Below are 72089 nucleotides of genomic sequence, written 5' to 3' on the forward strand. Positions count from 1 at the left end.
ACACAAGTACAATGTAATGTAGGCATTTAGCATACGCTCTTAATCCAGAGCGATTTACAGTATAAGCAAGGACAAGAGGTATACATCAAATGCTGTAACATGGTTTGGGCTAGTAATAATCTAATCTTAATTGTATTTTTTTATTACAAAAACGTTTTATCAAAATGATTACTTTTTCTAGCAAATTCACCAGTTCCACTCCTCTGTTTCAGTCTTTGAAAATTCTTCCCATTTTTGATATAAATAAACTTCAAATATGCATTTTTTTATTCCAATCAATTCATAAACTACTCCCAGCCTGTAATAACGAAATCCATAATCATTACACCAGAGCATCCATTGATCTTCATTCCGCTTTCTTCAGGACAACATCGGCCCAATTTTCCATCAAGTTCAGAGGACCACACTTTTGGAATAACTTACCATCTCATATCAGAGTCTGTACTAGTCTCAGCTCTTTTAAGAGACAATTACTGCAATTTTTTTTATTATGTACATAATGTGCAAATAAACTAAACTAAACGAATAGAGATGGTAATCAATAGGGTCATACGGTAGGTAAACCAATAAACTATCATCAGTCTCAACAGCATATCCAAAAATGTATAATCTGTACATTTACCAAACTATAGGATGCCATGGGTCAACAAATGAACGTCCCATCTGTCTAATTAACATGCTATCTAAATTACATTTTAACCATTGCGTAAGGTTAACAGGCTGATGTGGAGTCTGAAGAGGTGAGTTCAGGTTCAGATTACGGCGGAAGATTGGGAGTGCAGTCTGCAGTTCTAACTGATAAGGGGTTGCTGTGGGCCTTGTAGGTGGTAGCATTTTGAAAAGTAGAGAAAAGGGTGATTTTGTTGCTGTATGACAGCTGAATTTGGCTTCGGGGATCGATGAAGGTTTATGTGGTCTTATATTTTTGAGGGGCCCTCCTATATCAGAGATTAAAATGGGGTGCATTTTGCATCCCAAAATGCAGTTTATAGTTAAGGGACGTTAAAACAACGACCTCTGCATCCACGGGATGCACTACTCTACTTACTGTTCAGTCAGCATGTACAGTAAGAATAATACAAATCAAAATAAGAATTGCGATATTTTGCTAGCTTTAGTTATAATAATCATTTCTTCTGTTTTCTACATGAATATAACCACATTATAACCATATGAAATGAAATGGGAGTTAAATGCTGCAATTTGTAAAAATGGCAAAATATGACTCCTAACGTCGTTGAAGTGAGACTCAAAATGTCCCTGGGACTCATCTAAAAGACCATCCCTTCATTCTGGGACTCATTACATTGAAAACCTATTTACATCACTGCTATATACAGGTTTAATGTTTGTTTTTAGTTCAATGTTTGGTTTAAAAACTCCATCGACAATGAAGGGAAAATTATTGTCTCTTTATTGTTAATGGCATTTAATGTTTGTGTTGGCACCGTTTATTTTTCATCACCTAATCAACTCTGGCAGAATCAATTAGACTTTAATATATTAGCGCCCCTCACTTCACACAGGTGTGATTTTTAAGACTCCAGCAAGCCAACAAAAACCCCAAAAACATTATCCTAAACATAATAGTCTCCCATACTCACAAAAGTCTATATATTTTTGTACAGTACGTTTGGTCTGGGAATAAAATCAAAACAAAATGCCATCTCTGCCTCCGCCTTTACATTATGACTTCACATAAATGTTTATAGGCTTTATACATTATGCATATAGCATTTTTCTCAGCACTCAGTTGCTATACTGTACAGCAAAACTAAATAAACTTTAAGAGTTCACCAAAAACAAATTACTTGTTTTCTATCAATTACAGACCGATGACCCAGTCATTAAATTATTAGCCTCGGAAACAAAGACAAATTTATTTCCAGGAAGAAATTATTGGCTCAGGAATGCGACAAACAAAAGATCTCCATAAATTCAAGGCTTTGGGCACAAGTCATTATTTATCTATATCCATCCATCTCATGCTACAACTAAAGGGCAGAAAGGGATACTTGAATTAGGCTGGGAAATAGAGTCCGAAAGGTTGGTTTTGAGGGAGCAAGGATTGGGCCTTGGTGTGAGGTGGGAGTGAATTCCAAAGGGAGGGGGCTGCAACTGAGAAAGCCCTGTCACCCCAAGTGCATTTCTTTGCTTTGGGGATGTCTAGGAGGTTGGCATCACCATGTTCTATTTTAACTGTTATATACAGTTTAACACAAGGTTTCACTTTTGCACTGAATTACTGCTATTGCAAGCATAACAAGCTGTGTTCCACGAATCACCCAGACTACACAAGAGCTCCTGGAGTTATGCAGGCTTTATTGATTCCATACTGGACCCAAAACGTTAAGTACACTACAGTCAAACATTAACAGTAGGCAATGCTTGAAGTAATTAGTCCATTAGCACACCCTGTGGACCTGTACCGTACACATTATACGTATACACAACAGACAGATGGAAAAATAAAACACATGCACAACCACCACACCTTTACATGCAAATAAAAGTAAAAAAAAAAAAAAAAAAAAAAACATGGTTTTCAGTGTAATACAACTGTGATTCTCAATATTTTATGGACCAGGGCCCACCTAAAAATAAATGAAACTAAAGCATTCAGATGCCGTGTTAACGGATGGGTTACAAGTATTTTCAGAGCACGTTTATTTTAATGATAAATCAATTTATTATTTGGGGAAAAGGCATGTGGCAATTAGGCTATTACATAGTCACAATTAGATATTTTGAATAATCGCCATAATTGTTTCCATGTAGAAAAATGCTTGTACATTTTCAAACATTTTCCAAACATAGCTGATCAACAAGCTTCCAATGTGTCACACATTGTATGCTTGTAGATCAGCTATTTCTGCTATTTTCTTAAGTATAACAATTATTAAATGTCAGAAAATGTCTTTGAATATCTAAGTTATTGTGTAATGTATGATTACAATGCAAAAAGATGCAAAAAAAAAAGAAAAATACATGAAATGGTCAACTTATAATCATGACAGCCCTATTTGGGGGCCCTTACAGTAGCCTCACAGCCGCGGCCGACAGGTTGAGAATCACTGTGCTACAGAACATAATTGGAGCACCTATAAATATACTTAATTTGGACTAAAACCGAAAAGATTTCCACCCAGCCAAAAAATAAATAAAATTACTTTAAAACAACTCGTCTTCTAAATGAGAACAAATGCTTCCCCTGGCTAAATGACCCTCAGAAAGGAACCATTACATCAAGTGGAATGACCACAAGAAAACACTTTGCAGAGATAAATTACCCTAATAAAGCTGTGAATAAAATGGGTTTTCTCACTCTCTTGGCTGAGAACTGGTGGACACACACTTACAATCAATCCCAAGTGTAGAAATGGACCTTAAACAGGGTTGAACGAATTGGAGCCCAACCCGATTAGACCATCGTTTGACTTGTTTTGACTACATTTTCCAGCATTTTCAAAATTAAATACCGTCCATGAATGAAAGCTAAATAAAATCTTACAACCTTAATGCATCTTAATGCACCGTTTCCTAAACAATGAACACAATATGTAAACCTAATGCAATGCATGTGTCTCCAGACGTAATAACAGATGTCATAGTAATACTGTTCTGTACTGTTATACATACAGCAGACTAGGTGAAGAAATCAAACTGAGGCTTTAACTGTTGCCGTTTTCGCCGATCTACAAGCTCCAAATGACTGAAATCAGTCCTGGCGAGCATCTAGGTATGAGCTTGCAGATATCTTTGAACAAAATTATTACGGCTTGTGGTTATTTTGTATTTATTTGTTTACTTTTAAGTTAATTCTTCCCAAATAGAAAATGTAACAATTTTAATTCTTTCCAATTAGTTTAGAAAATGTTTTGACAAAATATGAGTAAAAACATTCTGCAATTGGTGGTCTAAACACTCCAAAAATCGGGCTCTGTATCAGACATAAAAACATGGCATCAGTCAGGCTCTGGAACCAAGTGTCAACTTTCTAGTCAGTGGAGCAGAACGGTACAGTCAATCTTTGCACAGCGGACTGGCTTTGAGAAGGTCCACACTCTGAACCTGTGGTTCATGACATGGTTCAGAATATGGTTCGAAGAACTCCACCAGAGGAATACTGTGTACTTTAACCGATTGCTTCTTGACTTCACGGTCAACGTAAACTTGAGCCAGCTGAGGAGTGCTGGTCTACAGAGTGTATAATAGGTTGTATATGTTTAATGTTTACTTAGTCATATGCCGGTGTTGCATGCCAAAAATAGCATCTAGAAGCTAGGGCTGGGCAATATCCGAATACGTGTAATCCCTCAAAACAATCTGTACCACTGCCCTAAAGACGTAGTGTTGCCGTTGGTAGGAATAACCACGAGGAAGTGGACTAAGAGCGGGGAGGAGCCAAACCGAGATCCTGATTCTACACAGGAGGTGGTGCCGCCAGAGGCAAAGGAAAGGAAAGGGGAAAAAGGTTTCCCCCTTTGTTTTTTACCGAATGGGTTTCCATATTGGAATACGAGTAACCCAATAGCCAATACCTCTATACAAAACATTTTTATTTCCACAATATTGATAAAGTATAAAATATAAAATCTAATATAAGACATAAAAAACAAAATCCTAGATATAATCTAGTGTCATATGATTATCAATATAGACAAATCCATGGAGCAGTGCCCTGTAAGCCAGGTGTAGTGAATCTGCGGTGTAAAGCTGCGCTTAATGGTATACCGCAGCTATAGACAAATCCACAGAGGGGTGCCCTGGGCGTGGCCATTACTGAGGTGTACCATTAACAAAAATGTTTGCCCTAGATGTGTATACACATCTTTTCTAATCAAACCGCAGGTGGCCTTTTTTTTGGTTGGACTCTCCTTCTGCACCGTACTCCTTGCATGCACGCTGCCATTCACTTCCTTGTTTACGGCTCAGTTTATGGCTCAGAAAGAATGCCGAGCGAGCTCTCCATGGTTTTTACCACAAGGACAATATTGTGTCTTCATTTCTGATTTCAGCATGGATCTCGTTTGGAATAAAAACGCTTCTAGAGAGACTTTAGCATGACCAGCATGAGGTAAGAATGGAAGATTATGCCTCCTGATTTTTTTGGGAGGGAACGGAAGGGGGGACCTTTAAGAGTAAAATCTGCCATATCTGCTAGCACTCTAGCACCTATATTTTGAAATATGCTGGCGCATCCGTTGTGTTAATTGATCCCTGCACTGCTCCAGGGATTAGTGCCCTGTAGGCCAGGTGTAGCTAATCAGTTAATGATACACCTCAGTAATGGCCGTGGCCAGGGCACCCCCCTGGGGATTCCCCTGTGCCCAGGGCATCCCCCTGGGGATTCCTCCGTGCCCAGGGCACCCCTCCGTGGATTCGTCTATACCGATATATTAACCAGCTTGACTATGAGCTCAGAACCCATCATATCTCGGCACATTTTTGAACGCCTGACAGCGTCACACAACAAAATATAAATTGAGCTATAGTTGACTGTACGTACTACGCCTGTTTGTAGTTCTGTAACTTGACCGATCGATCGGCTGAAAGCAGGGACGTCACAAGGGGGGGAAAGTGGTCCCGAGTTACACCCCCCCCCCCCCCCCCCCCAGAAACACTTGTGTCAGTGTTTCTGGGGGGGGGGGGGGGCAGAAAATGCGGCAAACATCACACAAGTAAAAAAGAAAAAAATATTTCTGCAATGCCGAGCCATGAAAGGCGACACTTGTTTTCTTCAACTTTGAGAATATCTGGTTGATATCAGAGACATAGAAAGTCAAGATATCCTTGAGTGTCTGCCTTCGGACAAAGCAAACAAGAAGGGAAAGAAAAATCATGGCCAACTCTTTCACACAGTCTTTGTTCCTCCCTCGCTCCCTGACGTGAGTGTTGCTGTGCCATTGTGGCTGGCTGGTGGTGCATTCAAAACTCCAGCCTGGTTGATAGAGTCGAAATCAATGACAATCTGCGTCCTCCTGGGCTTGAACTGCCTGCAACACAAACACACACACACACACACTGAATTAATATCCATGTTCGGGTGAAATTTGCCAGACATAACCCAGGGGAGGCTAAATACATGGATGTATGCTCCCCCTATTCTCTCTCTCTCTCTCTCTCTGTGGTCAGTGTGTATACGTTGCAGTCCAGTTACAAGTTTTTTGATTGATTGAAAATTGTATTAACAGTTTGCAGAATTACAGTACATTTCAAGCACAAACTCAATACAAAGGCTGTTAACTGTGAGTGGACGACCCAATTAAGCATTACACTTGTTTACAACAGGGTCCACCATGTTCAAGTCATCAAAACATTTAGAGACGTACAAATAGACACTTCTATATAGACAAAGAACAGAACAGGAATTCATCATAATGGAGGTAAAAAGGGAAAAGAAACATATACAGTGAGGGGAAAAGGGGGGGGGGGGGGGGATTCAGATTTTACGGGGGCCAGTTTCGAATTGCAGCCATCCGTAGGTGCCCTTTGAGAGCTGTTTTGAAGGAGTCAAGGGATTCGCATGTCTTAAAGGGACACTTCACCCTTTTTGCCAAATAATATATATCAATGACGTTTATAAGATTTAGAACACTTTCCTGGCGTTATTTTTTGTGTTATCTCTGGGTTTAGATATTTTAGATTAACGGATGGCTCTGACGTCAGAGACACTCTTCCGTATTGCTACCGGACTACATTGTCTCCTCACACTGCAGCTAGACCAGCCCCAAAACACAGCCGTCACGGACACTGCGATTTGTTCCACCTACAACCTTCGTTGACCGCACCCCCACATGCGCATTTGTTATTGTGTTTGTGTCATGTCGCCGTTGTCAGCAGAGCAGCACCAGAGAGACGCGCTATGTTGCCACGAATCCCCCCCCCCCCCCCCAACTCTAGATTTATTATAATGATATGACGTGACTTGCCATAAACCATCCATTAACTCCCCATTCATCCAATTTGCATCTGCTTGTATTAAACAACATTAAACTCACCAACATTGCAGCTGTAGGGAAAGCTTGAATATCCACTTTCAAACTGCAAAGCTTTTGTTTCATAAAAATCCACCGAATCTTTTTCCCACTCAGCTCTGCACTTAGTTTTTCTTCTTTTTTAGTTCTATCTCACTACTAGAACTTTCTGACTCTGAGGTAGATAAGATTTTTGGCTGTCAACAGCATCCATTTGTTTTTTCAATGTTGTGGACCCGGAGCGTGGTGAAATAGTTGCTAAGATACGATACTGCATAGTGATTGGCTCTGCTGCATGCCTATGAAGAGTACTGACCAATGAGCTGAGCCTAGCGCCCTTCCAGACACCAGGTTCCAGTGTCTTGCTTTCCTGTTCCTATAGCTCAGTCGGCTGCCCCTTCTTATTACTGCATGGGAGCGAGTGACTGAGAATCACCATAACGCGCTGTCATTTTTCCACGAGACAAAAATACGGGATTAAGTGCGTCCCGTATCGGTTCATTACGGGACAGGTCTTTTAGTTGCCAAATACGGTACGATCGTATCTTAGCAACTATTTCACCACGCTCCGGTCCACAACATTGAAAAAACAAATGGATGCTGTTGACAGCCAAAAATCTTATCTACCTCAGAGTCAGAAAGTTCTAGTAGTGAGATAGAACTAAAAAAGAAGAAAAACTAAGTGCAGAGCTGAGTGGGAAAAAGATTCGGTGGATTTTTATGAAACAAAAGCTTTGCAGTTTGAAAGTGGATATTCAAGCTTTCCCTACAGCTGCAATGTTGGTGAGTTTAATGTTGTTTAATACAAGCAGATGCAAATTGGATGAATGGGGAGTTAATGGATGGTTTATGGCAAGTCACGTCATATCATTATAATAAATCTAGAGTTGGGGGGGGGGGGGGATTCGTGGCAACATAGCGCGTCTCTCTGGTGCTGCTCTGCTGACAACGGCGACATGACACAAACACAATAACAAATGCGCATGTGGGGGTGCGGTCAACGAAGGTTGTAGGTGGAACAAATCGCAGTGTCCGTGACGGCTGTGTTTTGGGGCTGGTCTAGCTGCAGTGTGAGGAGACAATGTAGTCCGGTAGCAATACGGAAGAGTGTCTCTGACGTCAGAGCCATCCGTTAATCTAAAATATCTAAACCCAGAGATAACACAAAAAATAACGCCAGGAAAGTGTTCTAAATCTTATAAACGTCATTGATATATATTATTTGGCAAAAAGGGTGAAGTGTCCCTTTAATGACTGTTGGTAGGGCGTTCCACATTTTGGTGGCATAGGAGCGAAAAGAAGTGTGGTCAAAAATCACACCCAGTGAAGTGAGGGGCGCTCTTATCATCGTACATCATCATGACGTAACATGTCGATTTGCTCGTCCACATATGACGTACATTCTCCATTCAAACTGGGCGATGACTCGAAAATCAAAATGGCCTCATCTGACCTCATCAAACCCTGTACACTCAAGACACTGCCCCCGCTGCGACCCTTAAGATCTCCATATATGGAGCTGACCTGTTCTGACATTCCATATGTTGATCTGACCTCATCAAGCCCTGTACTCTCAAGACACACTCCATATATGGCAAGACCTCATCAAAGGCCACACAGGCCGAAACGCGTTCGTTATCAACCGTTATCAACGTCAGAGGTAAATAAATTCATATCAAAAGGACATACAATGAGTGCTGGCATTTTCTTCATTTCAAGACCTCATCAAACCCTGTACACCCAAGACAAGCTCCATATATGGCCAGTACAGAATTCACTCCATATGTTGATCTGACCCCCCATGCCAAAGAGCCAGTGCTCGCCGCCACCCAGGCGGATGCGTGCACACAACCTCGCCCTTTGCTTCTTGCCCTCAGGGTGTCTTACTGGTTGTATTTATTAAATTTAAAGCATGGCTGGGTAGTCAATGAATAGCTTACTACAATATATACAAATATTGTTGCTTCTTTTTTATTGGGTCACAACACACATTAAATCATCCATTCATTGTACAGTATTAGTGCATTTCCTTATTGATAAATTACAGTAATACATAATTTCAATGAACGATGATTTCACTTCAACACAATCAAATCTTTACTCGCAATTATTTGAGTGATAATTAATCGTCAAGTACAATGTAATAATGTGACAGCCCTGCTTAAGAGGCAACATGTGTGCTTGTGTGTGTGTGTGTGTGTGTGTGTGTGTGTGTGTGTGTGTGTGTGTGTATGTGTGACAAACCTGTATTCCACACGAGCCATGCCGAGCATTCTCCTGGAGGCAATCATCTCTGGGCTGTCATGGTACTTGTCAGACAGGTAGATAACCTCCTTAATACCTGCACACGCACACGCACGCACGCACACACGCACACACACACACAGTGTGTGAGGAGAGAGAAGGGGGTTAGAGGGAAGAAGAACACACCGTCAGTGAAGATTGCGGTCGGGCGGTAGCTATAGTGGTAATCCGTTAAATCCTGGTTATTTCAAAATGACGACGGCATCAATTTAAATGCCGTCATGAAATGTCAGTGAAGTGATGCAACGCAAACGCGACACTGCCCACATTCATCATCAGGAGAAAAGAATCTCAGCTTCAATTCTTTTTTTTTGTGGCTTTCGCCTTTATTTTATATTTTGGGGGTTCTTATATGGAGGGAGAGACAGTAGGCTGACAGGAAATGGGGAGAGAGATGGGGGGAAGACATGCAGTAAGGGCTGTCGGGATCAGGAGTCGAACCTGCGGCACACTGCCAGACGGGATTACCAGCCAAGGTGCCTGGACCACTGAGCCACGGCCCAGGCTCTCAGCTTCAATTCTATAGTGTTTTCAGTTACAATTTTGTTTTGCCCATTTGTTTTTTCATCACTTAAAAAAATGAAAGAAAACATTGCAGCCTATATCAAATACATGGGAAGGAATTGGATTGTTCCCTTTTATCACTGCATATTGATCGGAGCGTCTGCTCTCTATAAAACTTTTAATTAATATCCTGGGCTTTTATTTAAACCATTACATTATCCAACCTTATTAAAACGAGGATATAAAGTAAGATATAATGTAGGAAGCAATCATTAATTTGATCTTGCATAAGAGTGCGTTTCTCAGCACCAACCATGGTGCAGAGAGAGAGATTTAAGTTTTACAGCATAGAATGTTTTATATAAAAATAGATGTGAATCATGACCACAAAACATTTGATTCTGTAAAAAGGATCACACACACACGCACACGCATTATGGTCATGATGCATCAGGAACCTGGATGGCTTGGTTCCAGCCTTAAAAAAAACATTATATAAATATTTTTGGGAAATGGGAAAAACAAATGGGTTTTCTATATGTGGCACCACACAATCGCCACCATTGCTATGGCCCATTTAAATGACGTTCAACAGTGACAGCATACACGATTTTGAATAAAGAAATAGAAACCTATGTTTAAAACGGATCTGTCCTATTTCCGTCCTATAAATGTATTGTGTGTTAACATGAACCTGGGCAAATTATTTCTCAGTAAAATGTGCAAGGAAGGATTCCTAACTGCTTGTTCTGCAATGTGAATGGTTTGTAGAGACCAATTTTCCACACACCTGGTTACCTTCGTCTACACTGCCATTTGGACAAAAATGATTTTCTTTGGACTGTAAATAATAACAGCAATGCAGAGTGCATGCATTTGAAAAAAAGGGCTGAATGTTTTTTGTTTTGTTCAGAAGCACTTACAGGCTTACATTTGGCCACTCTGCCGACAGGCTAGTGATATTGCATTGTAGTTCAAATACAATTTGGTTTGTATGCGACTTTGTTATGGTTCAAAGATACAGAATGACAAACAGAGATGCAGTCGGCCCCAAGGTATTTTCATATAATATCCCTTTGAAAAGAAAGTGTGGACACTGGACACCCATGGCCTTTTATAAAGCGGTCATGTTTACCAATTCCATGCGGTTTTAGCACAATTAAAGTCAGTACGACCCTCTGGGAAAGAATTATTCCCACTCCTGTCCCCTGAGTCTGACTCCATCCATTGGCTATAAGAAGATCTAAGAGGTGAGCTAGAAGGACACGGACTACATTGCAAAGCTTCCGTTTAATGTCTGATAAAAGTGAATCTGGAAAAAGTATGACAAAAGAATGAGGTAAAAAAAACAATAATCCAGCTAAGTGCTCAGTCTCAACAGTAAAACCACAGCACCCCCTATTGACACAGACAGGAATGTCTACTCCAGTGGTTCTCATTAAGGAACCCCATACAACTCTGAGATAGAGAACTGTAAGGGTTTAATTTGGAACCCCCTCAAGGAACTAGTCCTATCAGTTTGACCTAATTATTTTTGCATGATTGTTAGAATGGAGTACACATTGAACCAAATGGGACCTCTCAGAGTTATGGGGGTTCTTGAAATTAAAGGTTTTACAAACCACAACCAATGATTTTAGAGTGAAAAGGTTTAAGAACCACTGATCTAGAGCAATATGGTAAAAACATGAGCTTGCTGTAGAGCAGGGGTGCCCAAAAGGTAGATCGCGATCTACCAGTAGATCACAAAGGCTGTGCAGGTAGATCACATGACATGCCCCTAAAGAGTATTTAATTTAAATATATTGAAGGAAAAAAAAACATTTCTCCCCCTCTATTTCCCATTCCAAGTGCATTTGTCTTATACTGTACAGAATGTAACACAAACTCTACTATTCCGAAGCACCCTCAGGTACATATTTAAACTATTTTCAGCAATGGTATAATAATTGATTTGGTGGGTAGATCTTGCCGAGCTGGTCATTTTGAAAGTAGCTCTCAAGTCAAAAAGTGTGGGCACCCCTGCTGTAGAGGCATGTACTGTAGGTGAGGTGCTGTGGGTGAGTTGGAGACGGTGCTTAAAGTGGTTACAAAGCATCTGTGTAACCACTTTAATCATGGTTTTATACTTTGGCTATTCAAAGATCTTCAAGCTCATAGGAGTGGCACAAAGTGACACACTATGAGCTTATAAAAATGTGGACGTCCTCAGAAGTATAGCAATACAAACGTGCGTGCGTACATGCCTGCAAGGCCTGTCACAATTACTACAGTATCGCCTAATCGCAATCATTTGAGATCGTCGCAAAAGGTTTTTGCATAATCACCATATCGTCATAATAATTTACATGAAATAGTAGATCTACAAGCTTGTACCGTATAGACTGAGCTAAGTATAATGTTATTAAATATGAATGTCATTTGTAATATCAATCCCTGTGCAACTTTCTTTTTTTTTAAGCCTAAAAGCCAAACAGAATGCAATTTTTATTCTTAATGTTCCAATGCTTTACAACAGAAACAATTAAATTGTTAGTCGCAATTATTTTGACAATTGACAGCCTACAAGTGACAATTAATCGGCAAGTAAAATGTCATAATCGCCCCTAAGTGCGTGCCACACACAGCGTCACTTACCAGCCTGAATGACGAGCTTGGCACACTCGTTGCATGGGAACAGGGCCACGTACATGGTACAACCCTTCACATCGGCACTGTTCTTGTTCATGATGGCATTCAGCTCAGCGTGACACACTAGTGAAAGACACACACAGAGGGAGAGAGCTGGGAGTCAATGCAACGCCTCCACAAAATAGCTTTATAGCCAGACTAAAACCCAAGAGAGAATGCTTATTCATTTGACCACTTTCAGTCTGGTATCCCTACTGTGGAAGTTAATTTGTTATTAAAGTGGGTATGCTAGTTTTTTGTGTGTGTGTGTGTTTTAGTATTAATTTGTATTTAATTTTTTATAATAGCATTTGTCAGTGGTGAGGTTTAAAAAAGGTCAGAAAAAGTACTGTGTAATAAAGAAAGAAACAAAAACAAGTTAATATAGATTTCATATGCATCTCTCCGTTTTATAAAGCCTTTTGTGGTGGTGATTGAAGGCTGAGGATTCAATCAAGTGTTTTCTGGGGAAGCTTACTACTACTACTTCTACTCTAATAACAAGATGGTAAAAAAGAAAAAGAAAACATTAAAAACGTATATTTATGTTTTTGGTGTTTTATAATCCCGTAACACTAATCCTAACCTCTTTACGACAAGAAAGAAATAATAATTCATTCATACAGCTTAACATTGATATCGTTTGAACTAGTATGTGTTATTTGTCATATTGGCACTGTCAGATGGAAACCGCATGTCCAAAACTGTTACTTTTCAGGATTCAAATAGCAAAATAACAAAAGTAGCAGATCTGAAAGCTCAAAAACGCATCGGTTCGCATGGCGTTTCGACCTATACTTTTGTAGGACGCCGTATGATCAAGTAGGACGTTAATTTGCGAAAAGAGTAAGACACAAAAAGCCAGGATGTGAAGATAAGAGATTTCTGCCCGACAGCAACAATATACGCTTTTAAGCAAGAGCGTTCAGTAGGCCTGCCGCCAAATAAACTAGTATAAACTAATAAATAAACGCCCAATAAACAAATGCACAATCTGCATCTGTAGTTACAGTAGAATCACATTCACAGTTACTGTACCACACGTGTAATCAGTGTTGCTATATTGGTATCATTATTGATAGACTCATTAGACCATGCAATTAATCGGCTATTATCAGATAAGGGCCAGGATGTCTAAATCGCGCATCCCTAAGGTGCATCTGTGGGGTGTGTGTGGGGTATGGTTCTTTGCAGCACTAATTATGAGGTTATGAATAGTCCCTGTCAGCAGTAGATTAGCATATCCCTGCAGGCCATATACAGCTCTAGCAGATGCATTGGATACCACACGCAATACCCCCCCCCCTCCCCACACACACTTTTATGCCCAAAGAACACCAATGGGCTAGTCAGAATTTCAAGGAACACACCTGTATTCATGGCAGAACTTGAAGTACACCATGTACAGTATAAGCCAACTTATTAATTATTAGTATAAATAAAGTAGGGCTTAAATAGATTTGAAATTAAAAAAAAGAAACGTACAAATATCCATTTTAAAACATCCTTCTTCGTGCCATTTTGAATTGTCGAAAAAGTTCAGATAGAAAAATCACTAATAAAATAATTAGTTAAGTCTTTCTGTTGTCCATTGTCCTTACTACTGGTACATACCAGTGGAGGTTGTCCTTACTACTGGTACATACCAGTGGAGGTTGTCCTTACTACTGATACATACCAGTGGAGGTTGTCCTTACTACTGGTACATACCAGTGGAGGTTGTCCTTACTACTGGTACGTACCAGTGGAGGTTGTCCTTACTACTGGTACATACCAGTGGAGGTTGTCCTTACTACTGATACATACCAGTGGAGGTTGTCCTTACTACTGGTACATACCAGTGGAGGTTGTCCTTACTACTGGTACGTACCAGTGGAGGTTGTCCTTACTACTGGTACGTACCAGTGGAGGTTGAACTAAATACATTATCAGATTTGGCCCGGGAGGGATAAACAAACACCTTAACAATGACTTGTTGAGTGTCATAATGTTGACACAACAAGATAAGACAGATGGAGCTCCAGCTGTGCGTCATAAGTGACAGCCTTTGTCTGGACAGAAACCTTGCATCTCCAATATTTAAACTTTTAACGTTTTTTATTTTTTATTTTGTCCATAAATGAATGGTCCTACTTCATCATGCAAGAGTGTCACATGGTCAAAGGGAAAATAGCAGATCTACAAGCTCACGACACGTTTGAAGATGTGATATTTGCCAATTTTAGTTTACTTATTTATTCATAATAATGATGAAAAGGGAAAGGTTTTGGACATGCAAGGTTTCCACCACTCAGCAACGCTACCTTTGTTGCCGGAGCACATGCAGTGAATAATCACGGAGTGTTTTAAGAGGTTGTTCTGACAGTTAAATGTCAACATAAAGCCCTCTGCATGCGACTGAAAAAATAAAGAAATAAAGATTATAGGCTTGAACTCTGAGCCGTTTCATCTCTCATCTGAGAATGTCACAATACAGAGTGTCTGGGAGTCTGAGATGATTAGAAAAGCTGCACAAAATGCCACCACCATGGGAAGGTTGGTGGAAAAAAGAGTGATAGTGGTTATGATATCGATTACTTTTTTTACAATTAATGAAACTAGAACTGGTGGTGGAAAGTACATTCACATACTGTAATTAAGTACAATTGAGATATTTGTACTTTACTTGATTATTTCCATTTTCCAATACTTTCTCTACTACACTACATCTCAGGGGAAAGAATTGTACTTTAACTCCACTACAATTATTTGAAAACTTTAGTTACTAGTTCCTTTGTAGATTGATTCTGATTAGTATAGTATTACAAAACACACCAACCACTTCAGCACTATATATTTTGGCAATTTGATAAAGACGTTTTATAGTTTTATACATTTTGTGGAATGGGACATTCTGCACAATGAGTACTTTTACTTTTGGTACTTTAAGTATATGTTGATGCATTGCAGATACTTCTGTACTTTTTGAATTTCGGACTTTTACCTGTAACAGAGGTATTTCTGCATGGCCGTATTGAATGCTTTTACTTAAGTAAAACAATTGAGTATGTATATCACCCTCTCTGCCTGGCTTCCCCTGAAAACGGCCCCAGGTGGGCCAACTGTGTTCGCGTTAGAGTAGACGGACAAAACAGACCAGATGGATTCGAACCAACAACCTCCGTGGTTGCGCACAACACAACAACATATTATTCAATAGTTGCAGGTACAGTTGGACACACACACACACACACACACACACACACACTTTTGAGATCCGTTGTACCCCTAATACAGTGGTTTTCAACCATTTCCATATCAATGCCCATTATGTATTCGGCATTTGAGTCACAGACCACCATGTGATGAGATTTAGCCTCTCAGACCCAAAACGTAGAATATTTTGTTGGATTTTGTCCATAATTCCATGCTGTATTGAATAATGTTGCTACTATAGGAGAGATAACACCAAATGTTATCAAATTGTGTAGAGGTCTTGTAAATTAAATAATGCAGATGTTTAACAATAATTGACCTCCAGAGAGCATGAAATTAAATGAAATGGACCCGTGCGGATCCATTTGATCAAGGATGTATAACCCCTCAAGGACCACTGGTTGAAAACCACTGCCCTGACATAATAAACACAATAATATGGCGCATTCACATAAACACACAGCCCCAATTGAGCCCAATCTGTGGGTAATGTAATTTGTGACCAGTCCATTTCTTTAAAACGGGGTGAGACATTGTGATCAATAACACACAGCTAGCAACAGCTGTTCCCCAGCTGCTTCAAGTTATGCCCAACGATCGTTTAAATTAATGACACAAACACCACCACACTGACACATAATACAGACCCACACAAATTTAGGCATTGAGCATACCTGAGGCAGATTACTACAAATTGCTTTCTAAATCAGTAGTGCGCACACTTTTTTCAAAACTGTTAAAAATGCATGCAGCATGGCACAAAGTGACACGTTGTGAGCTTGTAGATCTGCTATTTTTGAAGAATAGCCAACGCAAAAATCTGAAATGACAGATGCAGTAAGCAAGGTAAACATGAGGTACGGAGGTAATACATCAAATGCACACAGCTAGGTGCCCACACACACACACACACACACACACACACACACACACACACACACACACACACACACACACACACACACACACACACACACACACACACACACACACACACACACACACACACACACACACACACACACACACACACACACACACACACACACACACACACACATTAAGAATTGAAAACAATGTTTACATGCAGTAACTGCTATGGTAAAAAATGCCATGACATGGTAATGGAAGCCCATCCTAATTAAGCCATTAACATGAAAGAGAGAGGGGGAGGGAGAGCTACACATAGGACTTGTGGACTTGTCATTATTGTGGGCATTATTTATCCAATAGCTCCCCCTACAGGCCACAAAGCCTTACAACTGTCACATTTGGGTCTGGGGGAGAAAAATATAAAACCAAGTCTCTCCAGTTCTAATGCATTTTTCAGGCTGGGATACCATTTTTATCCAATGAGAAAGAAGGACACAAGCAGACACAATTTTAACTGGAACACTATAAAAATGAACTGATAAATGGGTACTCTCTCCTGATTGGCATTGACATTTTGCAACCTACCTGAAAAACAAAAGGAGATCCAAGGCACTCTGTTGCAGTCAAGTATAAAAGGCCTTTATTTAAATGGCATCAGCTCGGCAAAGAGCATAAAAAAACGACCAACGCGTTTCGGCTGTCAAGCCTTTGTCAGGGTCCCATGCCTACCCGAACATGTATTTTCGGCTGGAGACCTGTTACTGAACAAACACACTATATATATATATATATATATATATATATATATATATATATATATTTAGCAATGATTACTATCGCAATATACAGGTGCTTTAACCTTTTAACAAAAAATGTAATAACATTTTAAATAATGTTTTAAAATAATGTTTTAACCAAAAGATATCACAGAGAATTCCGGATTAGCCGTTTTCTTAACTTTATCTGTTGTAATTATATCCAATAACGAGTGGTACAGGTGAAAAATTACATATCATCCACAGCGCATCACAACTCCGACCGTGCGCGCTGGGTCTTGGGCTAAATTGCTCTAATGTATTCATACATTCATAATGAAGGCCAATTGGCATCGGTAATGGCCCCTACATGCTGTAGGAGTTTTAAAGTTGTCGGCGAGTCATCAGATCGTTATGTATTTCACACTACAGGAGTCTTTCTTTTAAATCGACTGTCATTATATTGTTGTGGCTTTCACACTAAACGATTGGTCGCCGACTAGGCATCACACACTGCACGAGTTCACCAAGATGCGATCCAGACCCGATATAGGCTACATCATTTGTTTTTTTATTCCAATTAATTTTGTCAAATATCTCTCTGTGGTGAGTCCAACCTGAAGATATGCATTTGTTTCCACTGTCGCTTCAATCGCTTCACTTTGGTCGTGCAGGGACTCGAAAAATCCTGTTGTATTTGTCTTTTTTTAAAGGATAAAAAAATAGTGCATTTTTACCTTGCTGGCTAACGGTTAATTAGCTGGCAAGGCCTGACGGTAACCGGTTATGTGTGTGTGTGTGTGTGTCAGTCCTCTCACCATAAGGGTACTTGGTATCCAGGCGGTTGTCAGCCGAGCGGGACCAGGGCATGAGGTCATCATCACAGCCGTTGGGCATGCCGTTGTAGCCGATGCCTACGATCTTATTCTCCTGGTTCACAATGCACGCCCCCACCTAGGAACACACAGCCACAACCAATTGATAGGACCGCAATGGAAATTGGAAACTATTGTTTTAATCGAAGGTCACAATTACTATGAAATCCTGCATCTCGCGTCTGTCCGTCACACCTCCATATATTGTTGCGTCCGTCCGTCACACCTCCATATATGGTTGCGTCCGTCCGTCACACCTCCATATATGGTTGCCAATCCATCATGGAGAACCCTTAGATCTTATGGATCCGACCCTGTGACATCACGTGACATCATGGAGACCCTTAACGCCTCCATATATGGTCACCCCTCGTGACACGTCACGCCACCATACTGTATATGGCAATCTCCATATATGAAGATCATGACACTGACGTCATCTAAGCCTGGATAACCATACATGAATCATCGCCTAGATCTGCATATGGAGCCGGCCAGCAAGTCTTAGTTGATCTGACCTCATCAAACCCTGTACAGTACACTCAAGACACGCTCCATACTGTATATGGCCAGTACAGAATTCATTCCATATGTTGAGTAGCTTAGCCTACTCACTTATAATCAGTGGTGGAAGCATTACTCAAATGTTTTAATTTTAAGTAAAAGTATCAATCCTGCTATACTAAGTAAAGTAATACTAAGTAAAAGAAACACACACACACACACACACACACACACACACACACACACACACACACACACACACACACACACACACACACACACACACACACACACACACACACACACACACACACACACACACACACACACACACACACACACACACACACACACACACACACACACACACACACACACACACACACACACACACACACACACAAAGAGTGAGACTTTCTCTCGTTCGCCTGTAGCTGACTCGAGGCTCGCGGATAGTTTATGAACGCTTGAAATAATGTACTTTCTGACACACTGAAATCCCAAGGCACTCTGGAATGTTAGCGACGCCCCGTACCGTTGTGTCAAAGAGTAGTTAACGACACACGGGGTGTACACACATGCTACGGTTAGATTAGCCTCGAGAGCTAGCTAGTGCAGAGGAGAAGGACTTGGTAGAGAGATCGAGAGAGACGCGGAGCGCTCTGAAGGTCTGACGACGATCAAGAGAGATATATCTCATGTTGTGTTTATAGCGAACTAAGACGGTTGTATCCACACTCAAAATGCACACCTGCCCGACCATTTTCTTTTTACTTGCCCCGGGCAGTCGGGCAGGCGTTAATGTCAAGCCCTGCATCGTCTTGCTCTCTGAGGTCAAGTAACTACCTGTGTTCAAAATTACTTACAAACTAAGAACTGAACATTCACCTTCCTTTGTGCCCTTCACCATCTCTCTCTCTCACACACACACACACACAAACGCACCCACCCCTCTCTCTGTACCCCCCGCAACGTTTCCCCAGGCTAGCGCTCTTTGATCAAGTGGTAGAGGAGTGCTAGGAAAGCTTTCAGTGCTTCAAACACACAGACTCCCTGCCAGGCTCTCCCCTCCACCTCTTCTCTCTCGCTCTTCTCACACTCCCCTCATCTGTCCGTTATGTCCATCAAACCTCCGAACCCTTCCTTTGACCTCATCCTCCTACAATCTATCAATATAGACAGCTGCAGCAGAGAGATGGGAATACTGTGAGGGAAAGATACAGCAAAGCAAGAGAGAGAGATTAAGATTAGAGAGTACTGCAAGAGTAAAAGACACAGCAAAGAAAATGAGATGAAAATAATGCAAGAATAAAAGACACAGCAGGGAGGGAGAGAGAGGGGAGGGAATGAGACAAGTGAGAGAAAGACAGGGAGAGCAAAGATAGAGGAACAGAGAGGCGATGAGGAGGGAGGGAAATCAAAAATAACTCATTTCCTCCCTACCATTTAGGATGAAGTCAGCCTTATAATCCCTTTAACTAGTAAAAGAAGAAATTAACTTTTGCACTAATTCGCACTGTAACACGTGTGTGTGTGTGTGTGTGTGTGTGTGTGGTCAATGTCAAAAGCACAGTACCGATTTCAGAGTTTGTTTCTGTGCATCTTTGCAAGTGAATTGTAGTCCATCAAGGACACCACCTGGCAGAATACTGTATATACACACACAGTGTGTGTGTGTGTGCGTGTGTGGACATGGCATCAGCTCAAAAACCTCAAAGAACTGCTATGACCTACTGAGGTGTCCGTGCGGATGCCTGGCTAGAAAGGGGCAGGGGTCCTTGACAGAACGCTTAATAATTCAGGGGTTTACCAACAGACACCTCAAACAGAGACACATGAGGGTTTACTGTGCATGCTTGCGTGTGTGTGGTTAGGGAGAGAGAGAGTGAGTGACATGGTGAGGGTGATGGGGTTAAGGGTTACACGGAATAAATAAACAAAAAAAGGGGGTGAAAAAGAAAATCTCATGACGGAAAGTTGTTTTTTAGGCCAAGTCCCAATGTGTGATTTGTGTGACTAGGAATGGGCACTATTAGGATTTAATTGTATCGATTCCAATTCTGAATTCTGAATTCTGAATCCCCTTTTCAGTTCCAAAAAATAATAATAAAAAGGGAGTGGGTGGGGGGCAAATACTTGGATAACAAAAATATCTTAAGCATTAACTGAAGTAGACAGCATTTACTGCTACACCAAATCGGAACATCCATGACAACGCAGTGGAAAGCCAATTTGAGATAACACTTTCAGCTCCTTGTTGTTCATTACTGGACAATTATGTTAGCGTTTAGTAGTGACACTGCAACTTGCAACACCATGGATGGTGGTCAGAATAATGAGTGTACACAGTGTCGATGTGAAACACTATACCGTTTGAAGTGTTGTGGCCTCTCTGAGAGCAGGAAAACTGAAGAGAACACCTTTGTGGTCTCAGGATTAAACTAACCAACTAGTATTAGTAACACTGTTAATGTTACCCATGCGTTGCTACACATGTGCAGGAATACAAGAACATTCATTCCAAAACACGGTCGTTCCGGGTCAAGACCTCAACAGTATTCAGTAAAACTATCCCTAAACCTAACCTCAGTAAAACTACCGGTATGCCTAAACTCAACCTTATTTGGCTCCTAAACCTAACTTCAGTAAAACTATGCCTAAACCTAACCGTATTCAGTAAACTATGCCTGAACTATTCCTAATAGGGATGCACGATATATTCGGTAGCATAATCGGAATTGGCCATATCGGTCATATCATATAAATACCGTATCGGATCGGTCTCAAAATAATACAGATTATTTCATCGGTTTTCACCAGCAAAAAATAAATAAATATGTAAAAATTCATCAATGAGTTCAATATAAATCGAAAGTGTCTAGTAGCGCTAGTCTAAAAGCCAAATAAAATATGGTGAAAAATCTTAAATACATTTTTATTTTTATTCTTTACATTTGTCTACATTTAATTTGTGTGCTCATCTCATTCAGTAGTCATTCAGTTGTGAATACACTTGGAAAAGAGGGTCTGCACACGCAGATTAGACACACCAATGGACCGACATGTGGAAACAACGGTCGGACATGCGATCGAACATGCGCTGCTCTGTGCTTGCGGTTACGTTAGGGTTTGAGGTAGTTTGTCGGTCAAATGACAGTCGGAAAAAATGTATGTCTAAACTAAAGCCTGTACCCGGAAAAGAGTATAGGCTATTTATTGATTGAATACTTTATTAACAGGCTTTGGGCCAAGCCCCTAGGGCCTAGGCTTGTTTCCATAGTGGTCGCAGTCAGAATCGGTATCGGCAGATATGATCCTGCAAATAATCGGAGATCGGATATCGGTCATAATTGTGCACCACTAATTCCTGACCTTAGTAAATAATAATACAAGGACCTCTGGGGGAAAGCGGTCCACAGAATAAGTTGGGGGCGAGTGTGGTTTGGGGCAAGCATTCCGGTTACCATCTGCAGCACCATATATAGACGTCTACGTCATGGAAACATTACAACAGCAACCTCATATAATAGGAACAGGAAAACATCGAGTTGGGGCTCTCACTCTAACATGAACCTCAGGATTGTCCCCGACATCACAGGTGTAGAACCAGTCTTAAGCTGAATACCGAGTACTGCAGTCCTTTGCTTCACAGACCCACCTGAGCAACAAGACTTTCATGGAGCTCAAAACAACGTGATTTGATTTCAGTCAGATGGGAGCTGCAGGAGAGGTGGTTTTTAGCAGTCCTACTCGGGTCTGCACGGAGAACCGCCTGTGCTGGGATCTGAGCCCTAAGCAGATCCAGCAGGTGTCCGACGAGCTCATCAGCAAGACCAAGGAGGTGTACGATGCCGTGGGCTCCCTGGACCTGGACAACGTTACCTTCAGCAACACTCTGAAGGCCTTGGCCGAGGCGGAGGTGGAGTACCTCGTCCAGTGGAACATGTTTTACTTCAACCGACACGTGTCTCCCAGTAAAAAGGTGAGGACCGCCAGCACACGGGCGGACAAAAAGCTATCCGAGTTTAACGTGGACATGAGCATGAGAAAGGACGTCTACCAGAGGATTGAGGCTCTGAGCACGAAGGTGGATATTGACAGTCTTACGTCAGAGGATAAGAGATACATGGAGAGACACCTTAAACTGGGCAAAAGTTACGGACTGCATCTGCCCGAAGATAAGCAAGACGAAATAAAGGACATTAACAAACAGTTAATACAACTATGTATAGTCTGTAAAAAGCAGAACTCAACCACGTTGAAGAAGCTAGTGAAGCTACATGCTCGGATGAGCGCTTTGCTGGGTTTCAAGACGCACGCCGACTTTGTCCTGGGGATGAACATGGCAAATTCCGCAGAGAAGGTCTCCATCTTTCTGGAGGAGCTGGCCCATAAGCTGAAGCCGCTGGGAGTCGAGGAGAGAGCGATCCTTCTCAAACTAAAGAAGGAGCAGTGTCAGAAGAGTGGTCTGCCATTTAACGGCAAGCTGTATGAATGGGACCTGCCATACTACATGTCCCAGGTGATTAAGAAGGAGTATGGAGTGGATCACGAGCAGTTGAAGGAGTATTTTCCTTTGGAGGTTGTGACCCAGGGTCTGCTTGAGATCTACCAAGACCTGCTGGGACTGTCGTTCAGCCTGGTGGATGGCGCCCCTGTGTGGCATCCCGACGTCACCCTGTACTGCGTCACCGACCACTCTTCTCGACAGACTGTTGGACAGTTCTACCTTGACCTGTTCACCAGAAAGGGAAAGTACAGAGGAGAAGCTTACTTCGGCCTGCAGCCCAGCTGTCTGCTGTCTGATGGGAGCAGACAGATGTCCGTCGCCGCCATAGTGACCAACTTCAGTAAACCCAAGATCACCCCCTGCCTCCTGCATCACGAGGAGGTGGAGATATACTTCCATGAGTTTGGTCATGTCATGCACTACCTCTGTGCTCAGGTTGACTACGCAGTGTTCAGTTCATCCCAGGTGGAGAGGGACTTTGTGGAGGCTCCCTCACAGATGTGGGAGAACTGGGTTTGGGAGAAGGAACCTCTACAGAGAGTTTCTAAACACTACAAGACTGGCGCTCCGATTCCAGACGACCTGTTGGACAAACTCATCAAGTCTCGCCTCGCCAACACTGGTATGGACTACCTTCAGGATATAGTCCAGGCTAAGTTGGACCAGGCTCTTCACACTCAGACTGGACTGGACCCGGGCAAGGAATACGCCAGGCTCAGAAAGGAGATTCTGGGAGTCCCTGCTTCTCAAATGACCATGACCAACATATCAGCCACGTTTGGGGACCCAGTAGACGGAAACCAAGCCAAGGACTATCGCTACCTGTGGAGCGAGGTGTTGGCCATGGACATGTTCTACAGTCGTTTCAAACGGGAAGGCATCATGAACCCTAAGGTGGGTTTGGACTATAGGAACTGCATTCTGAAGCCTGGTGGTTCTAAGGATGCCGAGGAGATGCTGAAGAACTTTTTGGGTCGTGAACCCAATCAGGAAGCATTCCTCCTGAGCAAAGGACTAACTGCTTTGAAAACCAGGAAAAGAAAACTAAAGGAGAGTCACATGAAGAAAAGAAAAATAAATTAAAAGTCAGCATTTTAAGTATTTAGTTTAATTTAAGTGTTCCTGTATTGAGCAGTACTAGCGTGTCAACACTAGTCTATTTATTCCACTGCATACCACAATGTATGTCCTAGTTGTGTTGCTGTCGCTGCCTCAGCAGTTCTGTTCTTGTTCTGAGGGTTAAGTTATTCTCTGAACACTGCTTTATTTTATGGTTTCACTATACACTAAACTCATTTCAGTTGTAACGTGAAACACAATCCAGAATGATTTGATTATGTTGGTTCATGATGTTGGTGTCAATATGATTGCAAGTAATAATTGTGTAAATGTATTTTGTTTCACCACATTGGAACTAAAGTGAGAATTGCTTTTCTTTGGAATGTGAAGTTAAATTGTTTTTAATTTTGAGTTGGAGATATGCAGTAGCAATCCAAAGACTAATTGTGTACGATTAGTCTTCTAGCAAGTGTGTTATTAATTTCCATTGTTCTGGCTGTCAATCAGGTGCTGCACGTGGATAATTTAATATAATGAATGTTATATTCAGATGTATATTAGTATCACATGGGTTGCTTTTGTATAGTGCTCAGTTCTATTGTTCTGCTGATGAGGGTTTGAAGATAAACAGTGACAAATACAAATTGAGTACCATTTGTCTTCTACAGATTCAACTTCTGAACTCCTCTAAGCACACAATATTTAGTTTTTAGTGTCTTTTTGTAGTTTTGTTTCAAACTGAATTCTAGGAATCACAGTTCTACCACCATAGACAGTGTTTCTCCTACCTTGAAGGTCAAATCGATTTTCTAAAAGGTGTTTCCTATAGGGCAGGTTTAACCCAGTGGTTAAATATTTTACACAACAGTATAATGACATGCCCTGCTCATTATTTGTATAATTATACATTTATTTTTCTTCTTCCTTATATTATTTTTGTATTTTTTTTATAATTATGTTCTTATTTATGCGGTACAAGCCGCTCCAACATTTGACCCATCTGTGTGTCCATCTCTCTATACTCTATCTATATCAGTATATTTTGTTTGTCCGTATCAGTATGGCAACAACAGCTGCAGCCACCGAGTCGTGGTGTTGAGCAGTCTTGATCACACACGCACAAGTTAACCAAGATCCAGACCCGATACTAATATAGGCTACATTTGCCTTTTATTGTCTCCACCAGGCCGAAGGCATGGGGAGAGAGTATGTTTTGCACTCCGTCCGTGTGTGTGTGTGTGTGTGTGTCCGTCCTTCCGTCCGTCCGTTACCAGCTAATCTCTGGCACCGTTAACCCGGTCGATGCCAAACTTTGCACACACACTCCCTGGATGCCAATGACGAACCTCTGCCCCACATTTTCCAGAACGGCCTGTTATAGCTCCACCATGAGGCAGCTTTCCACATTTTTTACCTAAAACTGCACCGATCTGCGTGAAACGTTGCATGCACACTCCCTAGAGGCCAAGGACAAACCTTTGACCTGCATTTTTAACATCTGCCTTTTATAGCGCCACCAGGAGGCCAACTTTTGTAAAACACATTTTTTGATATTACTCCTCCAGATTCTGTCCAAAAATCTCACAAGTCGTTACACAGTATCTCTATAGTCATGTGCTCAAGTCGGATCTGTCCGATATTTCATATTCCATCCTAATTGGCTATAATTGGCTTTCAAAGTTTGCAAGATTGCCCCGTTTTGAACAAAAGCCTCAAATCATGAATGCAGCGTGCAATTTACGTCAAATCTTTCACACATTTTCTTACTAGGCTGAGGAATATATCCCACCCTTTTCACATTGGCCTGTTATAGCGCCACCAACAGGTTGATTTTTTCAAAAACACATTTTTGGAACAAAATGCCAAATGCCTCAAATCATCCAATTGCCGTCAAAGGCGTATGAAGAAATGGCACCCTTTTCACATTGGCCTATTATAGCTCCACCAGGAGGCCACAACCTGACCTGGCTTGGTGGAGACCTGTGCCCCGAGGGGCACTTTTTCTAGTTTCAATTAATTTTGACGCAGGATCCCGTGACACATGCTCGAGACTGACAGGACCTCTCAATTTTTATTAAATACTTAATGTCTTCGCGTCCGTCCACACACACACACACACACACACACACACACACACACACACACACACACACACACACACACACACACACACACACACACACACACACACACACACACACACACACACACACACACACACACACACACACACACACACACACACACACACACACACACACACACACACACACACACACACACACACACACACACACACACACACACACACACACACACACACACACACACAGCAGCGTAGATTGTGAGTCTGACGCAGTTTTAATATTGACATTACTCAAGTGAGATGTGTTGGTTTTATAGATTTAACAGCAATATTAGACTAATATAGCTACCAATATGTATGACGCCTGGATTTACCCAAGGAATAAGTAACCTGAATTTACCCACAGAATAAAGGTTTATATTATCATCGAAGCAGACAGACAAGACAGACTTTCTGTCTGTGAGCACATCTGTCCTGTGCTCTCATTGGCTGCAATATGGACCTTCTTGGGGTGCGTCGCAACCCCGTTCATACTGTATGATGTCCAGTCGGCGAGTGTCAAATATCAAACCTGCTAGATATTCAGAAACGCTCGGGAAGGCATCGGCGAGCACTTTTATCGGCGCTGGATCTTCTCTCAGAGCCCTTCACCCACAGTGAGCAAAACCTTGGCTATCAAAGCTCGATCTTGCGTCAGATCGGGGGTTTTGCAAGTACCAAAAAACCTCCCCGACAGCATAATCTGCGCAAATATCGTGGAGTGTGTAGGGGTCATGTCATTTTATGTTTGGTTGCGCTCAGGTGTTGGTTGAATGCTGCATTTGCAAGCTTGTAGATCTACAATTTTCAGTCAAGTGGAAAATCAGCCATTACGACACCATCATGGCCCCCCAAAATACATTTGTGTCAACAAAATCAACTGTTTTATTCAACAGACTATGACTAAACAATTTGCTGTTAAAATTAACACTGATTCACACAAACAAAGGGCCAAAAAGTGTGACAATTACTATAGTCTGGTTGCCCTGTTAGGGCAATCACATTAATTACAATGCAACAGAGTACCTGGGAGCTTGGATCCTTGCTTCTCTGTGCTGACAGGAAGGCCACAGCCATAAAATACTCGGGCCATTCTAGGTAGTCGTCTCTCTTCCTGGTGACACTGGTTAGAGACAGAAGACGCCATCAAAGAGGAGATTAGACATACTGTACCTATAGATGTTACATTTAATCCTGGGTTCACATTATATTAGGGCTGTCACGGTTATACAATTTTACTTGACGATTTTGTCAAACAAATAATATGACAAATAACTTAAACACACAAATGTATGCAATTAGATTTAACACAATGCATTACAAAATGGTGGAAATGGAGGATATACACATACACAACGCGAAGGCACATAGGAAAATCCGACCTTGTAGACCAGAGGTTACCAGAGTTACTACAGGGCTGCCACATCTTCCCATCTAACCACTTGAACCCTAACATCCATATTCTGTGAGAAACATTTGCTGAAAGTAGCTGATCTGCAAGCTCACAATGAGTTGCATTGTGAACTTGTAGATCGGCTATTGGTAACAAAGAGATTTGGTGATTTGGAAAAAAACAGAACACAAAGTACAGAGCCAAAGAAATCTTATGGTTGAATGCATTTCTGAAAATACTAATTAACATTAATCAGTTCCCAACATTAGGGCTGAACGATTAAACAAATTTAAATCGAAATCGGATATTTTGGTTTGGACTTTGGACGATGATAAAAAAAAGAAAATCGGAAAATCGACTTTCACTTTAATTAGGGTAATTAAGTTCTCGCTCATTAAAGCACTGCACAGGCCAAAAGTCCATCCCTGTGCTGCTAAAGCATAATAAACATGAGTCCAACACCAAACTAATGTAATCCGTTTCGGCCGTGCACTTAATCTGGTGCGCGCAGCTCATAACTCTGATTTGTGTGTGCTCACTCACACCGATAACTGATCCACGCAGACACAGAACATGTCCCAAACACTGAAGTAAACTTGTTGTTAATGTTTAACAACAAGATGATTAATCATAAAGTGCCAACGAAAAAAGCTCATAGCTTATCAATACTGTGTCCCGAGTTGCCCTACTGTCCCTTACATTAACTGTTTATTTTGCATCGAGGAGCGATGTGTGTATATGTCGCCTCGTCTAAAAACAAAGTGAAGCCTGCCTGACGTATGCTTCGTCGTACGACGTGTTGCATGCTGGAAATAGCTGATCTGCAAGCTCACAACGCAACTCGCCTCCGCAACACGCTGTGAGCTTGTAGATCGGCTATTTTCAGCACACGAAAATATGCAGGATGTGAGACGTTCCGAAACTTTTGCCTTCACAATAAACACATCCGCTTCTCAAGTTGATGAGAGCTACTGTATATGGGGCTACATTTTCACATGGCCCATTTGACAAGACAAGCTAAGTGGAAAAGGATTACTGATTCGGTCGGTGGCATTTCACATTGCAAAAGGGTGCAGGAAGAGTGGGCACCTAAAAAAATCGTGGGCACCTCAAGTGTTAAATTGGCAATTTTTTCAAAAATGTAAAAAATGAATTAAAAAATGAATTAATTTGGATAATGTTAATGGACATATTGTAAAAGTATTCAGTTGTTGATTGGTGCAGCCACTCCATTGCCCAGCAATGTGTGTCCCTGGCTGAGTCCGTTTTTTCACACGAACAACTCTGATGATAGTGCTTTCAAACACGTCTATGAAGCCATCTATGAGAACTATGAAGAAGTTTAATCTGCAACATAATCCTATATTACAATTGAAAACATGTGCCCAAAAGCACGCACAGGAACAAAAGGCACCAGCTACTACGTCACTGACACGCTGCAACACGCTGCAACACACACTGCAACAACACACTAACACGTCACACACTTACCCTCCGCGTCGTTGGTTCCCTATCTCCTCATGTCGCGCCGCACGGCCACAATCGACACCAGCCGCGTAAAAATTGTCATCGCACTGCCACTAAAGCCGGCTCCCGTCCACACTCGCAAACAATATCAATATCAATAATAAACACAAACACGCCACAAGCACCGACACCCCCGCCTAATTTGTTGCCACGTCTATGAAAACAAGCACAGAAAAAATGCCATTCAACACGCTACTTACACACACTACCACTCGCTTACAATACGCGGACCTGGCAACACTACATTCTCTCTCCCATTTGCTCAGAGCCCACCACGTGACCCACACAGGGAGGGAGACGATTGCGTGATGCTTCTATGTACAGGATTCTATAGGTCACCACTTTTGGTGTGACACACATACGGCTTCTGTTTACTAATATGCGTTGTCAACACGTGCTGAGTTGACAAACATTGACCGACTTCGGAGAAGACTGATAGTTTCTCCTTTACTACTTAGGCTGTGGAAGTATTCACACTAGGCAACTTTTGCATTTATTGGCATTGCCAATTTGGGGAGAAAAGGAGGACGAGGAGGTGATCAAGCTCCACAACACCACATTGGTAGGTAGCCTCAAGGCTGCATTTATTTGCCTTCTTTTTCCTCTCGAGGCTGCATGGGATGATGTGAACCCCTCCAGCAGGCTAGGGAGCACCGCTCCGGTTAGCGGAAAATGACCGCGGGGTGCGGGTTGCCAGGTTTTTTTATAAGTAAAGTATTTACATTCAATTACAAAAACATATATATATAATACATTTTAATTTACGTCATATTTAGCGGCATTTCGACCTAATTTCTCTGTTCTTTGTCAATGGCAAATATTGAGACGTGTGGGGACTAAAGCTGTATATAGGAGGGCCCTCAAACACATTAGTTCATAACTTTTCATCGTGCTCCTAAAAAAAAAAGTGGCATTGACAATTTGGGGAGAAAAGGAGGACGAGGAGGTGATCAAGCTCCACAACACCACATTGGGAGGTAGCCTCAAGGCTGCATTTATTTGCCTTCTTTTTCCTCTCGAGGCTGCATGGGATGATGTGAACCCCTCCAGCAGGCTAGGGAGCACCGCTCCGGTTAGCGGAAAATGACCGCGGGGTGCGGGTTGCCAGGTTTTTTTATAAGTAAAGTATTTACATTCAATAAAAAAAACATATATATATAATACATTTTAATTTACGTCATATTTAGCGGCATTTCGACCTAATTTCTCTGTTCTTTGTCAATGGCAAATATTGAGACGTGTGGGGACTAAAGCTGTATATAGGAGGGCCCTCAAACACATTATTTCATAACTTTTCATCGTGCTCCTAAAAAAAATTGTGTGCTACTAGCCGCAATTACATACACAGTTAAAATAATAAGAAATTTGCGCCAACGACTGCGTCGACACCTGGCGTGGAACAAACGGGACGAACCGAGGCGCATATATGGATAACAACACTACACGCGCGCTGCAACACAAAACAGCTGCATACAACGCGTGTCACTGTGCACTTCTGTATCTGTGGACTTCTGTATCGCAACGCGGGCCAACGCAACTCTGGGATGAGCGGGCCGAAGGCCCGCGAAATTCTAGTTTTATACAATATGTAGTGGGGGTCTCTGTTCATCTCTCTCTCCCTCAGCTAAGGGGTCCTTGCTCTGAAAAACGACCCTTGTTCTACACTTTACACCCCCACTTGAACTGACAGTGTGTGAGACAGAGGAGGTACACTACACTTAACATGACATGAGTGGATGTGTAGGCGTGCTGTGGACTCAATGTGCAGAGGAGGCATGGGTAGTTACCCCTTAAAAGTAACTGGTTTTATACTTGTAAGGAGTTTGAATGCAATATACTTTTCACTTTACTCAGGTACAGTACTGAATGTGAAAAAACAAATACATTTGGGACAAATCTAAAGAAGTAAAAGTAACATTTTTCAAATAATTTGGCTACATCTTCTTGATTGTGCACATTCTATGCGTTTAATTCTCTCCAAGAGACCGTTTAATTTGGTTTATTTCTATTGGACAAGCATGTTACACAATTATAATTACATGCTGATAAAATAAACAATAAATCAGATGGTATACTATGTACTGTAACTCAGTACTTGAAAATATTTTCTTTTTTTTAAGCTTTGGCACTTTCTTATTTAAGAAATTTGGTTGACTACTAAATCGTACTTCTACTCAAGTCATTATTTTAAAGTAACACTACTTTTACTTGAGTGAAGTTTTTTTGCTACTCTACGGACCTGAAGTATGCGTGTGAATTTACTCTCATATGGATTGGAGGGCAGAGGTGGTGTAGGAGAGGGGCAGTAAATTGCAACGTGATCCCTGAACAGCACTCTCTTGGTGGGATGAGGAGAAAATGAGAGGGCCTTGAGGTCAGGTGTGATGGAGGTGTTTGCATCAAGTGCTCTCCAGTCTCAAATCGAACACACCCACGTCCCACACCCTTATATCTGCATGCTTGTATAGCCGACAGGGTAAAAGCAGTAGTAACACCATTCATTTCATATTATACAATTTAGGCATTTTGCAGACGCTCATAATGCAGAGTGACTTACAGTAAGCAAGGAAAACATGAAGCAATACATGATCTAATGCATACAAATGGTCATCTAGGATCATAGGTTAAGGACCTATACAGTATAATAAGAAACTATAACAGTATAGGATACATAGGGGTATAGGCCAGGGGCCACAACTGTAGAATGATTGTGTGTGGGGGGCCACACAGCGTGCGCGCACACAGACATGTGTCTGCACAGTAATGAGCAGGATATTATGTCTATATGTACATGTTATGTATGCTACCTTAGATGTAGACCTATTTGACAGTGCATAAACATAATTGCCTTGACATGAACGACTTCATATCGCACACACACCATACCTGTAACTTTCATTAGCCCTCAATTTATTTTGTTTATTTTATTTTATTTTGTATTCTTCTAAGGGCCACAAGGTGGGCCCCGTGGGCAAAATAAACCAGGCATCTGTTTACATAACAGGCTATCTAATTACATGTTATTCTTTGCATAAGCCTGCAACGTTGTCAAGGCTAGGGCAAGTGCTAGGGGCGGACACATCAGTGAACCCTCGCTATGAGTCTGGCCGAGCCAGGCTATAAGCGCACATCCAGACAGAGACTATTAATGTCACAGAGTCATCAAAGGTTTACCGTAGACAGAATTGTCTCAATAAATGCGTGTCCATATGAAACCACGAAAATGGCACACACCCACTGAATACGACTGTAGTATATATGCCCGGCCTGTAAGTGGCGCTGTAGCTGCCACAAAGCACAAAAAAGAGGAAAAGATCACACCCGTTTAACCGAGTAGTGTAACTCTGTGTGGGGGTCCCCGGAACTTCCAGACCCACAGGAACGCCACGCCTAGGGTGCACTCCATAGCTCTGCAATGGAGTGGCTGCACCACTCAAAAATATATGGACCATGCTGCGACGTAAACAATAACAGACAGAGAATGCTGTTCTCCATGTCCACTTGGACTAGTACTGTAAAAGCCCTATCGCGCTCGGTAGCTTCTACAGCACAAACGCACCGCTGATGGGGGGGCTATGACGTCATCAGTTCAGATGCATATTTGTTGTACACACGGAGACGCAAGGGTTGCGTCTTCACTCTGGGCCCCGGTTTCAAAGATTAGCGTATTCAGACACCCAACACACCAGCTTTGTTTGGATGAAACGGAAATACGATAAAAAACAAACAAAGGGATTCTACCAACACGCCTCAAGCCGCAGCTGGAACGGCTGGTCCGGTGCATCACAGGAACAACTAGAAAAAGTGCCCTTCTGGGCACAGGTCTCCACCAGGAGGATAGGACTGTGTGAGATGTTTGGCAAAATGTTTAGGATTAATATAAAACATGTTTGAGGCATTTTGTTCCAAAAATGTGTTTTGCAAAAATCAACCTGTTGGTGGCGCTATAACAGGCCAATGTGAAAAGGGTGGGATATATTCCTCAGCCTAGTAAGAAAATGTGTGAAAGATTTCACGTAAATTACATGCTGCGTTCATGATTTGAGGCTTTTGTTCAAAACGGGGAAATCTTGCAAACTGTGAAAGCTAATTATAGCCAATTAGGATAGAATATGAAATATCGGACAGATCCGACTTGAGCACATGACCATAGAGATACTGTGTAACGATTTGTGGATTTTTGGACAGAATCTGGATGAGTAATATCAAAAAATGTGTTTTACAAAAGTCGGCCTCCTGGTGGCGCTATAAAAAGCAGATGCGGAAAATGCAGGTCAACGGTTTGTCCTTGGCCTCTGGGGAGTGTGCATGCAATGTTTCACACAGATCGGTGCAGTGTTAGGTAAAAAATCACACCCGTGTGAACTGAGTGGTGTAAGGTTTTATATAGCATGATCAGCTGTGGTCTGACGTAATGTCTGACGTAATGAAATAAGGTAAGGTATTATGTAGCCTGATCAGCTCTGATCTGACGTAATGAAATCACACCCGGATGTGATTTCACAACTGGCTTTTTCTGTGCAGAGAAAATGACCATGGTTGCTATGGTCATCCAGTTCACCCGGGTGTGATTTAATTACGTCAGAAATTATTTTGAACATAGCAACCATGCTCATTTTTTTCTGCACACAAAAGCCAGTTGTAGGAGTGGTTTACACCACTCAAAAATGTGAAAGGCTGCCTCATGGTGGCGCTATAACAGGCCGTTGTGGAAAATGTGGGGCAGAGGTTCATCGTTGGCATCCAGGGAGTATGTGTGCAAAGTTTGGCATCGACCGGGTTAACGGTGCCGGAGATTAGCTGGTAACAGACGGACGGAAGGACGGACGGACACACGGACACACACACGGACGGAGTGCAAAACATACTCTCTCCCCATGCCTTCGGCCTGGTGGAGACAATGACATAAGTTGCAGAGGAGGAGAGGACACTGGAGCAGCACGGACATTTAAAGCCTTTTATTAGGTGCTAGTATACAGAAGGACTAACGTTTCGACGTATGCGGTCTTCATCAGAGTCCCGATTTAAAAAACCTTTGCGGATTCACCTAAAAACATCTGTCTGGACGGCACCTAAAGTGGAGTTTGAACTTCGTAGAGGTGAGTATGCAATTACAGCGGAAGATTGATAAAAGTTAAAACAATATACTGTAGCCCTGTGAGCCCCTGCCCTTTTACCCGTCTGTAAAAAAACTGCACTCTCCAAACGATGAAGGCACCATTTACTATGATGAGAGAAATGCAAATAGCTCCCTTTCCTTTCCATGCCATACCAGAAGCAGTGGTGTAATGTTTGTTTGTTTTTTTATTTTTGGCACCACAGCGTTCTAATGACGTCACGCGCGGGACTACATGTGCGCACGCGCACAGAACAGCCGACAGCTCACAGCTGACAGCGAGTCAACTCATGACGAGACCAGCATTAGAAAATATCTTCTTAATGAACGTCGTGCCTTGACTGCCTTGACTTATGTAGCATGTCTGTGACATGTGACTCAAACTGTCTCAAACTAGGGGGTTTTCATGATTCTGAATCCATTCCAAGCATTAGTTTTGCAAAAAATCCCTCCTTGGGCTAAAACGGCCATGATGAAAGCATGAACATATGCAAGTTAGCATCTGGCAGTTTCTACCTGCTGGGGACCCATACTCAACATTTCTAACATAAAACCTTGGTTTACTCAACATGTCCAGGTTCACAATGGGGCTCTATGGGCTGGCAAGTAGATTAATACGCAAATCCGATCAAAAAATCTAAAAGCTGTGCAGTTTAAATGTCGATCAGTGATGTACATTTTCAGGGGTGGTCTTTTAGATGGTTCCCATGGCAATTTTATGAGTCCCGCTTCAACGAAGTTAGGAGTCATATTGACATTTTTACAAATTGCAGCATTCAACTCCCATTTTATCTTGTATGTTATAAAATGGTTATATTCATGTATAAAATATATATGAAAGAAATAAACAATTCTAAATCTAAAGAGTTATGCAAACAGCCAAACAACAGTGCAAAGTATATGCAAACATAAAGTAAATTAAATAGCACCAAATTACAGTACAGTGCTGAGTACAGTAGTCGAGTAGTGTGTCCATGGGACCCCCAGAAAGGTCCACAGATGGGTCCATTATCAATAATCTGCGTTTTGAGATGCAAAATGCACCCTATAGCTCCCTCTGGTGTTATGGGTGTGGACAGTCTGTCAAAATGGGCAGGGGTGAGGTGGGACCAGTTTGTTTTGGGAAGCCTGGAGGTGCTGTGGTACCAAGAGGTGCATGCATAGTCGTAGAAACCGTGTACTAGGGTAGGGCTCCTGTTAGGGTCTTCAATGTGTTTTTGTTAATGTTAACCACTGCCAGTGAGGAGATCCTGCAGGAATCTACAACACACCAACAATCGGTACACCACCAGCACCAACACAACACACGTGTGTGTGTGTGTGTGTGTGTGTGTGTGTGTGTGTGTGTGTGTGTGTGTGTGTGTGTGCGTGCGTGCGCGTCTGTGCGCAAAACAGACAGTCAACGTTAACAGACGCACGCACACAAGTGACAAGTCAACACACACAAACACAGCAGATTCATAAAACTGAACACAAACCATCTGCAGAAAAGTGAAACTGAAACAACGTGTGTGAATTAATGACATAAACATGATGTTACCCGTTCATTGTTGCAGCGTGTTGTTGTGTGTGTGTCTCCATGCTGCAGCAGGAACCAACGCAGTGAAGTATTATTTATGTATTTACACACCAAGCTTCCTTGTTGCACACCAGGACGTGATGGAAATCTCCCGCGCAGGAAGCTGTCATCATCTGTGTTGCCAGATTTAGGTAAATAAGTAACCAGGTCTATGAAAACAAGCCCACTTTATATCCCAGAGCGTGACTGATTGAAATCTGAAAAACTAAAGGTAATTACACAGTGGATGATTTTCTGTCCACTTCAGTCTTCCACTGTTCAAATAATGAATGCCTTTAGTGTTTTGCTATGTCTGTAGGCCTACTGTTTAGGCTACTGTATGTATATGTGTTTTGTAGGCCTACATACTTTTATTGTAGGCATATACAAATTATGATGATGATGATGATGATGATGATGATGATGATGATGATGATGATGATGATGATGATGATGATGATGATGATGATGAGAAAAAGCACTAAGACTTGTCAGAACATTTAAAGACGTACAAATGTACATGTCTATGAATAAAGGAAATCACCATCATATGTAGGCCTATGGCCAAATAGGCTACATATTAATTTGGGGGTACTTGGATTGAAAATGTTTGAGAACCACTGGTTTAAATTGGGCATTATTAGGAAACCAGCCTAAATAAGCAAGTAGCCTACACTTTCGAAACAAGACCCCAAAAATCGCAACCCGCAAACTACGAATATTTACAAGCAACGTTGGAGAAAAACAAACACAACGTCGCTTATAATAAGCAGACATGGCGAGACTGGTCAGTCCTTTTTGAGTTTTTACCGCAGGTTCATGACGCTACATTGCCTCCATCTAGTGGATTATATCACACAGTCACAGTGCAGTCTGTCATTCAGCCTAGTAACCTTTTTCAAACTAAATATTTTTTACGGGATTTTACATTGCGTTTCTCTAACATTTTCATGTCTAGTCAATTGGACCCCCAAATTGAATTCTTCTGCAGGAGGAGAGAGGGGGGGGGGGAGAGAAGACAGAGAATAATGTATTGTAGGCTATGTAGTAGCCTAGTACAGGGGTTCTCAACCCGTGGGTCGCGACCCCTCGGGGGGTCGCCAAATTATTTTAGGGGGTCCCCAAATTATTAAAAAAAATATATATATATATTTTATTTTCATGATTTTTCAAAAATAGCAGACCTACAAGCTCGTAGCGCGCCACTCGGTGGCGCGCTATGAGCTTGTAGATCTGCTATTTTTCAATAGCTAAATTATAACAATGCTTAAAACACAAAGGGGTTCCCGCCCAAAATGGTTTAAGGTTATTGTAGCAGTCAATTTATATTGGGGGTCGGGAGGGGGCGGGGCGGGGGTCCCGAGACATTGCCAAAGCATTTCCGGGGGTCCCCGGACAAAAACGTTGAGAACCCCTGGCCTAGTATACCAGTTTCAACATGGCGTCCCTTTCATGTCATAATACTGTATAAGCAAAAATACTGTATAATACAAAAATACTAATTAAAATATAGCAAAGAAAAAATCACACTGTGACAATGACTGTGTGAAGTGAGGGGCGCTCTTGATCGTACATCATCATGATGGAAAATCGATACTGAATTCTCCATTCATTGTCAATGGGAATTTAATGTTTGTGTAGGACAAAATAGACACTATGCCAATTTGCTAAGACACTCTATGACATAAAATTCTTCATTTGTTGTCAATGGGAATTTAATGTTTGTGTAGGACAAAAATAGACACTAATAGTTGAATATAGGAGGGGATAGGGCCCCTCAAAAATTTAATAAAAACAAATAATAAAAAAATATAGTCAAAGACATGTCATAGGAAAACAACTATTTAGGTTTAGTACACATTGGAGCATGATCAAATGGACAGGACTAGGCCTATACATTTAGCTACAAAAAAGTGTGCTGCTTCAATTATGATCTAAATTGACATTGTCAAGGCATATTTTTATTTTTTATGTATTTATATATTTAAACAAGTTTTATTAGATATAGCCTATACTGTGTATTTAGATTTGTATTCTCACGAGAACGATGATTTCTATTATAGCTTGGATACCTCATCAATGATGTCACTGGAAGACGGGTTTCTGAACTGCCCACAGCCCTGCTATATGCTCCTGGCTATCAGACACAGAAACAAATGTGCTATTTTATCATGAACAATGAACATTAGTGAGGACCAAATATATGAAGATACTGTAGGTTGAAAAGTGGTGAAGCCGTCCTTTAACACAATTTCTATAAATATTTTCGGAAATATGAATGTGCTTTCGACTCTTGGAACAACAAAATGGACACCGCTATGCCCTGTTTGTTCAAGAACAATGGTCTCCCTGTGACTGTCTCTCCAGCTCTTTAGTAAATTGAATATTCATTTTCAGGTCAGAATACAATTTGTATCCAATCAGGACAGAAAACCGATAAACAAGTCAAATGGAAGTGATGTCTATGATGGGAGTGACCAGACACAACGGGTAACTGGAACACTGTGACATGAAGCTGATAAATGGCTACTGTCTTGTCATTGGCTGAAGTTGGCAACATGACTGACATTTTATTTTCTGTTTATTACGGATTAGGAAAGACGGGAGATTGTTAGTAATAATTATCAAGCTTTACATGTTTAACAAAAAAGTTGATTGACCAAATCACTTCAACACATTAAAAGGAAAGAAACACAAAGATCAAAGGCCATAATAATAATAATAATAATAATAATAATAATTATAATAATAATAATAATAATAATATTAATAATAATAATAATAATAATAGTAATAATAATAATAATAATAATAATAATAATAATAATAATGATAATTATATAGACATTATATTTATGAACCTTAAATCTTGCATATTATCTCAAAGTGCTACAGGGTTTTAAAGCAAGGCATACAAACAATAATAACAGCATAGGAAGCCAAACAGTTAGCCTACTAAGGCTAAACTAGGTAAAAACAGGTTGGTGTCCATGGTGTTCCTGGATCATGCATGGCGATAGTAGAATAAAGAAAAAAGAGAGAAAGATCCAGGCACTAAAAAAAGCATTTAATAGTACCTATTAAAACATGGTGGGCCATTGGTATCTTAAAAATGGATGCCCAAATGATTGGCAAATCACTAACATTTTATTGATAATCTAAAAAAAATCACACGTATGTGAAGTGAGGGGCGCTCTTATCATCATACATAATCATACACCATCACATTCCGTGCTCAGCCAATCAAATCATCACATTCCATGGTACAAACACACAAAGCTGTGCATAGGAGGGGCTAGCGGCCGTCAAAAACGAATTAAAAAAATATAGGCGGAAAATAACAGATACTTACTCATATCATCATGATGCAAGCTTTGTGAGCTCGTAGATCGAATATTTTCTAATAGCCATTGTATAAAATAGGGTAAACCGCTTAAGCAGTCAACTGAATGGCAAAACTTTGGTATTTTAATACAGGCTATACAATCAGGCAACATACACATAAGAACATGGGATATAGAAAAACTCTTTGGTTTCTGTACCTGGGTATTAATCTGGTCTGGAGCAGGCACAGAATAAATCCTCATGGTAACTTAATTATGTGTGACTATTTCATGGATAAACTTAGCCAGGTCTAGGGTAACTGGCTAAGTTGTCCTGACAACATTAATCTACTCTAATAATAATAAAAAAGCTTTTTTTAAAGATTTCTCTAGCAGAAAGTATTTTTGTTGTAATCATGTAATTATATTAAATATTCCACCAGACATTTTACCCCCGCGTCTGTTCACAACAGTGTTGCGGATAGACATTTCTGATGTTCTGGCACAGGTCCTCAGCATGGACGCTGGTCGATTGGGAGAGTTGCCTCAACTCTTCCTCTTTGTATGTCAGCTGACTACTGATGTAGTTCAGTTGGGACTTGAGTTGCTGATTCCTCTCAGCCAAAGCCTCCTTTTCTATGACTAGTCCCTGCCTTTCCTTCTGCCATTTCTCGAACTTTAGATGCCAATGACTGTCTATGTTATTCAGGTCTTCCTGGTTGCTCTGCAGTTGGTTTCGGAGTTGCTCATTACTTTCAGCCAAAGCCTCCTTTTGTCCAACTAGTCCCTGTCTCTCCTGCCACCATTTCTCCTTCTCCATGGACAGACGAGTATCTTTGGTTCTCTGTTCTCTCTGGACAAAGTCCACTTGCTTCTGCATTTGGTCAATCTTCTTAGCCAAAGCCTCATTTTCTCTAGCTAGTCCCTGTCTCTCCTCTCGCCATTTCTCCTTCTCTATGCACTGATGAGTATCTTTAGCTCTCAGTTCTTCCTGCATGAGGTACAGTTGATTATGGAGTTGCCCATTCATTGTAGCCACAGTCTCTTTGTCTCCAACAAGTTCATGTCTCTCTTTCATCCATTTCTCCCTCTCCAAGCTAAATGCCAAGGACCAACGAGACTCTTTGCTTCTCAGTTCTCTCTGGATGTGGTCCAGTTGGTTCTGGAGTTCTTCTCTCTTATTGGCCAAAGCCTCGTTTTCAGCAGCTAGTCCCTGTCTCTCCTCATCCCCTTTCACCTTTTCCATGCAATGATTAGACTCTTTGGTTTTCAGCTCTTCCCGGACAAAGTCCAGCTGGTTCTGGAGTTGCTCATTCTTCTCACTCTTCTTAGCCAAAGCCTCTTTTTCTCCTACTAGTCCCTGTATCTCTTCGTCCCATTTCTCCTTTTCCATGCACTGCTGAGTATCCTTGGCTCTCAGCTCTTCCTGGACGCGATGGAGTTTGTTTTGGAGCTGCCCAGTCATTGCAGCCAAAGACTCTTTATCTTCAGAAAGTTCCAATCTCTCCTTGCTCCATTTCTCCCGCTCCATGCTAAATGTCAGGGACCAACGAGTCTCCTTGGTTCTCAGATCTTCCTGTTGGTTCTGTAGTTGCTCATTCTTATAAGCCAAAGTCTCCTTTTCGCCAACTAGTGCCTGTCTCTCTTTCCCCCATTTCTCCTCCTCAAGTAATCGAAGAGTCTCTTTGGATCTCAGTTCTTCCTGGATATGATCCAGTTTATACATGATCCGTCTATTTTGTGTTTCTTTCTGAGTACTGTCACTGATCATCTTCTGGTGTTCCTCCTGATACATCTGTTCCCTAATTTTCCACTTGTCTTCTTCCACTTTCCAGGCTTTGTCTTTTTCAGACAGTCTCCTATTGTAGTCCTCCGTTTGAATGGATATACTCTCTTTAAGGGTGTTGATCTCTTCCTCCTTCTCCTCCAACAGATCTTGGGCTTGTAGGATGTCTTTTTCAGACAGTCTCCTATTGTAGTCCTCCGTTTGAATGGATATACTCTCTTTAAGGGTTTCGATCTCTTCCTCCTTCTCCTCCAACAGATCTTGGGCTTGTAGGAGTGTCTGGTACTTTTTCTGGAACTTAGCATCTTTGGTCCTCAGTTCGTTCTGGATAAATTCCAAATGCTTCTGGAGTTTCTCATTCTTCTTAACCAGAGCTTCCTTTTCTCCAGCCAGTCCCTGTCTCTCCTTCTCCCATTTGTCCTGCTCCATTACGTAAAGAGACTGTTTCATTCTAATTTCTTCCTGGATCTGACCCAGTTTGTAGTTGAGCTGTGAATTCTCCTCTGTGATGACTCTTTCTTTCTCAGAGCTGTCACTGATAACTTTATTGTGCTTATCCTCATACATCTGTTCTGTAATCTCCCTCTGGCCTTCTAACTGCTCAATGTCCTCTTCTTTCTCAGACAGACTCCTCTTGTAGTGCTCCGTTTGAATGTGGAGACTCTCTTTAAGGGAGGTGACCTCTTCCTCCAACATATTTTGAACATGTAGGAGGGTCTCGTCCTTTGTGTTGGTTCGCAGTTCTTCTTGGATTAGGTCAAGGCGGTGCTGGAGTTTTTCATTCTTCTTAGCCAAAGCCTCATTTTCTTCAGCTAGACCCATTCTCGCCTTCTCCCATTTTGCCTTCTCCCTGAAGTAAATAGTCTCTTTGGCCCTCACTTCTTTCTGGACAAGGTCAAGATCAAATCTGAGCTGCCTAGCCTCCTCCCTGATGGCTGTTTCTGTCTGAGAGCTGTCACCTATCGCCTTTTTGTGTGCCTCCTGACTCAACTGGCCTTTCAGCTGGTCAATTTCCTCTTGTGAGGATTTGTCTTTCTCAGACAGACTCACCTTGTAGTTCTCCATTTGAATGTGGAGATTCTCATTGAGAGAAGCGATCTCCTCCTCCTTCTCCTCCAACAGTTCTTGCATTTGGAGAGTCTCATTGTTTGTCTCGGTTCTCAAATCTTCCTGAATGCCATCCAGCTGCTTCTGGAGTCGCTCATATTTCTTAGCCAAAGCCTCCCTTTCCCCAACTAGTCCCTGTCTATCCTTTTCCCATTTTGCCTTCTCCTTCAAGTAAATAGTCTCTTTGGCTCTCAGTTCTTTCTTGACAAGGTCGAGCTCGTATTTGAGCTGTCCAGCTTCCTCCCTGATGAGTGTTTCTTTCTGAGTGATGTCACTGATCACCTTCTTGTGTTCCTCCTGATCCTTCTGTTCCCACTGGCTTTCTAACGGCTCAATTTCCTCTTGTGAAGAGTATTTCTCTTTCTCTGTGGGACTCCTTTTGTAGAGCTCCATTTGAATGAAGAGATTCTCTTTGAGGGTGGTGATCTCTTCCTCCTTCTCCAACAACTCTTGGACACAAAGGGTCTCAGTATTTGTCATGGTTTTCAATTCTTCCCGAATAAGGTCCAGCTGGTCCTGGAGTTGCTTATTCGACTCAGCCAAAGCCTCCTTTTCGCCAGCTAGTCCCTGTCTCTCCTTCTCCCGTTCCGCCTTTTCGGTCAAGTAAAGTCCTTCCCATATCTCCTCTGCAGGGAGTGCATCTTTCTGAGAGCTATTGTCACTAATTATCAACTTGCCTTCTAACTGCTCAATTTTCTTTTGCATCTCTAACTGAGTCCTCTTATAGCCTTTAGTTAGAATGTTGAGATTTGCTTTAAGGATAGCGATCTCTTTCTCCTTCTCCTCAAACAGTTTTTGAACTTGTAGGAGGGATTCATCCTTTGTCTGGAACTCGTGTTCTTTGGTTCTGAGTTTTTCCTTGATGAGGCCTACGTCATTCTGGAGTTGCTCATTCTTCTTAACCAGAGATTCATCTCCAACTAGTTCCTGTCTCTCCTTCGCCCATTCCTCCTCCTTCATTACGCAAATAGCCTCTTTGGTTCTCAGTTTTTCCTGGATGTTATCCAGTTTGTACTTGAGCTGTCTATTCTCCTCTGTGAGAAGTGTTTCATTCTGAGAGCTGTCAGTGATCCACTTTGTGTGCTTATCCTGATATATCTGTTCCCTCATCTTCCACTGGCATTTTAACTGCTCAATTTCCTCTTCTTGCTTAGACACACTCCTCTTGAAGTCCTCCATTTGAATGCGGAGATTGTCTTTAAGGGTGGTGATCTCTTCTTCCAACATCTTTTGGACATGCAGGAGGGTCTCGTCATTTGTCTTGATTTTCAGCTCTTCCTGGATGAGGTCCAGTTTGTTCTGGATTTGCTCATTCTTCTTAGCCAAAGCCTCCTTTTCCCAATCTAGTGCCTGTCTGTCCCTGCCCCATTTCTCCCTCTCCATTAAGCTAACAGTGTCTTTAGTTCTTAATTCTTCTTGGATGAGCTCCACTTTGTACTTGAGCTGTCTAGCCTGCTCTCTGATGTCCGATTCTCTCTTTGAGTTGTCACTGATCATCTTCTTGTGCTGCTCTTGATACATATGTTCCTTTATCTCCCACTCACCTTTTAACTGCTCAATTTTACTATGCAAGCCTGTGTCTTTCTCAGACAGAGTCCTCTCGTACCCAGTTAGAATGCTGTGCTTCTCTTTAAGGAGGGTTATCTCTTTCTCCTTCTCCTTCAATTGTTTTTGAACTTGTAGGAGGGTTTCATCCTTTATATGGAATTCTTCCTGCATGAGATCCAGTTCAGACTGGAGTTGTTCATTCTTCTTAGCCATTCTATTCTCTGGGATGAGTGTTTCTTTCTGAGAGCTGTCACTGATCAACTTGTACTGCTCCTGATACATCTGTTCCTTAATGTTCCACTCATGTTCTAACTGCTCAATTTCCACTTTCCACACGAGGAGTTTCTCTTCAAGGTCAGTGATCTCTTCCTCCTTCGCATCCAACAGTTTTTGGAGATGTAAGAGAGTATTATCCGTTGTCTTGCTTCTCAGTTCATCCTGGATGAGGACCAGTTTGCTCTTGAGTTGCTCATTCTTCTTAACCAAAGCTTCCTTTTCTGAAACTAGTCCCTGTCTTTCCCTCCCCCATTTATCCTTGTCCATTAAGTAAATAGTCTCTTTGGTTCTCAGATCTTCCTGGATTAGATCTAGCTTGTACTTGAACTGTCTAGCCTCTTCTCTCGCAAGTTTTTCTTTCTGAGAGCTGTCCCTGACCATCTTTTTGTGTTCCTCCTTATACATCTGTTCCATAATTTTACACTGTTCTTCAAGCTGCTCAATCTTTTCATGTAAGGATTTGTCTTTCTCAGACCGACTCCTCATGTGGTCTGTCGTTTGAATGTGGAGATTGTCTTTAAGGGCAGTAATTTCTTTTTCCTTCTCGTCCAACCGTTTTTGGACTTGTAGGAGGGTCTCCTCCTTTGTCCAGACACTATGTTCTTTAGTTCTCAGTTCTTCCTGGAGTTGCTCATTCTTTTTAGACAACGCCCCCTTTTCTCTGACAAGTCCCTGTCTCTCATTGTCCCATGTCTCTTCATCCTTAAAGCAAATATCCTCTTTGGTTCTCAGCTCTCCCTGGATGTGATCCAGTTTGTAGGCAAGCTGTCTATTCTCCTCTGTGAGGAGTGTTTCTTTCTGAGAGCTGTCAGTGATCCACTTTGTGTGCTCATCCCGATAGATATTTTCCTTAATCTTCCACTGGGCTTCTAAATGCTCAATTTCTTCTTGTGAGACTTTGTCTTTCTCAGACAAACTCCTATTGTAATCCTCCATTTGATGGTGGAGATTCTCTTTAAGGGTGGTGATCTCTTCCTCCAAGAGCTTTTGGACATGCAGGAGGGTCTCATCCTTTGTCTTGGTTCTCAGTTCTTCCTGGATGAGATCCAGTTTCCCTTGGAGTTGTACATTCTTATTAGCCAATGCCTCCTTTTCTACAACTAGTCCCTGTCTCTCCCTCCCCCATTTGCCCTTCTCCATTAAGGAATTATTCTCTTTGGTTCTCAGTTCTTCCTGGGTGACTTCCAGTTTGTACTTGAGCTGTCTAGTCTCCTGTCTGATGAGTGATTCTTTCTGAGAGCTGTCACTGATACACTTCTTGTGCTCCTCTTCATACACCTGTTCCCTAATTTTCCACTTGCTTTTTAACTTCTCAATTGCCTCTTTCCAGCCTTTGTCTTTCTCAGACAGATTCCTCTTATAGTCCTCTTTAATGGTGGTGATCTCTACCACCTTCTCCTCCAAAAGCTTTTTGACTTCCAAGAGAGTCTCATCCTTTATCTGGTATGTGTGTTCTTTAGCTCTTAGTTCCTCCTGGATTAGGTTCAGTTGGTTCTGAAATTGTTCATTCTTCTTAGCCACAGCATCCTTTTCTCTAGCTAGTTCCTGTCTCTCCTCTTCCCATTTGTCCTTGTCCATTGAACAAATAGACTCTTTGGTCCTCAATTTTTCCTGGATGAGGTCCAGTTGGTTCTCAAGTTGCTCATTAATAATAGCCAAAGTATTCTGTTCTCTAGCTAGTCTTTGTCTCTCTGCCTCCCATTTCTGTTGCTCATTAATAATAGCCAAAGCATTCTGTTCTCTAGCTAGTCTTTTTCTCTCTGCCTCCCATTTCTCCTGCTCCATGTTATGGTTATTCTCCATTGTTATGAGTGTTTCCTTCTGATCATTGTTGTCACTGATCAGCTTCTTGTGGTCTTCTTGATACGTCTGTTCCGTTATTTTCCACTGGCGTTTTAACTTCACAATTTCTTGTTCTGAGGCTGTGTCTTTCTCGGACTGTCTCCTATTAAGGGCGGTGATCTCTTCCTCCTTTTCATCCAACCGTTTTTGGACTTGGAGGAGAGACTTGTAGTTTGTTTGGAACTTCTCCTCTTTGGTTCTCAGTTCCACCTCAATGAGGTCCAGTTTGTACTTGAGTTGTCTAACCTCCTCTCTGATAACGGCTTCTTTGTCAGAGATGTCACTGATCATCTTCTTATGCTCCTCATGTAGCATCTGTTCCCACTGGTCTTTTAACTTCTCAAGTTCCTCTTGCGAGGCTTTTTCTTGCTCAGACAGAGTCTTCTTGTACGCTACCATTTGTGTGTAGAGTTTCTGTTTAAGGACAGTGATATCTTCATTTTTCCCCGTCAACAATTCTTGGACTTGTATGAGTGACTCATCCTTTCTTTGGAACTTATCTTCTTTGGTTCTCAGTTCTTGCTGGATGAGGTCCAGTTTGTTGCAGAGTTTATCATTCCTCTCAGTCAAAGCCTCCTTTTCTCTAGCTAGTCCCAGTTTCGCATCCTCCCATTTCTCCTTCTCCATGTTATGCTTATTATCCACCTCTATGATGAGTGCTTCTTTCTGAAGGCTGTCATTGATTATCTTCTTTTCCCTATGTTTCCACTGGCCTTTTAACTGCTCAAGTTCCCTCTTGTGGGCTTTTTCTTTCTTTGACAGACTGCAGATATTCTTTTTAAGGGTGGCAATCTCTTCCTCCTTCTCATCCAACAGTTTTTGGACTTGTAGGAGGGTGTCATCCTTTTTCTTTGTTCTCAGTTCTTCTTGGATGAGGTCCAATTTATTCAGGAGTAACTGATTTGTCTTAGCCAAAGCCTTCTTTTCTCTAGCTAGTCCCTGTCTCATCTCCTGCACCCATTTTCCCTTCTCTGTGTTATTGTTATTGTTTCCTGTAATGAGTGCTTCTTTCTGAGAGTTGTCACTGATCATATTATGCTCCTCCTGATAGATCTGTTCCCTAATTTTCAACTGGCCTTCTAAGTACTCAATTTCATCTTGCAAGGCTTTGTCTTTCTCAGACAGTCTCCTATTGTAGTCCTCCAATTGAATGCAGAGATTCTCTTTAAGTGCGGTCATCTCTTCCTCTTTCTCCTCCAACAGTTGTTTTACTTTTAGGAGGTTCTTGTCCTTTGTAGCCTCTTTTCCTACATCTATTCCATGTCTCTCCTTCCCCCTTTGCTCCTCCTCAATTAAGCAAAGTTCCTCCTGGATGTTATCATCTGGGACACGTGTTTCTTTCTCAGAACTGTCACTGTTCATCTTGTGTTCCTGATACATCTGTTCTCTCATTTTCCACTGGTTTTCTAACTGCTCAATGTCTGCTTTCCAGGCGTTGTCTTTCTCAGACAGTCTCCCATTGTAGTCCTCCATTTGCATGCCCATGGTTTCTTTAATGGTGGTGATCTCTTCCTCCTTCTCCCGCAACACATGTTGGACGTGTACGAGTGTCTCCTTCTTTGTATTCAACTCGTGTGTTTTGGTTCTCAGTTCGTCCTGGATTAGGTCCAGTTCATTCTGGAGTTGCTCATGCTTGTGAACCAAAGCCTTGTTCTGTAGCAGGTTCTCGTCCATTCTACGACACTCATCTACTCTGGTTCTCAGTTCGTCCTGGATTTGGTCCAGTTCATTCCGGAGTTGCACATTCTTCTGAGCCAAAGCCTTATTTTGTAGGAGTGTTGTATGGAACTCATCGTCTCTGTTTCTCAGTTCATCCTGGATAAGGTCCAGTTCATTCCGGAGTTGCACATTCTTCTGAGTCAAAGCCTCATTATGTAGGATTGTTGTATGGAACTCATCATCCCTGGTTCTCAGTTCTTCCTGGATGAGGTCTACTTTGTTCTGGAGTTCTTCATTCGTCTTAGCAATAGAATCTCTTTCTCCAGCTATTACATCTCTCTCCTTAACCCACTCCTCCTCCATTAAGCAAAGAGTCACTTTTGTGTTCAGTTCGTCCTGGATGTTCTGTCTGTTATCCTCTGTGATTATTATTAATGTTTCTCGGATCATCTTCTTATGTTCTTCCTGATACACATGTTCCTTCATTTTCCACTCGCCTTCTAACTGTTCGATTAGCTTTTTCCGGGCTTTGACTTTCTCAGACAGACTCCTCTTGTCGTCCATTTGAATGCAGAGACTCGCTTTAAGGGTGGTGATCTCTTCCTCCTTCTCCCCCAACACCTTTTGGACTTGTAGGAGTGTTTCGTCCTTTGTCTGGAACTTGTCTGCTTCGGTTCTCAGTTCTTCTTGTATGAGGTGCAGTTCATTCTGCAGTTGCTCATTCTTCATAGCCAAAGCCTCATTTTGTAGGCGGATCTCATCCTTTGTGTGGATCTCATCTTCTTTGGTTCTCGGTTCTTTCTTAATGAGGTCCAGTTCATTCTGGAGTTGCTCATTTTTCTTAGCTAAAGCCTGTATTTCCTTCACCTGTTTCTCCTTCTCCACCTTAGAGTCATAATCCTCTGTGATAAGTGTTTCCTTCCGAGAGGTGTCACTGGCCATCTTATTCTCCTGATATATTATCTCTTCATATATTTCCCACTGTTTTTCAACGTCCTCTTGTGAGGCTTTGTCTTTCTCAGACAGACTCCTCTTGAAGTTCTCCATTTGAATGCAGAGATTTTCTGTAAGGGCAGTGATCTCTTCCTCCTTCTCCTCCAATTGTTTTTGGAGTCGAAGGATGGTCTCGTCCTTTGTCTTAGCTTTCAGTTCTTCCTCAATGAGGTCCAGTTCATTCTGAAGTTGCTCGTTCTTGGCCATAGTCTTCTTTTCTACCCCTGGGCTTTCCAGCTTGTTGTCCTTTGTGGGACGTGCATGAAGCTCAGTCAGTATCACTTCCCTTCCAGTCTGAAGTTGCTTTATCTGGTTATCCCTGGTGGCAATATGGTGTTGCAGGTCCTGCGCCTTGAGACTCATCATCTTTGAATGTTCATCAAACAGTATTGTTTTGGTTCTCAGTTCTTCCTGGGTTTGTTCCAGCTTGTACTGGAGTTGTCTATTTTCACTTATCATCTTCATGTGCTCCTCCTGATACATCTGTTCCCTGATTTTCCACAGGTCATCCAACTGCTCTCCTCTCCTGCTAGCCTGTTTCCAGGCTTTTTCTTTCTTAGACAGACTCCTCTTGCAGGCCTCCACCTGAATGAAAAGACTCTCTTTGAGGCCAGTGATCTCTTCCTCTTTCTCTTCCAACAGTGTTTGGACTTTGACCAGGGTCTCGTCTTTTACCTGGAACTTGAACTGTTGCTGTTGTATAATCCTGTCCTTATTTTCCATCTCTTGCATGGCTACACACATTTGAGTCTGAAGTTTCTCCACAACAGTATTTCGACTCCCAGTGTCTTTCTTGAGACTGGCCTCCTCTGCATTTTCTTTATTATAAAGCTCAGCCAGCATCGCTTCCTTTTCAGTATGAAGTTGCTTGATCTGGCTATCCTTGGTGCCAATAAGGCGCCTGACCGATTTTGAAAGTTCACGAAATGCAATCTCTTTGATTCTCAGCTCTCTTTGAATGAGGTACAGTTGGTTCTGGAGTTCCAAGAAGAACCTCTTTGCCAAAGCCTCCTTTTCCCCGGCTTCTGCAGAGATCTTTTCCCTGCGGCTCTCTAAGTGTTCCATCAAGATCTGGTTTTCCCTAGACATATTTAGTTCTGTGAAATGTTGATCTCTCTCATTGCCCGAAACTTGTATGTTGTCGTCCACCATCTCATTCATCTCCCGAGACGTGGCTCTTGCACGGGCTGTCATGTGTACCTCCATGTTTCTCTATTTTGTATCTGACATAAATAGGAAGATCAGCATAGCTAGTTAACGTTTTGTTATTCATTTATTGGGAAGTGTCTTACATTACAAAATTCTAACTGCTGCTGTCCAACACTATAATACTGCCTGGGTGTATACTGGATGTTGTTATATATGTGTTGTGTGTGACGTAACACAAATGTAGCACAATCAAAAACTTATTTTCCATAACTCTGAGCAAACATCTGCCAGAGATATAAACGGTTCAACGTGATGCTGATATGAAAGAACTCTTGCTTACAACTTCCCAACACAGCAAGACAAATGTTTCTGTCGATGAGGGAAGAAATTTGCTATTGTGGCAAAAATACATCCACTCACCAAAGCTTCTGAATGAAGTATTCCACATTCTTTCTTCGCTCTGCTGTATACTGTGGTCACTGTGATTTTGAGTGTGACGTAATGAAGATATGTATCAATGGCGGGATATAACTGGCTTTCGATGGTGACGTAATAAAGGTAGGTTTCAGATTACATACATGTATACATAGAGGTATTACATTTAATCCACCCGACACTGAAACATATTACGTCACCATCGAGAGCCAGTTATACCCTGGCATTGGTACATATCTTCATTACGCCACTCTCAAAATCAATACCACGTCATACGCATCGAAGCACCAGACAAACCACATTACTTGCGCGCTCTGCTTGCGCAAGTAATAATCATAATGACAATAATAGTGGTTATTATTAGTAGTAATAGTAATACAAATGGACAGATCTGAGTGAGTGAGTGAGTGAGTGAGTGAGTGAGTAAATTGTGAATGCATGTTTGAATGAGTGGATAGGTTATACTGAGGTTTTGTGTGTGTGTGTGTGTGTGCGTGCGTGCGTGCGTGCGTGCGTGCGTGTGTTCATATAAATTTCCACTTGAAGTAGCTGAGCTCCTTTATGAGCGTGCCGACATGCGGGTTGACTGTTGAAACTTCATTTTTTACCGTGTTGCCTCCATTTTTACTTTGCACCATCTTCTGGCTGGAATTTGTAACCCTCTTAGGATTGATGTCAATGCAGCTTCTGAAAAACAATTTAGAACGAAAACAAAACTAAAACAATCAATCAAAGTGTATCAAAAGGAAGTGATGGAAAGCTCAGAGTATATAGCCATATTATTAGAGGCATCATTAATGTTTATCTGTTGTAGTGTCAGAGGCGCCAGGTTATATACAATGATGATGTGTGAAGAAAAGTCAATGAAGTCAAGCTGTGTAGTACAGCATGTGTATAAAAGCTCCTACCTCTGAATTAATTCCAGGGTGCATGGTGCGTCACTGCGTCATGCTGATACTGTAGGTTGAAATTGTAGTAGGCTATGATGTGAACATACAGTTACAGTTTAATTTCCTTCCAGCAGAATTAAAAGTGTTGCTTTAATATCAATCTAAACAACTGACACAAAATGTTGACATGTGCTATCTTAGCTATAGCTAGAAGACATGCTATGGGCTATTTTATCTAGCTAGAGCACATGTCGTTTTCTCTTTTATGACACTGCTAAATGGCAGAAAGCTCTGATAAAGCCTAACGTATTTCCTTATAAGAATATTATATACATTCACTTTCTTACCATTTGACAAGCATAATAAAAAAGTAGGACTTGCTCAATTGGATATTGTCTGCAAAGGAGGTTATCTTATAGCTGTCTTCTTCCCAGGATGCTTTGCTGTTCACAGGATGCTTTGCTGTTAACAGCAAATTTACAGCAATTCCTGTAAGTAACAAATACTAATGCAGTATAATACTGTTCAGATTTGCCCAGAATGCATTGCCGTTTAGACTATACTTTATGATAATACAGTATAACAGATCAGATCAGATCAATAAAGACAGATGGATCCTTTACATCAAACAAACATTTATTTTTCATTCTAGATCTTTGATACAGGAAAATATCTGTACAAACATTCTATCAACTATGTCATAGCTCTCTCATAGAATTGCATTACGCATGAATGTTTGAACTTAAAGCATGGTGTAAATTATATTGTGTTTGTTAAAGTAGGCTACATGTTAAATACTTCTATATTCTGATAGTAGCTATACAGTTTGTTCAGTAACAGGGGTCTCTCTCTCTGTCTCTCTCTCTCTCTCTCTTTCTCTCTCTCTCTCTCTCTCCAGCTCGGTAAACAACTTTCATCCGGTGGGGTGCATGTGAGATGCTAATTTCATCTAATCAAGAGAGAGAACTTGGAAGTGAGAAAAAAATGATTGTGGAGTTTTCTCTCCTGATTGGATACAATTAGTATCCTCCTGACCTGAAGTTGTGTTTACTTTAAGATTCACACCCCTGTTACTGAACACACCACCTTTATATTTACAATCCCCGCCAGGATTAATTAAAGAATGATTACTATATGCCAGGATTTCCCCTCACCCCCTTCAACCCTTATATTGAAGATCCAAAACACCGCGACCGGATGTTGTGTCAACTTAAGGGTGTGTGTGTTGTCTCGACTGGATGTTCATCTCTCGCTGGGCGATGAGAAGTGTAGGCCGGTGCCATTACAGCGACCACCAGGCTCCGTGCAATTGTTGTTGTTTTGACCAGAAATGCCGCCTGGGGCGGGGATTTGGAGATAAAAGCGGCAATCAAGCGCAATCAAGATGGCGCATCCAGTCTTATGGCTAACAACAGATAGCCATCCGAAGCTAATGTGAGTATAGCCTTTCCACTATCGGATCAAAACATTTTATACAACTGAATTAACGTATGTTGCGCCAATAACAGAGTAAACAATAAAACGTAGGCTATGTTTTGTGGCGGGGAAAGTGTTAAGAGCTGGAGTGACAGGAGACCCCTACATCTTTAATACTGTATTGTTGTGGTAACCACAACCAGAATAGTGGTTGTATAGTGGTTGTGGTTAATAATTGAAAAAAATCAGGTAACCTATCTGTCTGAATGTCTTTAAAACATGTACTTATTTTGTGCTTTACATTTTATATTTGATTTTATATTAAAATTGATTTTAAAAATGAGGGGCCAAATACATAAATGTAGGTCTGATAATGATGTAAATCATGTAGCCTACTGTACACTTTACATTATATACAACGATTTTTCCAAAGCATACATTCCTTATTCCCCACTGGTGCCCACTGGACCTTGGTTGAACTACAACCACTTTGTAAAATGTGTTAGGCAACAAAAATGTATAAAAGACATCATAATCAGTGGTACAGAGGCTTGTAAGACAATCAAATATGGTGATAATTGAAAGTCATAATTATGTAAAAAAGCAATTTGTAGGTTGTTTTTTGTTTTAAATTTTATGATCTGATTGTATTTGTTGATTGTCTTGAGTTTGGTCGTAAAACATCTGTCATCTCTAATTTAGTGTAAAACACCTTGCAGCTTTTGTTTTGGAAAAACAACATTATTTTTTAAATTGAGGCCGCATATCTTGAATGGTGGTCATTAGCCTATTATATAACCAATGTGTATGGTAAAGCAGTTGTGCTTAACATGACCCTCAAATTTATATTATTATAATCTAAAAATACAGGAATTGTGCTGTTACAATGTTTCAGTGTATTTCTTCAAGATCCGTTTTTTGTAAAAGGGCAGATCTACAAGCATAGATCGGCTATGCTTGTAACGGATTATCCCCTCAAGGACTCCTGTGGTGGTCCCTGGATCCAACATTTGGAACCAATGTTTTCTGTTATTGTGGGGAAAGCTTTTGCTGAAAATAGCTGATCAACAAGCTCACAACGACGGATGCTGGTGTTTGGCATTTGTTTATGTAGTTTTTGTTGTTATTTATTCCCTATTTGTGCCACAGAAACAAGTAAATCTTCATTATAAAAAAAACATAACTGTTTGGAATCCGCAACCAACAATAGAGCCAGTGTAAAATTGCAACCCAACAACACAGAAACATCGTCTACTGCCATTGGTGATGAATGTCAACTTATTCGCCAATATGTCGTCATCAATCAACGAGGCAAATATTGGCGGATACCGATATATGAGCGATATATCGGCACATCGCTGTTACAAAGCATGGCTAGCATGATCGTGTTGCTTCCTCCACCTTCCTGCTGTAACATCCTCTTCCTTCAATGTCCGTTCTTTCACATTAAAGTCAAGACAGGGATTTGATCTGTGTGTGTGTGTGTGTGTGTGTGTGTGTGTGTGTGTGTGTGTGTGTGTGGGGGGGGGGGGGGGGGGGGGGGGGGTGATCAGAAGGGGTTAATCCGGACCCCGGTCCCCAGAGGGGAGAAGGAGTTCACTTTAGCCCACATCAGAGCATCGTTGAGGGCGATGGCTGATTTACCGTCCTCCAGGAAAAACACCGGACCCTGCAGCACATCAGCCAAAACAACATCATCAACAGTGGAAGTACATTTACTGTACATCAGTACAATTTCAAGTTACCTTTTTTGTTTTCTTTACACCTTTTTCTCCTCAATTTAATCATTATGCCCATTGTTTCCTCCCCACACACATTGCTGTGTTGTGTCACTGCTGTTGTGTCCTACTGGCTCACCTGCCAGTGAGGAGCCCCCACCGGGAGAGGCTTCGTCCTACTCCTCCCACGCAACATTCCCTGCTGAGAGCTAGGGGCCCGTAGAATGACACAAAATATTGTGTTTGTTGTCATGATTTGTCACTATCCGAGTTGGCTTTGTCCACGGCTCGGTATAGACTTAATCATCACGCTAAATATGTATATAGGTTGTGTACACTACAGGTTAGAAAAAAATCCCTGGCTTTGCTGCCGTCTCTCTGTCACTTTGTAAACAAACCACTGTGCATGTGCGTGCATATGGTCGTGCATGAGACAGACCTACGTCCCCATAGCCTGGAGGGATGCGACACTCTGATTGGTTCAGAAACTAACACACACATCACACACACACACACACACACACACACACACACACACACACACACACACACACACACCTGTATTCTGTGTCCAGTGAAACAGGACAGCTGTACATCAGAGTGGCTCGGTAGATTGGAGCCTGTCACATAGTCAGGCCCACACACCACCAACACACCTAGGCAGGCAAACAAGCAAACAAACAAACACATTTAACTCACTTAATCGCTCTAATCCTAGTGCCACTATTCTATGGCTGAACATTTGAAGATATTTGGTGTAGAGGGACAAATATATGGGCGCCTAGTATAGAGCCCTGGGGGACTCCGGGTTCTATACTATAATGGCATGCCCAAAAAATGGACAACACAGTAAAAATGACTAATAGCAAATTGATGCTGATTAATGATTGTCTACAGCAAAAATCCACTCGGCTGAATTTAACTGTCAATGTTAATCAAGTGTTCTTCTGTAGGAAAATAAATAAATACAAATATTAGTGTGGTTACCAGGGTCCAGTGGCTGGATTCTCTTCAGCAGACAGTTGTATTGTTCTCTTTGGCCTTCTGAAGGAACATCATACACACATCTGATGGACAGACAGACAGACAGACAGACAGACAGACAGACAGACAGACAGACAGACAGACAGACAGACAGACAGACAGACAGACAGACAGACAAGACAGACAGACAGACAGACAGACAGACAGACAGACAGACAGACAGACAGACAGACAGACAGACAGACAGACAGACAGACAGACAGACAGACAGACAGACAGACAGACAGACAGACAGACAGACAGACAGACAGACATTCGTTTTAGTTGTGGTTTTGGCACCACCCCTGGTATCTTCACTGACATTTCACATGTGCGTGTAAATGTGTGTTTATGTGACTGTGAACATACTTGTTGTGTGTGTGTGTGCACGCCCGCCATGCGTCCAGCTCTACTGACAGTTGTTCTATCTTCAGAGGAATACAAACCTCTCTCCTTTTCAACAGCTGGCTGAGGAACACGCACGCACGCACGCACGCACGCACGCACGCACGCACGCACGCACGCACGCACGCACGCACGCACGCACACACACACACGCACGCGCACACACACACACACACACAGCAGCAGTTTAACTCACAAGTTTAACTCACATGTGACCAAGAATCGATGGTGGTTAAACAACTGAAGTGATATTGATGAATTCCAAATATTATCAAAGTATTCTTGTATCCTGGACGTCATCACAGCCTAGGTAACGCTCGCATGCACGCACACACACACGCAAGCAAACAAACTATAGTGACAATTGGTTGCATACTGTACCTTGTGTACTCATACAGAGCAGGCACAATGTTGAAGTATTTTCTTTTAATGGCCAGCAGAGCTCCTATATAACCACACAGTATCAGTAACTCACTGCGAGCTCTGCACGTGCGCACGCACGCACGCACACACGCACGCACACACGCACACACACACACACGCACACACACACACACACACACACACACGCACACACACACACACACAGACACAGACACACATAGAGAGAGAGAAAGAGAGAGAGAGAGAGAGAGAGAGATAGTATAGTAGATAAGTAATATACAGTATAGCTGTATGGCACTATAGAAATGTATAATAATAATCATAATGATCATAATCATAAATTATGATATGAAAAATAATGAAATAAGGTGGTGTATACTCAGTGAGCTTGGTCATGAGGAGGTGGTCTGTTCTGATATAACTCAGCAGGTCCAGGATTGGTTGGACACTATCCACCGTCCAATCAGATCCACTCAGCTGCTCTGGGGAGGCAGGACATCAACTTGACTGGTGGTCAAGCACATTTATGGTAACAGTACAAATCCTCAGTGTTGTGTGCATTGTGGCCTCCTGGTGGTGCTACAATAGGCCAATGTGAAAAGGGTGCTAGTTCTTCGGCCTAGTGGGAATGTGCATGCAAACGTTCACGGAAATCACATGCTGCAAAACGGACCAACCCTGCATACGTTGTAAGCCAATGTCAGTGTCTCAGCCACACCTTGGGCCTGGTGGACACAATGCACACTGGGGGTTTTACAGTGTACAGCTCTATGAGCAGGAGACATTATTTAAGCTCTAACTTCTGCTCTTACACTGTATATAATACTAGATCTAGTCCTACATTGTGTTGATCAGTGGTGTGACTATATTCTCATGCCCCTGGACAGTGTTGGTGCCAAGTCTGGTGTTCGCAAGCACACACGCACGCACGCACGCACGCACGCACGCACGCACGCACGCACGCACACACACACACACACACACACACACACACACACAGTGTTTACCTTTGACATACTCTAAGCCTACACAGAGAGCATTCTCTGGCTCAGGACTCAGCAGGTGGAATTTGACAGCGGTGAATAAGTCTCCTTCCAACATGGCCGCCTGCGCCAGCGCACTACACTCCTCTAAGAGCGGGATGCCGCACTGCAATGATACACACGCACAATTTGGTTAGAGACAACATGCCTAGAGGTTCCCTGTGAGCTTTTAAATCAGCTATTTTTCTGAATTGTCTTGTAATGAAATATATAGTGCTTAAATGAGGTGGTTAAAGAAGTACTTCAACTTTGTCAACCATATCGTTATATAATTGGTCCTCACTAATGCTCATTATAAGATGGCACCATTTTTGTCTACTCACTCTGTGTCTCATTGGTGGGTTTTGGGCAGTTCAGAAACCTGCCTACCAGTGACACCATCAACAGGGAATACGAGAAAATAAAAAAATATCTTTGTTGAAATGACTAAAACTGCCTACTGATGATGTCACTGCAGGCAGTTTTCTAAACTGTCCACATCGTCCACGGAGACTCAGAGTGAGTACACAGAAATGGTGCCGTCTTGTTTACAACATGGTGGACCCTGTTGTAAACAAGTGTAATGCTTAATTGGGTCGTCCACTCACAGTTAACAGCCTTTGTATTGAGTTTGTGCTTGAAATGTACTGTAATTCTGCAAACTGTTAATACAATTTTCAATCAATCAATCAAAAGCATTATTCAGGACCAATTATGTGAAGATAAGGTTGAAAATGAAGGATGTGCTCCTTTAAGTGATTTCTGACTCACCCTCTGGTGCAGAGCGTTGATGTGGGCGGAACTTCCAGTGTGAAAGGCACAGAGTTTGGCCAATAGCAGGTGGTTGTCGGGGATCATGTGGAGGAGGTCAGCTGACAGCTCCCTGGACGGGAACACACAAAGGACAAAAATATACATTTTGAATTACTATGAATGGTTTGTGCAACCACCGAATCAGCTTTGTCATTTGTCACATCACAGGTTTACAGAAGTAAAACAAAATCTGTGAAATTCATTTTCGTGCATGGTTCCTATTGTATCGTATAGAAAAAAGAAAGAGCTCAAATTATGTCTTCATCGGATACTTGCTTGGCAAAGTACTTTATGCATGTCCTTTTTGTACACAGAAACAAAACAAAAACGGAAAAGGGATGTTTTTTTGTGAATTTATAGGATTATAGAAGGATAATAAACTATGTCTAAAACCCATATCCATAATAATTTCATTCTTCTATAGGTCTGCTAGATGTGCTATTGTTGCTATGTTCTGTAAGTGTACATTCCTATTGTGGATAAACTATCAACTGTATTCTCTGAGACATCTGCCCTCAACTGGTGGCCTGTTGATGAGGTATAAAGGGTATAAGGTATAAAGTATGAGGTATGGTATGAGGAATAAAGTACAACAGCCTTGTGTTCATACAACAGAAAGATTGGGTATTGTGTAAGACTGACGTTATGTATCTTTTTCAGGACCTTTCACTGCTTCGTCTCAACCATTACTCTATGGCTCTGGTCTCAGACACCGCGGTGAATTTTTTTGACATTCCGTTTCTCTCCAAAGTTGAATGTTGCCACTACTGTTGGAGCAGCCATAAACTAGAAATGTTGCAATTTTGGAAAAATTGCATAGTGTGGTTGCCGCAATCACTTATATAGGCCCCTCCACTCATTTTGCTAGCTACCAATGTCACGTCAATGTCACGTCACGCACATCAAAATTCTGCCTGTGGTGTTTTAATCGGATAGGTCCGGAGATTATGTGTACCAATTTATGAGAGATTTGGACAACATCTGTAGGAGGAGCAAAAAGTGTGTTTTGAAGAAAATTCTAATTTGGTGGAAAATCTTTTCTGACGCAAATGGGCGTGGCCTATATGGGAGATGCGTCATGACCCAAGGAATCCATGGAAAAAGAAACTTTGATTTTATGAACGTAGAGTCGGCTGTTATAGCGCCACCATGAGGCTGACTGATGTAATTCCTTTTCAATTAATTTTCATAATTATTATGAACCTCCTCCCCAAGTCTTGTAAATATGGCGCTTACGGTCTCCGAGGGAAAAAATACTTAAATTAGAGCCTTAATTAGTCTTTAAGATCTATGGAGAACTAATTACTTAATATCAATTAAACTATACAACGGATCTCAACGATAAAGCCGGTCGATTTGACATATGGCTCGAGTGTGTGCGGCAAAAACTGTGGGAGGAGTAGCGCGGCAAAGTATTGCTCATTTACAGTTACAGGCAACCACACTAACTACACAGGTTAGTGTTAGTAAAAAGCAGGTTAAAGAGAAATGTTTGAGCAGTCTAACATCAGTCTAACACCATTCAATGTAATAGAAGAGCCGACTGTTTACACAGCAGATATGTCGTCTCCGCCTACAGGAAATACATTTGCTGTGACCATGAGACCCGTTTCTGTAGGCCTATACTGTATGCAGTATGCACACAGAATAATTCGTGTTACTTCCGGGCCCCTTCCCTATACTTACCGATGATACTAATGAAGGCTCTGTTCCATTCTGATCAAACAGAGACAGGATGCTCTAGTGTGCATGTTGGCTCACTGGAAGCACTCTGCTACAACAGTGGGTCTCAAAGTGTCCTAGAGTGGGTTTAAAATGGCCCCGTATTGGTGTGAACACGGGTCCATTTGGTTCCATTTGTACACTCTCAGAGTTGAAATTAAAGGGATCCACTCATATTCCGACGGCACATTAGTCCGACAACGTGGCTTTGTGTGCGGTTACAGTTAGGGTTAGGCACAGGGTGAATAATAGAGCGAGTCGGACCAACGAACCGTTGAAATAATGACGCTGACCCGAAATTGAGAACCACTGTACAATAAATGGAACAGTGCCTTAATTAATTACTATCATCGGTAACACCTGAAGTAGGCCCGGAAGTAGGAAGAGTTCTTTCCAAAATGGATGCTGTGCATATAGCTATAGATATTATAAAAATAGATTCCTCATTGGCCGCTGCAGTTCGTTGGAGCGATGTGTGTTGAAGGAGGGGCGGAAGAATTTACACTGGGAGAGGAAGTACGCCGGAAGTGTGGAAGGCACGTTACGTCACGCTGCCACTCAAGTGATTACTGGCCAATCACAGTGCATCTTTTCCGGGACTTACAGACCCGAACATGCGCTCTAAAAAATGATCTCAAATGATCTCACCAGCTTGCTGGCGTCATGTACTTCCTGGCCAGTAGTTCCAGGCAGTAAGCTGTGCTCTGGTTGGCTGCTTCTCCCAGGACCACGCCCACGCAGACGGCCAACTCCAACTCGTTGCCGCGGATCAGACTGGACATGGCTAACTGAGGAGAGATGCACAAACACAAATAATACATGATTGGCTTCCTGGCACAGGGTAAGATTAGATTTAGGAATAGTTTTACTGAGGTTAGGAATACGGTTATGTTTAGGAATAATTTTTACTAAGGTTAAGGTTAGGTTTAGGCATAGTTTTACTGAGGTTAGGAATAAGGTTAGTTTTACTTAGTTTACGGTTATAATTACGGTCGGTTAGGCATAGTTGCAAGAAGGCTAGGAAGGAATAACAGTCAATCACAGTGACTACTGGCAAATCACAGCGGAGATTCCTGGATCCATATGCACACCTCTTTCTCTCTCTCTATCTCTCTCTCTCTCTCTCTCTCTGCACGCACGCACGCAGTCGCACAGACGCACGCACGCACGCACACACACAATACCTCTATGTTGTCTACAGCTAGATGACAGCAGGCTGCCATCACAGAGCGGCCATCTTGGAAGTACCACTCAGCCAGTTCCTCAGACACCCTGTGGAGCAGACTGCACAACACAACACAGTTAGCCTGCAGTACTGTAGCCCCTGGCCTCAAGAGGCCATTGTAAAGCCAAAATATGCCCTAGCATCACACAAAAGCATCAAAAGCAGCAACTATTGCTTATTTCTTAATTTTAAATATGAAAAGTATCAGTTTTGGACATAATGAAGTTTCCTATTTAAATAGTAGTATTTTTCGGAATATTTTCCTAACTTGTTGATTGTTCTGCAAAAGACAGGTGCCATTAAAAACATAATTATTTTGCTGATTTCAACACACCCGTGTGAAGCGAGAGGCGCTCTTATCATCATACATCATCTCATTCTGGCCAATCACAATTTGCGTCCTCACTTCTCTGTCTTCAATGTTTGTGTTCACACAAACCCCGAAAGCTGGGCGTAGGAGGGGCTAGCGCCCATCAATAATGCTATTTGCAATTCAAAATCGAATAACCTAAAACACAAATCTAAAATCCACTGTCCAATATAGTGTGTGCATGCGCACAGCGAGTGTACCTCTGGTATTGTTGTCTGTTCTCTGCATCGTTGCTTGCTTGATTGACAGCGGAGCTCTGAGGAACACGGATGTTGCCTTCACACGCCCCCTGAAGAAGATAGCCTTCATCATTACCATCACCTCTCTCTCTCTCTCTCTCTCTCTCTCTCTCTCTCTCTCTCTCTCTACCTGTGCCACCAGCAGGGCTGCAGTCAGCTGTCCTCTGCCAGTGAAGAAGCTCACTAGTTTTTTCACGTCTCCGGTGGCGATGCAATATGGGATGACATCATCATTGTCCTCTGCCATCAGCTGGTCAGCTCTCCTGGGGGTGGAGAGAATAGAATAGAATAGAATAGAATAGAATAGAATAGAATAGAATAGATACACTTTATATGAAATTCTGGTCTAAAATTCAGTGAGTGCATTTAATTCTTTCTGCGCCATCTACGAACATATTCGGACCCCTATTGGCTATAGGGTACGGCAGGGGCCAACTACGTACATGTTCGTTGACAACCGTATACTCCATATATGAAAGCGGCGACTGTCAATTTACCTTTTAGCATTGCTCCGGTTGCTATGCAGTGCCTCCGTCCCCACCAGCTATGGTTTTTTTTCATTATAACATGATTTTCAAAGCCCTGTATCTCTAAAGCTTCGAGCGCTGTCCATGGTGAGCCGTCACGCATCCCGATGATCGTATTTAATTTGTGACTTTGCCTCGCATCGCTCCGGACATGTTTCTGACGAGAGGTAAACAGTGTGTGCTAATGCTACTGGTCACTGTGCTCACAACAATAGCCCCCACCTCACTGATAACCCGGAAATGAAACGATGGCCCGTAGACTGAGACTGAACGGCTGGTACATTAGCACGTTAGCTGTGCTTATGCTATACCACCTAGCGGGCAGCAAAATAATTAAATTACATTATAATGTGCTTATAAGGCATTACTTAGTCAGTTATAAAGGCAAGGTTGGAGAACTGTTCTGACGTCTGAAATGGAATAAAAATAACTAGCACTTGTACACAACATAACTGAATTGACTGAAAAAGGCTCAAACGATTCTCAATTTTAAGTTCAAGTTTGAAAAAAAGAAGAAAGAAAATTACCTCTGCATGAGTTTTTTCCAGTACTTCATAGAAACACCAGGGGCGACCGACAACGCCTGGTCCCACTGTGTGTGTGTGTGTGTGTGTGTGTGTGTGTGTGTGTGTGTGTGTGTGTGTGTGTGTGTGTGTGTGTGTGTGTGTGTGTGTGTGTGTGTGTGTGTGTGTGTGTGTGTGTGTGTGAGAGAGAGAGAGAGAGAGAGAGAGAGATAGATAGAGAGAGAGATTATTGTTTTTTGTTTTACTGTTTTTTTCTTCTAATTCTTCTTGATTACACACATTCTCCCTCCCAACTATATATATATATATATAGTACCCAAGTAGCCTATACCTGTGCCAACTCCACCAAGTAGGCCTATATCCTACCTGTCCCAGCTCCACCATGAGTTCACAGTATCTCTGGATCTGTCCCAGTCTGAGATGGATCTGTGCTGCTTCCTTCAGCCTGTCCTCCTTACTGGGAGCTCCGATGCCTCCTCCAAACTTAGACATCTTTACTATGGTCAACTCCTGAGCCTCTGACTGGAGAGGAGAGGAGAGGAGAGGAGAGGAGAGGAGAGGAGAGGAGAGGAGAGGAGAGGAGAGGAGAGGAGAGGAGAGGAGAGGAGAGGAGATTTTTTGTGATGTATGACGATAAGAGCGCCCAATGTATATGACGATAAGAGCGCCCCTCACTTCACACAAGTGTGATTTTTTTCCTGGTCGTGTTGAATCTCGCCCATGCGCCATAGAGCCATAGAGTAAGACAGAGTTACGACAACTCTGTTTACTTCATGGGGCCAGTCCAATGGCGGCTCTTCTACATAGACTTCTGTTGGCGAATAGGGACACCGGAAGTTTACGGAATACATTGGAGTCTATATGGGCTCGTGGGAGTATACATGAACCACGTGACCGGGCTGTTTTCTGCCCCCTCGATGTCGCAACTCTGTCTTACTCTATGGCTCTGGCCCATGCCTAATCAATAATAATAAGAATAATAATTGCAGTGAAAAATAGATACATGTACAATTGTACATAATAGTTTTTCTGCAGACGTACAGTTTTAAAGCGCAGTAGGTGTTTCATATGCATCACTCCCTTTCCATAGCTAGGTGGCAGCAGAGAGTCATCCTGCCCATTGATGACTGACACCAAGTCCCACAGGTTGCTGCTTCCCCCTGGAGGCTGGAAGAGGATATGCACACAAGTGTACAATCACACAGTTATTTGTTTGTTTGTTTAGTTATTTATTTGTTTATTCATTATTATGTGCTATTCTTGGCTTTGGTACACTAGTATATCCAAACTACGATCCTATTAGGACAATGTTATATGGTACAATAGTAACCAAACTAGGATCCTATAGGATATACGACATATAAATGTACTGTAGTTACCGAGAAGCTCTCCGATAACCAGCGTAGCTTTTTGACCCTGACGTCCGACGTCAATTTATCCAGCTCCTGCTTGATGTCCCGGGACACTTTACCACAGAGCAGGGGCGGCGATCCAGGAACCATGGCTCTGTCTGGACAAACATAACATTACATGATGGAATACCAGTTACTGCTCTGTATGTGAACAAACATAATGTAACATGATAGAGTACCACTGAACCATGGCCCTGGACAGGATGTACAAGTACACCCCCATGGACATGATGTGTATGTAGTATACGTACACCTCCTGGACCTCATGTACTGTACGCCCTTTGTAAATGTCACTGGTACGTCACTAATGTCACTGGTATGTCACAGGGACTTATTTAACTCCAATCCACCCTTGATGCTGAGTGCCAAGCAGGGAGGCTTTGGATTCAATTTTTATAGTTTTTGGCATGATCCACCCCAAGGATCGCACCCTTATACCTCCCAATCTCAGGGTGGACACTTTAACTACAAGGCCACTCAGCTGGGATTCAAACCTTTTTTTTCTTTTTTTTTAACCCAACATATTTACACGTAGTACCTGAGATAAGATATATATAGGTGTGTGAGCATAGCGGCCGATGTGTATGTGCACACACACTTTAGTATATAGTGTAGCCGTTAGTTAAAGTGATATAATAAAAAGACGAACACACAAAAGACAAAAGTCAGTGCGTTGTACATGGGATTAACGCAAACTGTTACAGTAGAGTGTCCGTGCGTGTCAAACGCATAATCTACATAAAAAGACCGACACAGACACTGGTGTAATCCACGGGTATAGGTCCATGAGGTAGAGCGAAGAAAGTGCATGTTTCCTATGATCTTACCAGTGTTTCCTATGATGATCTTACCAGTGTTTCCTATGATCCTGTCCCAGGGCTGCTCAGTGAGGACATGCAGCAGCAGAGGAGAGATGAGAGGGGTCAGAGACCACAGCCGCACCGTGCTGTCTCTGCTGCAGCTGGCCATGGTGAAGGGTCGGCTGGGGTGGCACGTCAACCCTGGTGACAACATAACAATGAAGAGTCACGTCAACCCTGGTGACAACATAACAATAAAGTGGCACATCAACCCTGGTGACAACATAACAATAAAGTGGCACATCAACCCTGGTGACAACATAACAATAAAGTGGCACGTCAACCCTGGTGACAACATAACAATAAAGTGGCATGTCAACCCTGGTGACAACATAACAATAAGTCAACCCTGGTGACAACATAACAATAAAGTGGCACATCAACCCTGGTGACAACATAACAATAAGTCAACCCTGGTGACAACAATAACAATAAAGTGGCACATCAACCCTGGTGACAACATAACAATAAGTCAACCCTGGTGACAACATAACAATAAAGTGGCACATCAACCCTGGTGACAACATAACAATAAAGTGGCACGTCAACCCTGGTGACAACATAACAATACAGTGGCACGTCAACCCTGGTGACAACATAACAATAAGTCAACCCTGGTGACAACATAACAATAAGTCAACCCTGGTGACAACATAACAATAAAGTGGCACGTCAACCCTGGTGACAACATAACAATAAGTCAACCCTGGTGACAACATAACAATAAAGTGGCACATCAACCCTGGTGACAACATAACAATAAGTCAACCCTGGTGACAACAATAACAATAAAGTGGCACATCAACCCTGGTGACAACATAACAATAAGTCAACCCTGGTGACAACATAACAATAAAGTGGCACGTCAACCCTGGTGACAACATAACAATAAAGTGGCACGTCAACCCTGGTGACAACATAACAATAAGTCAACCCTGGTGACAACAATAACAATAAAGTGGCACATCAACCCTGGTGACAACATAACAATAAGTCAACCCTGGTGACAACATAACAATAAAGTGGCACGTCAACCCTGGTGACAACATAACAATAAGTCAACCCTGGTGACAACATAACAATAAAGTGGCACATCAACCCTGGTGACAACATAACAATAAGTCAACCCTGGTGACAACAATAACAATAAAGTGGCACATCAACCCTGGTGACAACATAACAATAAGTCAACCCTGGTGACAACATAACAATAAAGTGGCACGTCAACCCTGGTGACAACATAACAATAAAGTGGCACGTCAACCCTGGTGACAACATAACAATAAGTCAACCCTGGTGACAACATAACAATAAAGTGGCACGTCAACCCTGGTGACAACATAACAATAAAGTGGCACGTCAACCCTGGTGACAACATAGTGATTTCCACATTTTTACATTTCATAATGTACCTGCAGTTTGATAACATTGCTGTCGGACAGAAACCTCTTAGCTCCATATTTTTATCTGGAAAAGTGTCATTTTTGGACATAGAGGTTTCGACCTGCCAGAGCCGATGTGCAAATTGGAGCAGGGTTTCTCAAAGTGCGACCCCAATCTACAATGCTAGTCCTTTGGCAGCCTTTTATCTGTTTTTATCATTTGTTTTTGTGTTTTTACCCTGTTATGTGTCTTAATCTGTCTTTAGTTGTATTACATTTTATTCATTTATTTACTTTTACTAAGTGTTACAGACCCTTAAGCCTTAACCCTTAACGGTCTGTAACACAAAAATATAGACACAAATAAGGATTAAGGGATCCATTGGGACCTGTACTGACTGTACTACATGTGCTGTTGTGTTAACAGTACTGGTACATTCTCACCATAAACATCAGCTCCATGATCGAACACCGTGTCTAGACATGTTCCATCTCTGGTGTCCCACACTCTGATGGTGTAATCCCAGGACCCTGAAACACATCAGAGCATCACTGTTCATTTAACTCAGAAGAGTGTACACATGGAACCAAATAACTAAATGAAGTTACTATTACTGTCGGCATCATCAGCCAGAGCGCGGGAATCTATCCCCGGTTCGCAACACGCTAGACCTCTGGCTCTGGGAGATGGATTGCTGAGGAGAAGCGCCAAATCTAGCACCAGCTCCCAGTACTTACCGCACCAAAGCCGTGCTACTCATACGCAGAGTAGGCGGTGCCCGGGATCAAACCCATGAGCTTGTGGTCAACCGGGAGAGCACATAAACATTGTGCACCTCAATGTTAATAAACTGTATAGCTAACATGGAATATGCATAATAATTTTATATGGTGATCGGATTGGATCATCATGATGCGGTTTACAGAGCCTTGATGCGGTTTACACAGCCAGTGTGAAGGCAAACGCAGCAAATTAAATATGCAATAATGATGCAACTTCTCCACCAATTCGCATCGAGTCTACAGAAGTAGAAGTGTGAATGCGACCTAAGTTAAGGCTTGCTGGATGCATGTTTCAACCCCTAGTATGTCTGTCAGAAGCCCTTGAGGGGTGATTTCACCCGCGTGCCCAGTTGGAAGGGTAAGGTCTGATAATGACCATACAGATTCAATTGCGTGAACCCTGGCATCCCAATTTTGGGCATGACTGAAATCGTTTGAAATATCAGAGCCAAAAAATAGTCGATCTACGAGCTCAAAACGCGTTGCGTATATCTGCTATTTTAGGAAAATGTTTCCCCAAAAATAGTGGTTAAGTGGCTAATGTGTGGTTCTGCAGCAGCCTTACCTGAGGTGAGTAGATATGGGATCTCTGTGTTCCACAACAACCCTCTGACCGGAGCTGTGTGACCACTCAATACGTTTATACACGCGTCCTGTGTGTAGTCCCAGATACGCACCGTACTGAAGGACAGGACAGGACAGGACAGGACAGGACAGGGCAGGGCAGGGCAGGACAGGACAGGACAGGACAGGACAGGACAGGGCAGGGCAGGGCAGGGCAGGGCAGGGCAGGGCAGGGCAGGACAGGGCAGGACAGGACAGGACAGGACAGGGCAGGGCAGGGCAGGGCAGGGCAGGGCAGGGCAGGGCAGGACAGGACAGGACAGGACAGGGCAGGGCAGGGCAGGACAGGACAGGACAGGGCAGGGCAGGACAGGACAGGACAGGACAGGACAGGACAGGACAGGACAGGACAGGACAGGACAGGACAGGACAGGACAGGACAGGACAGGACAGGACAGATGGTAATGGGATATGGGAGAAGATAAGTTATACAGCCACAAAATGCAGTAAAAGGGAAATGTTTCACTAGCATCTCAAGTACAACAGACAAAATGCACGACTTAGTTGTATATCCTGTTTCAATACAGTAACCATTTATAACAAATAATAAAAAAGGTTTGTACAACCTTATGCACACACAAAAAAGAAGGAATTTTCTTTTGTGTATATACTGTACAAAACTTGTCCTTGGCATGAAACGGTTTGAGAAGAAGTGTGAGAGCCAGAGTGGCTCTTCTTACCCATCATCAGATCCAGAACACAGGATTCCTTCTCTGAGAGGAGACCAGCGGACATGGAACACCTTGGCCAGGTGACCTGTGAACACTTTGAGAGGCTGGTCTGAACTGGTGGCCAGATAGTAAACACGCACGTTCTTATCCTCACAGCCTGTAGCTATCATGTCCCTGCAAGAACGCACACACACGCACGCACGCACGCACGCACGCACGCACGCACGCACGCACGCACGCACGCACGCACGCACGCACGCACACACACACACACACACACACACACACACACACACACACACACACACACACAGCATTTGTATAAGAAAGATCTTTACATATATACATTTGAATTAAATGTTTTATCAGAATAATTGGTTAGATGTGCAGACAGACAGACAGACAGACAGACAGACAGACAGACAGACAGACAGACAGACAGACAGACAGACAGACAGACAGACAGACAGACAGACAGACAGACAGACAGACAGACAGACAGACAGACAGACAGACAGACAGACAGACAGACAGACAGACAGACAGACAGACAGACAGACAGACACATACTTGTTATTCTGGCTCCAGTCACAGCCAAACACTGCAGCAGGATGTTTATATTTGTGAAGGACTTTCCCATCAATGTTCCTGATGATACTGCAAACAATATGACAATATACTGATGATACTGCAAACAATACAACAATATGCTGATGATACTGCAAACAATACAACAATATGCTGATGATACTGCAAACAATACGACAATATGCTGATGATACTGCAAACAATACAACAATATGCTGATGATACTGCAAACAATACGACAATATGCTGATGGTACTGCAAACAATACGACAATATGCTGATGATGCTGCAAACAATACGACAATATGCTGATGATACTGCAAACAATACTACAATATGCTGATGATACTGCAAACAATACGACAATATGCTGATGATACTGCAAACAATAGGCCTACAGCAATACAACATGATACTGTAATCAATAAGACCAAACAATATGATATCAATAAGACTTAAAACTTTCATGCATTGTCTAGTTAGTAATTATAATAATTTACCCTCCCAAAAAAAGTTTTCAAAAGAAGAAAATATTTCATTAAATTATCAGTCTTCCTTGGATAAAAAGAAAAAAACCCTCCAGTGACTACACGGAACCACCTTTAGACTGAAATGTGTTGAGACATTCAGACTTTAGACATAAACTAAAGTCTACCAGAGAAGAAGGTTACTGACCAATATCCATCTCCACTACAGGTAGCGATCCTCTTTGAGTCCTTATGGCTCCACGCTATGCAGAAGATACCACTTTGACCATGCTGGGGGAGAGAGAGAGAGAGAGAGAGAGAGAGAGAGAGAGAGAGGGAGAGAGAGAGAGAGCACAAGTGCACATTTCAAGTCGTACAATTGGATTGGCTTATAAAAAGTGGCTTCAGACTGTTCTAGAGAAACTCTGAAATCCATTCAGAATGACGTGCAGGGACATCATACGTCCTGCACACACAACACTTTACACATTAACCGCCCGACCTGCAGCCTGTGGGTGATCTTCTATCTCTTTGGGTGCTCTAACTCAGAGAGTGTACGAATGGAACCAAATGGATGCAAACAGACCTCGTTGAAGCGAGTGATCATCTTTCCTTTCTTCACATCCCAGATGAACGCTCCGTTACGAGACGTGGCCCCTGCTATGCAGTTCAGATCTCCTTCACACAACGTATACATACACAGAGGATAGGAGAGGAGAGGAGAGGAGAGGAGAGGAGAGGAGAGGAGAGGAGAGGAGAGGAGAGGAGAGGAGAGGAGAGGAGAGGAGAGGAGAGGAGAGGAGAGGAGAGGAGAGGAGAGGAGAGGAGAGGAGAGGATTAATCGCTATAGGCTAAACTTGGTACTTGCATTAGACAGGTAGAGAGGGCAGCCTTAAAAACAAATGTTTGTTTGCATCCACAATTTCAACAAAAACACACTATGCTATGTGCACTTTCCACCATGGACAGCTCAAACAATTCCACTTAAATTAAATTAACTAGAGCGGTGGCCCGTTGGAGCCTCTACAGCGGTGCCCGCTGGGCACTGGCCTACTTGGAACGATGCAAGTTGGAAATGCATGCCCCACCCAGATAATATGTCTGTGTCCTTTTATGCCCATATATGGAGTTCTTTGTCAGGCATGCCCAAATATGGAGTCTATGCAGACGTCAGAATGATGTCAGAACAGGCCAGCTCCATATATGGACACTGGGCAGAGGCCTTTTGGGGCAGTTCTGGACAACCGTGGGTCCGACACACCGGGCACTGCACTCCCTGTGCTGGTGTGGAACGCAGGTGTCAAATGTGATTACAACCGTACACACACTCACACAGACAGTGACGTGGTGTGTGTGTGTGTGTGTGTGCGCGCGTGCGTGCGTGTGCGTGTGCGTGTGCGTGTTTGCGTTTCATACCAGGTGCCCAAGACAGAGAGTACACCACTCCTTCATTCCCCGGGGAGGTGTACACCGCTGTGAGGGTGTTGGTGTCCCACACTTTAATGGTGCCGTCGAAGCTGGCTGTGGCCAGAAGGTTGGGGTCGTCTGGCTTAAATTTACAGTCAAAGATTGTCTCCACGTGACCCTGGAGAGAGAGACACGACACACTCAGTGGTAATGAAACATACCTGTAGGCTACTGAACACTGTGAAATCCAGAGGCCAGGGCCCTGCATGTCTTCTATAAGGATGCCTCTAAGGGGCAGGCAGCATTATGGCTTTATGCACAGCAGCCATATTGGACAGAAATTGGGCCTCTTCGTTACTTCCTTCATGTATTACCAAATACCAATGATAAGGCTCTGTTCCATTGAGTGTAGCACAGGGGTTCCCCAATCTTTTTGAGATTGGGGAATTCCAACAACTGGCTTTGTGTGTGCCCCTGTGACGTCATGTGGCATCATGATAAAAGGTGCCCCTCACTTCACACTATCATGTGCAATTTAATAAAATGTGTGGATTTACAGCTGTGGTCTACGAAGAAGAAGGAGAAGAAGAAGAAGAAGAAGAAGAAGATCACCAACACTACGACAACAACAACAACAACAACAACAAAACATTACAATATTACATATTTAAATGTAAATATACCAAGTCTCGTAGAAAGTCCCACTTCTTGGCTCCCATGTCGTAGAGGCCAACGCCTCCGTCCATGAAGCAGCACACAGCGTGTCCGGGAGGAAGAGAGAAGCACTGGTTCTGGGACAGAGTGGGAGGAGGGACCGCCTCACTGGTGGAGCTGGTGTACTGGCTCTTACTGGGAGAGCTGGAACCCACAGCTAAGAGAAAGATCACCCATATACATTCAATTAAGTTGAATTAACCCATTCAAACTCTCTCTTACTGGGAGAGCTGGAACCCATGAGAGAAAAGAGCACACATTCATGCAATTAGGCCAGTGGTTTTCAAGTCAAGGCCCATTATTTATTCGGCATCTGAGCCACGGACCGCCATTTGATGAGATTCAGCCTCTGAGATTTTGTTGTCATTGAATAAGATTTTATCAACAGTTCTAAATCAGACTCTTAATGGTAAACGGTGCATTTATATGCCTTCATCAAAAAGCACTGTGCATTTAATTTACCCAATCACACTGACGGCAGAGGAAACCATGCAAGGCACCATTCTGCTCATCGGGAGCATTTCTGGGTTCAGTGTACTTCTCAAGGACACTGGAGCCACTCTACCTCCTGAGCCACTACCGCCCCAATTACTTCATATAATACATGCAGGGAACATGCTTACATTGCATCCATTTCTGCATACTTGGATTTAAGCATATACACCACCTTTCTATAGAACACACTCACATAAAACATCTTAGGCTAAAAGGATAACACAATTGGTCCCGGGGACTTGTTTCCATTGTGGTCCTTATATGTTCAACACATGCATGCATCACCTTTCTTGGCGGGAGGGGAGTTGAGGACATGCAGGGCGTGGAAGCCTGTCTTCTTCAGTT

The 72089-nt window shown here is 42.3% G+C and overlaps 3 protein-coding genes across 3 annotated transcripts in view; 1 reads left to right on the forward strand and 2 right to left on the reverse strand.

Moving 5' to 3' along the window:
• Positions 1 to 2302: 2302 nt before the first annotated feature.
• On the reverse strand, positions 2303 to 36084 carry dctd (dCMP deaminase). Its single transcript, XM_079498549.1, has 6 exons — positions 35928 to 36084; positions 27378 to 27474; positions 18097 to 18232; positions 12423 to 12539; positions 9222 to 9318; positions 2303 to 5996 (listed from the first exon to the last, which is right to left on the reverse strand). The coding sequence occupies exons 1-6, from the start codon at positions 35966 to 35968 to the stop codon at positions 5855 to 5857; spliced, it is 630 nt and encodes a 209-aa protein (XP_079354675.1). The 5' UTR covers positions 35969 to 36084; the 3' UTR covers positions 2303 to 5854.
• LOC306922107 (thimet oligopeptidase-like) lies at positions 22241 to 24250 on the forward strand (the record flags this gene model as incomplete). Its single annotated transcript, XM_079499500.1, has 1 exon — positions 22241 to 24250. Exon 1 carries the CDS (start codon positions 22370 to 22372, stop codon positions 24248 to 24250), a length of 1881 nt encoding a protein of 626 aa, XP_079355626.1. The 5' UTR covers positions 22241 to 22369.
• Positions 36085 to 53523: 17439 nt separating the features above from the next.
• Positions 53524 to 72089, reverse strand: part of wdr17 (WD repeat domain 17) — a gene marked incomplete at its 5' end in the record, with an annotated part of 25898 nt that continues 7332 nt past the window's right edge. The window contains 25 exon segments of the mRNA XM_079498543.1: positions 53524 to 54038; positions 54646 to 54743; positions 55075 to 55154; positions 55897 to 55998; positions 56279 to 56381; positions 56907 to 57048; positions 57693 to 57804; positions 60105 to 60244; positions 60641 to 60740; positions 61252 to 61340; positions 61421 to 61553; positions 62345 to 62409; positions 62708 to 62863; positions 63383 to 63508; positions 63721 to 63851; positions 64605 to 64754; positions 66440 to 66526; positions 67344 to 67459; positions 68083 to 68247; positions 68644 to 68730; positions 69337 to 69419; positions 69715 to 69806; positions 70545 to 70713; positions 71219 to 71406; positions 72030 to 72089. The exon segment at positions 72030 to 72089 is cut by the window's right edge and continues 63 nt beyond it. Of these exon segments, the coding sequence (XP_079354669.1) occupies positions 53919 to 54038; positions 54646 to 54743; positions 55075 to 55154; positions 55897 to 55998; positions 56279 to 56381; positions 56907 to 57048; positions 57693 to 57804; positions 60105 to 60244; positions 60641 to 60740; positions 61252 to 61340; positions 61421 to 61553; positions 62345 to 62409; positions 62708 to 62863; positions 63383 to 63508; positions 63721 to 63851; positions 64605 to 64754; positions 66440 to 66526; positions 67344 to 67459; positions 68083 to 68247; positions 68644 to 68730; positions 69337 to 69419; positions 69715 to 69806; positions 70545 to 70713; positions 71219 to 71406; positions 72030 to 72089 (2894 nt within the window). The 3' untranslated portion in view covers positions 53524 to 53918.

The sequence above is a fragment of the Electrona antarctica genome, assembly GCF_951216825.1.
Source record: "Electrona antarctica genome assembly, chromosome: 4".
Taxonomy (NCBI): Eukaryota; Metazoa; Chordata; class Actinopteri; order Myctophiformes; family Myctophidae; genus Electrona; species Electrona antarctica.

What these genes read in the sequence shown, in the direction of transcription:
- dctd (XM_079498549.1), bottom strand. Translation starts at nt 35,968, where the DNA reads ATGGAGACACACACACAACAACACGCTGCAACAATGAACGG. An exon ending in GCAAGGATCCAAGCTCCCAG is followed by an intron (nt 18,233 to 27,377) that starts GTACTCTGTTGC and finishes GTGTGTTCCTAG; the next exon opens with GTGGGGGCGTGCATTGTGAA. An exon ending in ATGGCTCGTGTGGAATACAG is followed by an intron (nt 5,997 to 9,221) that starts GTTTGTCACACA and finishes TTTGTGTTGCAG; the next exon opens with GCAGTTCAAGCCCAGGAGGA.